We start from the raw sequence: 72089 nt of genomic DNA, 5'->3' as shown, positions 1-72089 counted from the left end.
CCCTTCCTCTCAAAAATTCTAGAACGAGTTGTGGTGAAACAGCTCTGCCGCCACCTGCAGGACAATAATATATTTGAAAAATTTCAATCTGGATTCAGAGCTCACCACAGCACAGAGACTGCACTGCTTAAAGTAACAAATGATTTACTACTAGCTGCTGATAACGGGCTGGCTTCAGTCCTGGTCCTACTGGACCTCAGTGCAGCGTTTGACACCATTGATCACAACATTCTACTGCAGAGGTTAGAATGTGACATTGGAATCAGAGGGACCGCCCTCAAATGGTTTAAATCCTATCTATCAGATAGGTACCAGTTTGTTAGTATAAACCAGAGCACCTCTCCCTGTTCTAAAGTAGCCTGTGGTGTTCCACAAGGATCTGTGCTTGGTCCAATCCTATTTACTCTGTATATGTTGCCATTGGGTAACATTATCAGAAAACATGGCATTAATTTTCACTGCTACGCTGATGACACTCAGCTGTACTTATCAATGAAACCAAATCAGACTGATCAAATAGATAAACTCAGTGCCTGTGTGAAGGACATCAAAACCTGGATGACCTTGAATTACCTGCTCTTAAATCCTGAAAAAACAGAGGTCATTGTCGTTGGTCCCAAAGGTCAAAGAGATTCTCTGTCAGACCAGATATTCTCACTCGACAATGTGAATATAGCTTCTAGCCCTACTGTAAAAAATCTTGGAGTCCTATTTGATCAAAATCTCTCATTCACAGCCCATATAAACCTAGCTTGTAAAACCGCATACTTTCACCTGCGAAATATAACTAAAATTAGAAATATTTTACCTAAAAACGATGCTGAAAAACTCATCCATGCATTTGTTACTTCCAGACTTGATTACTGTAATTCCCTGCTTGCCGCCTGCCCCAAAAGTACTATAAAGTACTATAAAGTACTATAAGGAGCCTCCAGTTGGTCCAAAATGCAGCGGCCAGAGTCCTAACAGGAACTAAAAGAAGAGACCACATCAGTCCTGTACTAAAATATCTGCACTGGCTTCCTGTCGAGCTTAGAATCAAATTCAAAGTCCTCCTCCTGACATACAAAGCCCTAAACGGTATGGCCCCATCCTATCTGCAAGATGCTATTGTCCCGTACCAGCCAAACAGAGCACTCCGCTCTCAGAATGCAGGACTATTAGTGGTTCCTAGAGTGTCCAAAAGTACAGTGGGAGGGAGAGCATTCAGTTACCAAGCTCCTGTGCTATGGAATCAACTCCCTGCTGATGTTAAACAGGCCCCCACAGTCTCTGTATTTAAGACCAGGCTTAAAACCTTCCTCTTCGGTATAGCGTATGACCAGGTTACTTAGTGAGGGAGTTAGGGTTATTAAAACCCGGGATAAGATAAGCTGCAGTAGGAGTAACTAGCTGGGGGAAGTATGGCAACCTGAGCACTATCCTCTACTTTGCCCTATTTTCTCATCAGCAATGCTATTCACATGTTGTCCCCTGTCCCACTCCCCCTGTGGAGTGTATCTCTTTCAGATGCCCCGATGACAGTTGGACCTCCTCCTTGCCTGGCTCTCCTCCTCCTCGCCCGGCTCTCCTCCTCCTCGTCTGGTCTCCTGGCCGATTTCTTATGTTGTCTGATTTTTCCTGTTGTGTCTGATTTTTCCTGTTGTGTCTGATTTTTCCTGTTGTGTCTGATTCTTCCTGTTGTTTTGTTTTTTGTGTCTTGGCGGCACGGTGACTGAGTGCCATCACTCATGTCTCACAGCAAGAAGGTTGGTTCGATCCCCGGGTCACCAGGCCTTTCTGTGTGGAGTTTTTCATGTTTCTCCCCGTGTCTGGATGGGTTTCCTCCGGGTACTCCGGTTTCCCCCATCAACCAAAACATGAACGCCCTTCGAGACAACTGTTGTTGTGATTTTGGGCGTTACAAAAATAAATGAATTGAATTGAATTGAATAGAACATGGCAGCTAGCAGGTTAGCTATGTCCATTTATGTATGTACTGTCTCTGGTGCGAAGGTGTGAGTGGTTCCTTGATGTAAAATGCTTTGAAAGTGGAAAAGCGCTGTATAAAAACGTGATTACTTACCATGTTCTAGAAAACCTCCCTCTAATATCGAAATGAATGCAAGAATGAACGTGACATTGTTTTCCCTCCTGTTTTCATTTGTAGAATTGTTGAAGTATTAAAACGTTGCTGGCGGTGTGTTTGGATCACTTCTCTCTATGATATCTCACTCCTTCTGTATTAAACATTATAAAGTTGTACCAAAAGTGTGTATAAACAAACATATGAGTCACAGACTGGACGGTAGAAAGAAAAACTCCTTTAGCCATTCCCTTTGAATAATAAAACCAAACATGCAACAAAAGACAGACGCATTCAGACCAGAGCCTCCAGATGAGCCTGCGCCGCTGCTACACTCCAACGCCTTTATGTATAATTCAGTCAGAAGAGCCAGAATACAACACTGATTTGTGGAGTGTGGGTTTTACTTTTGTTTTTATTTAAATAGAGCAGCCGTGCAGGAAGTACTCCATTTTGTTATTCAAGTAAAAGTACAGATACAGAGGTAAAAGGTTTCTCAAGTATCACATGAAATTTGCTTCAGCATCAGTTTAAAATGTACTTGTGTAATGGACTTTTGTAGCTTTAATCCATGTTCTAACACTGTTCCCTCCTCAAAAACAGACCTGGAGTTGTGTTTTGTTTCATTCACACATGTTTGAGTCACACTTTATTATTAATCTGTAACATCTACAAAGCTCAAAACGCTCTGTTCCACCTTGCGAGGTCACGATGTGGTAGTTTTAGTTAACAGCTCCTTTTACCTTTAGTTCAGTAGAGATTGGCAACTCCAGAAGCTGAAATGATCCAAATGATTGTAGTGAAGGTGTGTGGAGTTTAAAAACATGGGGAGCACTTCCTGTATTACCACATGATGACATCACAAGGTAGAGAGGTAGAAAACAGTGTTTGTGTTTATTTCACTATTGTCTGTAAATAAAGATATGAACATTAACAACAGACAAACCAGGCGCCTTCTTTCCCTGAGGTCGCTCCCGCTAGCGTTAGCAATAGGTTTGATTGACAGCGTTGCTAAGCGCCTCGGGGTGCGCTCGTGTGAGTACACCCCAAGAGGACTTTGGCCCGGTTGGAGGAGGTGGGCAGGGCCCAGATGATCATGTACACGCATCATTTATATTTCTGAGCCTGTGTTGTAGTGAAGACGACCGGGGAGAAAAACTGAATGAACTCCCTCCTCCTCGTCTCCCGTCCTCCTCGTCTCCTCGTCCTCCACTGTTTCAGACATATTTCATGGCCCTGGTCTTATTTTCTCTGCTTAACCATTAGCTTTGCTGCTCCACATGTAAACAAACTGCGCCGAGTGATGACGTCATCGGACCGAGGCTCATATGGTGGTGCAAGTGTGTGTTTGGTTGTGAGGGTTCGGCTGTTCCGTTGTGCAGGTGTGAGGGTTCGGTTGTTCCGTTGTGCAGGTGTGAGGGTTCGGCTGTTCCGTTGTGCAGGTGTGAGGGTTCGGTTGTTCCGTCGTGCAGGTGTGAGTTCGGCCTTTGTGCTTAAATCATAGACTGTGTAAAGAAGACGACAAATTGTAGCTGAAGATTTATTTCCATCCCTCGTCTCAAAGGGCTGAGGGCCATGCACAGGACAAAGTACACCTCCTGCTTCCACCTCCCCAGACACCTCTGGGTGTTTCTCATGTGTTACAAAAGCACAGACACTAGACAGCGCCTCCAGCAGGACATTGTCTATTCAATAAACTATTCATTACAGCTCACTCCTGAAGATGTGTCAGACTCAAGTTCAAATTTATTTCTATGACGAAACAGAAGGGCCAACATCTCTGTGCATGGTGTGTGTAAAGATCCACTGTGGAACTTCTTCTGGTACAGGACGTTGGCCATCTGCTTATCTCCATGGCCCACATAATGACATTAAGTTTATTTATCTTACATTTATTCTATGAAGCTGTTAAAATAACTTATAGAACATTCTTATTGCGAGCGGGCTGGCCTCTCCACAGATCTGACCTATGATTTGGCTGGGTGGCACTACTTGTGATGCCACTCAGGAGATTGTCTAATGTTTCACAGTATGGGTTTAATCTATCAAAGCTATAACATATCCATAGAGACACACACTTGGTGGACATGTCAACAGGAAAAAGTTACATATTGTACCTTTAAAAGTCCTATATTACACAAAATGGATTATTGTGAGTTCTAATGCCGTTTCTTCCTCAAAAACAGACCTGGAGTTTGAATCTGAGCCTTTATTATTAGTCTGTAACATCTCCAAAGCTCAAAACGCTCTGTTCCACCTTGTGATGTCATAAAGTGGTAGTTTAAGTGAACAGCTCCTTTTATCTTTAGTTCAGTCGAGATAAGAGGGAATTCCAGAAGCTGAAATGATCCAAATGATTCTATAAATGAAGGTGTGTGGAGTTTAAAAACACAGTGGAGCACTTCCTGTATCACCACATGATGACATCACAAGGTGGAACAGAGCGTTTTCAGCTTGAGAGAACATGCGTGAATGAAACAAAACACAACTCCAGGTCTGTTTGTGACGAGGAAACATTAGAACAGAGATCAGAAAATAGAGTAATATGGCCTTTTTAACTATCGAGAATAAAGACATAAAGCTACACTGCGTAACTTTTCCGATTCAGGGCAGGTCAGCGCTGTTACCCCTAGCAACCATAACGTTAACAAGGACCAAAACTCATCTAAATTCCACAAATGCTATGATTAGACTAATAAAAATACATGACAACACCTTTGTTTTGTTAAATGAAGGTTTACATTAGAACAGAGATCAGAAAATAGTACAATACAGCCTCTTTAACTATTAAAAACAAAGACTTAAAGATGCATTACGTAACTTTTCTGGTGGAGGGCTGGCTGTAGCTGTTACCTATAGCAACCGTAAGGGCCAAAACGTGTAATTTTTGTTTTTTTAAATGAAGGTTTAAACTGCCACACTGGTCTTTTTGTCATTTTCAATGGAATTTCCGGCGGCCATTTTAGAATTCAGAGCCACTTCCTGTATTTTTGTACTTTTCTTCTTCTACTGTCACTTCACCGATGTAAAACTGTGATAAATATTTCCCATACACTTAAATCAGCAGCGTCTGTGTGTTAAACGTGTGAATTAAACGAAACACAACTCCAGCTCTGTTTGTGATGAGAAAACAACATTAGAACAGAGATCAGAGAAAAGCGTCATATGGGTCCTTTAAAAACCCACTCTCTTCTGCCCACACTTCGCTTATGCTCAGCCTTTTTCCAAATGATTGCACTTTTCAACTCTCCCATGAATATATTAAAGAGGCAGTTGTATGAAAAAGGGAGATACACAGAATGCATTATCAAACAGGCCTGAATAATAGATCATAGAGTGATGGATTCCTTTGTTAAAGATTCATGTGTAAGTCTGTTTAAAGGCCGGCCGCCGTATCAACATGTGTCAATACTCCATGTTGGGACTGTGTGAGATACTCGTCCCGCTGGTATCGACAAGTACTGCAACCGGAGTCTGTCAATATAATGGCATAGAGCATGTAGACAAGCTGAGAATATTCACATATCAGCCAGAAAGTAACATACAATAGATTTTTCAAGTGTAAAAGAGCCAGTATTACACAAAACTGACTCTTCTGAGCGTTAAGTCATGTTATAATGTTATCTCCTCAAAAACAGACCTGGAGTTGTGTTTTGTTTCATTCACACGTTTGAGTCACACTTTATTATTAGTCTGTAACATCTCCAAAGCTCAAAACGCTCTGTTCCACCTTGTGATGTCATCAAGTGGTAGTTTTCAAGTTCACAGCTCCTTTTACCTTTAGTTCAGTCGAGATAAGTGGCAACTCCAGGAGCTGAAATGATCCAAATGATTCTAGAAATGAAGGTGTGTGGAGTTTAAAAACACAGTGGAGCACTTCCTGTATTACCACATGATGACATCACAAGGTGGAACAGAGTGTTTTCAGTTTGAGAGAAGAACTCAGCCTAAATGTGCAGAGTTTGTGTGTTAAACATGTGTGAATAAAACAAAGAAACACAACTCCAGCTCTGTTTGTGATGAGGAAACATTAGAACAGATCAGAAAACAGTGTCATATGGGCCCTTTAATACAGTATGAAGTTAATGCCGTACTGTTTTTTTTTGCCAGACGTGTGACAACATCACCACCGGCGGCCATATTGTATCTGTTGCTATGGCAAACAAACTCAAACTCCAGAGTAAATATGTACAAACTGCTCAAATATCAGAGCTATTTTTCTTTACTGTGACGGATAAACCACAGGACTAAAGCAGGGACTAAAGCGGGGACTAAAGCGGGGACTAAAGCGGGGACTAAAGCAGGGACTGAACTGGGACTAAAGCAGGGACTAAAGCAGGACTAAAACCAGGTCTAAAACCAGGTCTAAAACCAGGTCTAAAACCAGGTCTAAAACCAGGTCTAAATCATGTACAATCCAGGACTACAAGTGCTAACGCTATAATGGTTTTAATATTCTGAGCACATTTGTGGCGAGCACCGCGAGCCCAAACCCTGATTAAACCACTTCCTCTCCGCTCTCATCTCAACTGTTCATTTGAATGCCGGGATCGATATCTGCCGTTCTGTTGTAACCACGACGACCGCCTCAAACTGTAGAAAAGAGAGGGAGAAGTGGCTGAACACTGTGGGACATGGACGGACTGATTCAGGAAGTGGAAAGGGACATTTTATGTAATTACAGGTGTGTCCAAGTGTGGCCCCCGGCCCTTGAGCCCTCACTCACTCCACAGTGACTCTTTAAGGGCTCTATAGACGCTCATTAACAGAGAAATTCCGACACTCGGCTCACAACACTGAGTAGTTTTTAAGATAAAGGCAATGGATCTGACCTCAAAAGAAGGAAATGGAGCCACTGCACGGAAGAACTTAGTCAATGTAAAAGACGACCAAAGCTTTCAGAGGAAATAAAAGCAGATGGCCCACGTTGGTACAGTTTTATTTTCTAAACCTGCAGGTATGTGGTGATGATTTTCCGGCACAGTTTGAAAAAAAGTGCGTCTTAAACTAAAACTTGCACAGAAACACAGTACACAAATTTTTTGTGAATCTTTCATGTTACAAAATAAAATCCTGCAGCTTATATTCAGGTGCGGCTTATATATGGACAAAATGTATTTTCTTTTCACATTTAGCTGGTGCGGCTCAACAGTCCGCAATTTACTACACACAAATATAAGGCCACATGGGAATAGAAAAAGTCCTTCCATTTAATGTGGAATATCACAGTATACTGTCTAAAGAAAGAGGTTTTTTTATTATTACCATCATCGAGGTATCATAATTGTGTTTTAGTATCAAATCTATTCCTTGGTATCAAACTCAACAAAAAAATGTCACGATACTAAAATTTCAAAGTCAGTTTCCTCTCAGTCCTGCCGTTTACTGGTCTATTCTGTCTTTATTGCAACAAAAGAGGAAATAAATTTTTAATCATATTGTTGTTTGGAAAACACTCAAAGCTGTTGTGAATCTGGCTGATTGGTTAAAAAGTATTTCTAGTACTTCATGAAATATGCAGGTCCCAAATGGAGGAAGACGGCGCTGGTAAAGTGACTTCTCTGGTTCGTATGGCTCATTTTGTTCGAGCCAAACGTCTCATGAATGTTCGCTCTGCACCTGCACAGCGCAGCCTCGGCGCAGACACTTTCAAATGTATTCTTGCATCAGAAAAAACAGATCCCGCCTCAGCGCGCTCATGCAGCGGAGTGATGGAAAAACATGCTTCCTCTGGAGTGTGTAAGAACGCCACGCGACTCTCAAGTAGAAGTTTAAAACCAGCCAAAGGAACCAGCAGAGGAAGTACACAAGTACAGGGCTGAAGTACAGGAGTACAGGGCTGAAGTACAGGAGTACAGGGCCGAAGTACAGGGCCAAAGTAGAGAAGTAGAGGGCCGAAGTAGAGAAGTAGAGGGCCGAAGTAGAGAAGTAGAGGGCCGAAGTAGAGAAGTAGAGGGCCGAAGTACAGGGCTGAAGAACAGGGCTAAAGTAGAGAAGTAGAGGGCCTAAGTAGAGGAGTACGGGGCCGAAGTAGAGGAGTACGGGGCCGAAGTAGAGGAGTACGGGGCCGAAGTAGAGGAGTACGGGGCCGAAGTAGAGGAGTACGGGGCCGAAGTAGAGGAGTACGGGGCCGAAGTACAGTACTATAGGGCTAAACTGGGTTTAAACCGGGACTAAACTATAGTCCTGGTTTTAGTTCTGGTTTTGGCCTAAACTCAAATCCAGGGCCACACGTGGTCCCGGTGCTATAATGTTTTAATATTCCGAGCACATTTGTGTCGAGCACCGCGAGCCCAAAACATGATTAAGCCACTTCCTCTCTGCTCTCATCTCAACAATTAATTACCATGAGCCCTTGAGCAAGGCACTTAAACCTGTTTATGTTTGGGTTTAATTTGCCGTTATCCCGTTATCCCGGCAGATGGCTGTTGGCGCGGTGCACTCTCTTTTAAATTAAAATTCAAAGGAGGGGGACGTGCTTGGTCAGTGAAGCGTCTCTGGACAAACAGGAAAAATAGACTTATCTGAAATCCTGCTCTGCCCCAAACAAACTCAGACACGTGAAAAAGAGTTTAAATTACTGTAATTATATGTTTTAATACGTTTTAAGTTGATCAGGCTACACTCCAAAATATATTTTACCTTCACCTTATTCCATTTAATTAAAGTGAATAATTTAGATTTTAACGTGAGCTGTTCAAATTATGTTAATTCAGAATATTTATTTTGAGTTTATTGGGCTACACTCAAAAAATATATTTTACCTTCACCTTTTTCCATTTAATTAAAGTGAATAATTTAGATTTTAACTTGATCTGTTGAAATTATATTTATTTAATTTGGAATATTTGAGTAGAGGGATCAATTTAATCAACCCTGAGGGGGCTTCACTGGCAGGGCTGAAAATCACTGTACATCATCTGGACAAGTGAGGCATCAAACTTCAGTTCAATTCATTTTATTTTTGTAACGCCCAAAATCACAACAACAGTTGTCTCGAAGTTATCCAATTTATTTTGACACTTATCAGGTTTGTCAGGCGAAGCCATAAAATTCCATCGGAATTTTTTCAATTTTCAAATGTCAAAATGTGCTCCCGTTTGTGCACACGAAGTCTGATTGGTTTGTATTGTATGAAGTTTGTATTTTGCATAGTGTTGCCACAGCGATGCCTCAAAAACCCATATTATTCAATTCAATCAGCACTTCCAATGTCTTTCCACTTTGTTTTATTGCCGCTTTGGGCCGTACATGTCACTAATCACACAAGTGGAAAGGTTTGTTTTTTTATTATTATTCATTGCCTTTAAATATGTATTAGCTAGCAAACAAATACAAGCATGTCTTTTTATTTCAGTGTCCTTACTGTGTGCTTGCATCTCCACAAACCTGGCTCTAACCCCAACCTCCACACCCCAACGAGCAGAATTAAAATGACCCATATCAAGTTCGTGATTACACTAGTATTAATGTAACTAAGCAATACTTTGTTCTGGTGTTGTACTATAAAAAACAACTCAGGAAAATGGACAAAAATAACACTCTCGTTGTGCCGTTTGTGTATTGCTTCAGACCTTGACCCTCCCGCCGCGGGCCCAAAGTCGTCATCTCCGCGTTGATGGTGAAGGCTGCTGCAGGGGCCCGAGATAAGCCATGATGAATGCAGATGGTTTACACAGTGACAAGCTCATCCTTCTACAGTGGATGCTATCACACACACATACACACAAGTATACACACACACAGACACACCCCGACACACACAGACACACACAGACACACACAGAAGCCTTCGGGACAGAGGAGAGGAGATAACAGAGGTACAGGGAGGATGGAAAGGACACTGGATGTTCTAAAGAGCCTACAGTGAAGTACAGAGCTGCTGTAGTGACGTCTTTAAAAGGAGAAGTTGAGCTGTAAATCCAATCAGACTGTTTCATGTCTTTGCTCCCGTTTCCTGTCACCGTCAGCCAATCGCAGCCTGCCGTCTTTATTTTCAACCAATCACCTCTCACTATGTTGGATTTATTAAATGTATAAAAAGGTACACTATGTACCTTTTCTGGTCTGTCACCTGTCACCATGAAGATGTTACAGGGGGCGACAGAAGCTCAGTAGTCGTATAAAAACGTGACCATTTACCATCACTTTGAAAGTTCCACAGTAATTTATCTACGTACATGGAGACAGGTGACGCAAACAGGAACAATTACACGTGAGTTCTGTGGAGAGGCGAGCCTGTTCACTATAAGAGTGCAGGTTTTTGACATGAAAACATCTGTAACTGAATGAATTCTGTACTGCCATTCCAAGGAAAGCATCAGAAAACAGAGCCATAGTGTTGTAATAGTCTTATCAAAGTATTATCACAGTATTTCAACATTACGACTTGATTGCATTCGATAAAAAAATATATATATATATATATACACACACACAAACACGAACATTATAATATGTTAGATTTTTATAATATCAGTTGATCAATCAGGAAACATACTGGGCTTCAGTGCTTCCTCTTTGAGCATATTCCCTCCAAAAGAGCAGCAGTTTTTAGGATCATCAACTCCTCGATACCTAAAAGTCGGTTGTTTTAATTGGCAAAAGCTTCAATACAGCACATTTTTCAGGTATCGTATCAGCGAGTACTCAGACCAAATCACAGATCCGAAACCGCTTTGTATTTTCCAGAATCAGGACCTGTAGATGCGAGCGCTGCTGCTGCTCACATCTGTGGCTAATGCTAATGCTAATGTCCAGAGCAGGTTAAATGCAGAGTGTGGACACAGACACTTAACACACTAATAATGACAGAAAAGGCATTTGTTTCCTCTGCGAGACAAACTAGTGGCAACTTAATTTTGCTGAGTGCCCCAGTTAGCATAAAGGCTAGTGAGGGACCCAGACAAGGCACCGATCGCCTCCAGTGATGAGTTTTATGTAATAAATCTACTAAAGTCACTCTCTCAACCTGGTCTGCAGCGTTCACAAAGACAGTGAAAAAAAAACATCTAAACGCACTCGCAGAGACCGCAACGGGCGCCCTGGGCAACGGGCGCCCTGGACAACGGGCGCCCTGGACAACGGGCGCCCTGGACAACGGACGCCCTGGACAACAGACGCCCTGGACAACAGACGCCCTGGACAACAGACGCCCTGGACAACAGACGCCCTGGACAACAGACGCCCTGGACAACAGACGCCCTGGACAACAGATGCCCTGGACAACAGACGCCCTGGACAACAGACGCCCTGGACAACAGACGCCCTGGACGTTTCCGTGGCGTCTGCCTCAAATACCAAGGTGTCCAACTAGACGTGTCCAACACATTTTTGACACCCTGGTCTGAACACAGCTTGCTTTCTTCTACTTCACACTGTGGTACCAGACTGGTATCGGTATTGGCGAGTACAATAAAGACAAGTATCAGTATCGGATCAAATCTTTTAAACCGGGATGTGAAGAACACTACCTCACAGTGCGGAGTAACAGACTTGTTGAACCAGCAGCTTCACTTGCCACAAAATACTTCTCCTGCACCAAACTGGAAAATCTCACTGTTTTATATCTGGCTGTTTTCGTGGTGGGATTTTGGCTTTTGCAACAAAGGCTTGAGAAAATACAGTGATCAAAATCAGACTTAGCAAAAGAGACGAGATAAAAGGTGGTTTAGACGACAGCAAAACAACAATGCTGCCCAAAACGCCATCAGTCTGAAGGAGACCATTTTCCCTCCGGCAGGTACAGAGGAACAGAACAGAGACTTATTGCTGTGGCTATAACAAAAGTACTCTGAACAAAGACATCGAGATGCACCGTCGCTCTCCTCTCAGCTTTCATCACAGCCGGAGGGATTTACGCCACTAACAAACGCAAACAAACCAACGATATTCGCCATGGCAACCGCACGTGGACACATAGCTAATTTTGGGGCTCGTATGGAACACTCGAGCGATTCAAATACATGTCCGAAAGTCAGACTCCCGACAGCAAACGGTGTGTTTTACAAAGCTCGAGTTCAAATTACTTCAGAGGGATTATGTTGAGTAGTTTGGATTATGTTTTGTAGATTTTAATTTAGGAAAGCAATGGATTATTCACTCCTTGTTAAACTTAAAGAGTCCAATTTTACACAAACAGACCTGGAGTTGTGTTTTGATTCATTCAAGGACACAAAAACAGTGTCTGGTCCGAGCGGGGATTGAACCACTGACCATTTTCTGGTCCATGGAGCCAGTTGCTTTGCCTGGAATGTCCCACAATATAGCATTAAACATACAGTAGAATCTATTTTGCATTTAGTAAACAGTTAAAGTTGTTTTTATGGCTCAAAAATACCTTGAAAACATGAGCATGATGCTATGAGCGGGTTCACCTCTCCACAGATCTGAGGTGTAACTACGCCTGGTGGTGTCACTTGCTTGTCTCCATGGAGATACATGTTACAGGAAAACATCTGTGGTGACATTGGTCTGTTTTATGTCAGTGCAATTTTATTTTATTTTAGTTTTAACGGTTAAAGTTCCAAACTGCGGCATCAAGATTTAAGATGAGAAATTATTTTATCCATGTCTTTTTTGTAAACTGTAAACTCATTGTTCTGTGGATTAAATTAAATGTTTAAAAGCGTCACAGTGGCTCAGTTGGTAGAGCGTTTGTCCACTGATCTGAAGGTTGGCGGCTCAAATCCTGCTCTTGACATAAATAGAAAAACTTCCACTTTACGTCGTTAAATGTTTGTATCTCCATAAAGACAAACCAGAAGAGTCATGTCTCACAGTAAGAATGTCGTTTTTTTTCTAGAGTGTTTTGAGCCATAAAAATATTTGTCGTAATTAAATACCCTGTAGAATATTCTAGGCAAATATCCATGTTTAATGCCATACTGTGGAACATTCTACTGTGGAATATCATCATAAAATCTCAATGCAGACAAGCAAAAAAACAGAAAGAATTAAACAGCGCAACTTTAAAGCACAGGCTAACCTGCTAACTGCCGCGTTACAAACAGGAAGTGATCATGGGCGCACTTCCTGCTCCATCGACTGCTGCTGTTAGACTCGTAATTTTGGTCTTAAATGTTTGTATTAACAGATCCTGGGGTTTTATTTCACTATTGTGTCTGTAAATCAAGATATGAACATTAATAACAGACACATCCGGCGCTTTCTTTCCCCGAGGTCACTCCCGCTAGCGTTAGCAACAGGTTTGATTGACAGCGTTGCCATGTGCCCGGTCCCTGCTAAACCAGCGGTGCGAGTGGGAAGGGGCGTTACCCTTTAACAACCTCACTCCTGATTGGCTTTTTAGTTGCTATGATACTCGCGGTTCTAAATATGGCTCCCAAATTAGCCGCTATAACTGCTAGCCTCGATGAGCTTCATTTGACTGGAGCTAAATGCCGTGGGCGACGTCACACTCACTCAGTCCCGCTTCTTTATACAGTCTGAAGTCATAATTACATATAATCGTCACATTTCTTCCATAATTACACTAGTCTATAGTTTAGAGAATGAACAGCAGCGGGAATGAACAAATTAGCGTCCATACATCTGACAGCGCTGTGCATTTAACCTCATTATAACTGCTCCAGCTTCAGTCAGGGACATCAGGGAGACACTTCAATGCAGAGGTGCTAGTTTCAAGGCCATAGATGTGTCATTTTTAATAAGGCTGAAGCTAAGAACGAGAAAACCACGTTACCCGAAGAACTTAACACATGCTAGCTGTACGCGCTCCGACAGCGAGCCACGTCTGAGCCAATACCACCCGTGTGACTGTGAAAAATGACTCCTATTTTCTGCAATGATAGAGTCAAAATCTACAATTATTTTCACCGGTTGGGTCTGATTGCTTGGAACGCGGGAGGGCACGCACACAAAACTGAAGCTAGCATAGCGGAGCGACAGATTGCGGCAGCGTAGCAATAAATCAAAAGTAATATTACAAAACATGCTATATCCGGGTTCAATTATGCTAGCGTCTTTGTGTGTTAGCATGACGGTACAGGGACAAGTCTATTGTGCTGCGGTTCACTGATAAAACGTAACTTTCTGTTCAAGTTTGGGAGTTTTTCATTAACCCAAGGGAACGTTAAACGCGTGTGCATGTCAAGGTTCACTGTGTAGCTGCAAATTAGAGCATTAATAATTATAGAGTACTTGTAAAACATTAATTCTTGTATTATAGTGGTTGTTATTTTCCTCCTAGTGTTTTGCCGGTTCAGTTTGCGGTGTTATTTTTTTTGTAAACTCTCCGCGTTCTGAGGTGAGAGCCCCGTTAGCCTGAACGCGAGTGGGCGGTGTGTCCCTGCATGCTAACATTACCATATCCTCCATGTTTAAAGCCTCGTTAGCTCAAACCAGAATCATAATTAACGTTTAATAATATCTGACTCAGCCTCTCCAGGGATGACATCGCCTACCCAGAATTCCCCTGTGGTGCCTGTCAGTTTACCGCGGGACCACGGCGAAGCAAAGGACAGTCGGTTTCTATTTAAAACCTAATAATGTGCATGAATGAACCAATGAGGAGATAAAGCCAATGAGGTAAGTGTGAGGGTTAAACGGTGGAAATAGACGTCTCCCTGGATCCAAAGGCCTCAACGGAGACTCTGGTTTTCACTCAAATTAAAACAGATGAATCAATATCTCAGATTTTCATGAGCACTTTATTCCCAGTTTAATATTTCCAGTATAACATTACGTAATTCACCTTATTCTGGAAGTTGCCATGGGCGTCGCCATCGTAGTGCTCGGTAACTTGACTGTTAGCTTCATTACTTCCTGCCCAATTGTATCTTTATGAGGTTTTTGGCCACGTCACCACTGTATATATACACGGATGTAGCTAACCTGCTAGCCACCCTCAGATTCCTCATTTTGGTCTTAAATGTTCGTATTAACCCTCTACATGATCCTGGGGTTTTTATTTCACTATTGTGTCTGTAAATCAAGATTTGAACATTAATAACAGACAAATCAAGCGCCTTCTTTCCCCGAGGTCGCTCCTGTTAGCGTTAGCAACAGGTTTGACTGGCAGGGTTGCTAACGCTAAGGACCTGCTCCCTGCTAAACCAGTGGTGCAGGCGGGAAGGGGCGTTACATTCAACAGCCTCAGTTTGGATTCACTCTTTGGTTGCTATGATGGTTAGGGGGTTAGGGTCAGACAGTGGACAGGGAGCTACGGGTAGGTCAGGGGTCAGAGGTTAGGGTCAGACAGTGGACAGGGAGCTGCAGGTGGGTTAGGGGTCAGGGGTCAGAGGTTAGGGTCTGACATCATGTTAAACACTACACAAATAAAATGAAGACTTCACAGGACTCGAGATGTTTGTCTCAATGCTAATGTTAACTCTGAGGCATGATAAATATTAAAACACTACAAACTGCAGTATTCTACATATTAAAAAATGGGTAATCCTTTTAATTAATTTGACGTTTAATAGGTTGTTTATTTTTTGTTTTCTGATTTTAATAAAAGTGAGTGTTAGCTTTGAGAAACAGTGCTAGATGATCGTTTTAATTTGCATGACAGCAAATAAATTCTACCCAGACCACAGGGCCGTTTAAAGCCTCCAGACTGTTTCAGCGTTGACCTGTTGGCCGTATGAACATTAAACATTTTACACAAGCTAAACTACTTTATCAGATCGGAAAAAACTTTTCTCAAATTCTTCTTTTAAATTAAAGGGATTTCTGCTTAAACCGAACGAAACAACCAAAGTGCTACTTAGCATTTAGAGGCGAAAGTGTGCGGGGCAGAATGAGGTCAATAATATTCTATCGAGCTCTGCAATCTGCATTTACAGTGCGGTTGCTAGGTAACAGCACCAGAATTACCTCTACGGGGCTCGCACTCGAAGCTTCACAGCAAGAAAGTTCTGGGTTTGATTCCCGGGTTGCACAGTTTGGATGTTCTTGTGTCTGGGTGGGTTTATTCTGGGCACTTCGGTTTCACCTGTCAACACAAAACATGCACAATGGGTCAAATGCTTCAGCTGAGGTAGCACTGATGAGCTGCCCCAGTGGCATTGAAGGATGGGTCAAATGCAGAGGTCAAATATCCCAATAAAGTACTTTAAAGGGCCGATATTACACAAAACTGACTCTTGGGAGCGTTATAATGCCATTTTCTCCTCAAAAACAGACCTGGAGTTGTGTTTTATTATTAGTCTAACATCTTCGAAGCTCAAACTGCCCTTTTCCACCTTGTGATGTCATGAAGTGGTAGTTTTTCCAAGTTAACAGCTCCTTTTACCTTTAGTTCAAAAGAGATTGGCAATAATTCCAGAAGCTGAAATGATCTAAATGATTCTAGAAATGAAGGTGTGTGGAGTTTAAAAACCACAGTGGAGCACTTCCTGTATCACCACACGATGACATCACAAGATGGAACAGAGTGTTTTCAGTTTGAGAGAGGAAGATCTCAGCCTAAATATGCAGCTGTGTTTGTGCGTTAAACGTGTGAATGAAACAAAACACAACTCCACGTCTGTTTGTGATGAGGAAACATTAGAACAGATCAGAAAATGATGTAATTTGGGCTCTTTAACCTTCAGGGTCAAACTCAGGGAAAACCTTTAGGAAAATGTAAATTATAATTATGTGTGTTGATGAGATGAGAAGTGAAGGTGGGTAAAGGCCATTTAAATCTAATATGTAACATTAGCTCGTCTTGGTTTAATTGTCCGGGAGTTATTCATGCTTCCACTTGGAATCGTGCGTCACCGCTGTAATCACAGACTACAGCTCGGTTTAAGGTGTGAGGGAGACGTCACGGAGGCTTCATTTATAATTATAAACTATAGGCACAAGATCATTAGCCCTTCACAGTAATGAGACGCTGGAGTTTTGAGTGCTGCCTCCACAGACTGAGTGCGGAAAAGCAGAACCGTGTAGGACTAAAGATGGAGATCATAAAAGATATTCCAGATTATTAGTCCCAAATTACACCAGGAATGTTACGCAACGCTTTCCTGGTAAATGTGGACTCATGTCTCTCTATATTTTTGTAAATATTGAGCTCAGTCTGGTCATCACTTCCTGTTTCATCTCAAGCCCGGTCAGATTTGTTTATTTCTGTGACAAATGTGAAACGAAGGAGCTCATTGGTCGCCTGTGATTTATAAATAAAATCACATTTCTGTCACCTCAGATTAACAGTTTAGTGCGTCGCTCATTGATTCTACAGAAATCCGCAATGTTTTTCAGCCTCTGCGAGATATTTGTACTATTATTTCCGATACGGACGGACCGCGCCGGTCAATCACGGCCATCTGAAACAAACAGGGAGATGCACCTGTGACCACACATCTTCAGAAAGTGTTGAAGTGTGTTTCCTGGATCCAAGGCAAACTGAATGCTCCTTTAAAGCACAAGATCATGTGGATTTTCAACAGGCCTCAACCACTTTACTGTACGATGACCCTATACATGTGTGTAACCCCTCAGAATTTTTACTATGGATCACACCTGGATGTCAAATCTGTCATCTGCAGCGAAACATCTTCACTCCAACTACAATGAGCCTATACAAATAGAACAGTGACAAATAAAGATTTTATATCATTTTCACCATGTATTTGAGCAAAATGTGTCTCGTATGGATATTTTCAGGCTATAGAAATAAAAAAGTGACACCTACTGGTTGTACAAATAAACATTTAGTTTTTTTCCCCACATGTATTTACAAAAAATGTGTCTCGTATAGATATTTTCAGGCTACACATTTAGAACAGTGACACCTACTGGCTGTACAAATAAACATCTTTTTTTTGTCTGTGTAGACCCTCAGTCGTCCAGGTCTGATCCAGAGCAAACAAAGTTAAATCTGTCAACTGGACAAATCTTTTAGGAGTGAAGACGTTTCGCTTCTTCAGTTCAGAACAGAACTCTTTTTTTTCATTTGAGCAAATTGTGTTCCATATAAAGATTTTCAGATTATACAAATAAAACAGTGGCACATACTGGCTGCACAAATAAAGATTACATTTTTTCCCCATGTATTTAAGCAGAATGGGTCATATAGATATTTTCAGGCTATACAAATAAAACAGTGACACCTACTGGCTGCACAAATAAACATTTCTTCATTTTTTCCCATTTGACCAAAATGTGTCTCATTGTATAAGCAGCTCTTCAGGTCAAAATATCAATACAAGTCTGCTGTGTACTGTTTGCATCCAATTATCTTCTTTTATTGTGCAGAATTAGCATGCTAGCTGCTGTTAGCCTTGTTATCTGTGATGCTAAACTCCCATCTGGCCTCTCAATGTTATGAAAAGTGCTTATAAACTCATTGCTGTGAATAATTAGGATGTTCTGAATGCATCAGATAAGCGAGGAATAACTTTTCGAGCAAACTGCAAACAGTTTAAAATGAACTAAAAATGTAAAAATCAGGTACAGCGCCTTTAATCTGGTGCAGTATTCTCTATATGGTTAATTCAGAATCTTCTCCTGCAGTTTGAGTTTGCAGAGACAGATGCGGCGCGCTGTGAAACTCGTATGGAAGAATAGTCCTGATACGGTGCTGTTAAACGCGTTCACACATATTTGGCTTTAGTTTTCAGGCCAAGTGAATGTGAAATGGGAAATGTGAAGGCGCCTGCCGTGGTAATGGCTGACTCCGGCGCCGGCGAGGACAGATCTGCTGGAGTTAAGTCCACACCAAATTGAAAAAGCACGATCTGGAGAGTCGCGGAGCCGAGACGCAGCTTCGACTGTGTTTTTTCGATTCTGAGCACAAACACGAGGAGAGGTGAGGAAGAGGCTTTGTCTGGGGTTTGGTGATGAAGATGTTTAAAGTCTTTCAGCTGAAGTGAAGTTTTTAGAACAAAAGATTAGATGTGTTTTACCGTTTCTCGTCGTTATGGTAGTTTCTAAACTTAAAGATGCACTATGGAACTGTTATGACCAAGCGCGTCCAAAAAACAAGATGGAAAAATGGGGAAATAAAGACGTGATTTAATGTACAGGGTTGTAAAAGGGCAAAGTAAGAAAAGTGGACTAAAAATATGTACGTAAATGTATAAAACAAAAGAACCTAAATGAAGAAACCAAAAATAACACGCTTAAATTGTTTCGTGTCTTAGAAAACTGGTCACGCGGCCGACTAAAAATGAGTGAAAAACTAAAGAAAAACAAACCATGAGTCAGACTGCAAACAGAATCGAGTGACAAAATAAGACAAAACTAAACTAGTATCGCACACACAAAGTTAGACACAAGCGACACAAATACACACAGACACCACGAGGAGCTGAATCTGTGTAAATGAGGGAGGCGGCTGCAGGTGAGACACAGGATTTGTCAGGTGGGAAAATGCTAATAAATAAAATAAAATGGGAATAACTGAATAATTTTACTAGAAATTTGAAAGTGTCAGTCTGGTTCATCTGTTTCACTGTAAAAACCTTCACAGAACTGATTTTTTATATAGTTTGAACTGTAGAAAACATTGCATTTATTGTATTTTTCTGCTAATGTTAATGATGAACTGTCTTAAGGTAAATGTAATGAAACGTGTATTTTAATGTGTATTTTAATGATATTTTAATGATTTGTAGTGTGATACTGAGTGTGGCTGAATCAAAGAGAGTTCTCCATGAGCTTTGTTCACTCGTATCTGCTCCTCTGCTCGGTGTAATCTCTCCACTGATGTGCTCCTGAGATTACAGCACAAATCAAACAGGTCCTGGGCCCAGAGAGGAGGGAGGAAGGAGGAGAGAGGAGAGGGGAGAGAGGAGAGAGGAGGGAGGAGGGAGGAGGGAGGAGGGAGGAGGGAGGAGGGAGGAGGGAGGGGAGAGGAGGGAGGGGAGAGGAGGGAGGGGAGAGGAGGGAGGGGAGAGGAGGGAGGGGAGAGGAGAGAGGAGGGAGGAGAGAGGAGAGAGGAGAGAGGAGGGAGGAAGGAGGGAGGGAGGAGAGAGGAGGGAAAAGGGCAGGAGGGAGGAGGGAGGGGGGGCAGGAGGGAGGAGAGAGGAGGCAGGAGAGAGGGGGCAGGAGAGAGGAGAGAGGAGAGAGGAGGGAGGAGGGGCAGGAGTGAGAAGGAGAGAGGAGGGAGGCAGGAGTGAGGAGGAGAGAGGGGGGAAAAGGGCAGGAGGGAGGAGGAGAGAGGAGGGAGGCGGGAGGAGAGGAGGAGGGAGGAGGCAGGAGAGAGGGGGGGAGGGAGGAGGGAGGAGAGAGGAGGCAGGAGAGGGGGGGAGGGCAGGAGAGAGGAGGGAGGCAGGAGGAAGGCAGGAGAGAGGGGGGATGAGGGAGGAGAGAGGGGGGGAAAGGGCAGGAGGGAGGAGGAGAGAGGAGAAAGGCAGGAGGAGGAGAGAAGAGGGAGGCAGGAGGAAGGCAGGAGAGAGGAGGCAGGAGGGAGTGAGGCAGGAGGCAGAGGCAGGAGTGAAGAGGGAGGAGGCAGGCCGCAGGAGAAAGGAGAGAGGAGGCAGGCCGCAGGAGAAAGGAGAGAGGAGGCAGGCCGCAGGAGAAAGGAGAGAGGAGGCAACAGGGAGAGCAGCCAAAGGAGGGACAGAGTTCGCCTCTCCATAGATCTAACCTATAACTATCTCATCTCCTTGGAGGTAGACATTTAATGCCAAACTGTGGAACATTCCAGGCCAAGGAGGTGCTCCACTGTGTTTTTAAACTCCACACATTCATTTCTAGAACCATCTGGATCATTTCAGTTCTGGAGTTTCCACTTATCGACTGAACTAAAGTTAAAATGAGCCGTTTTATGGCCCCTTTAATCACCATCTCATCGTCATGGAGACACAGCCATCAGTTTTACACAAATGAAATATCAAAACTGTTACTAATATTTCAAATGCCATTATATTATTTCCCTCATATCAAAAATCTAAAAGCACTTATCTGTCCCAGTGTTCGCTTAAACTTCACGTTCAGACTTATTACCGATTCTCCAAACTCCGGTTCACACTTTCTCATTGTAAAGATACGGCAGCATTTAATAAACCGGAGCGCCGCGTGGGTTTGACAACGGATTGATAGATATCCCATTTGGCCCGCAGTCTTTGAACGCATCTGCAGCGTCCTCTTAATGATCGATGTGTGTGTGTGGGGGTGTGTGTGTTTGTGTGTGTGGGGGTGTGTGTGTTGGTGTGTGTTTGTGTGTGTGCGTGCGGAGCTAGCCTACAGGCCTGCAGAGATAGCATCATTCAGACAGTGGCACAGCCTATACAAACTCTGTCGAAACGTTATCTCATGAGCGCTGAGTGATGCGTCTGAATGTGAGACGCCACAGAAGAAAAAAATGAATTTCTACACCATCATTTGAATTAAGAATATTCATGTGTCGAGTGGGTTTAATTCATTTATTAAACTTGTGGAGATTGTGAGTAATTGGGGATTTTAACCTTAGAGGAGGAGGTATTTACTTTTATGGGGTATTAAAGAGGAGGCATTTACTTTTATGGGGTATTAAAGAGGAGGCATTTACTTTTATGGGGTATTAAAGAGGAGGCATTTACTTTTATGGGGTATTAAAGAGGAGGCATTTACTTTTATGGGGTATTAAAGAGGAGGCATTTACTTTTATGGGGTATTAAAGAGGAGGCATTTACTTTTATGGGGTATTAAAGAGGAGGCATTTACTTTTATGGGGTATTAAAGAGGAGGCATTTACTTTTATGGGGTATTAAAGAGGAGGCATTTACTTTTATGGGGTATTAAAGAGGAGGCATTTACTTTTATGGAGTATTAAAGAGGTATGTACTTTTATGGGGTATTAAAGAGGAGGCATTTACTTTTATGGGGTATTAAAGAGGAGGCATTTACTTTTATGGGGTATTAAAGAGGAGGTATTTACTTTTATGGGGTATTAAAGAGGAGGTATTTACTTTTATGGGGTATTAAAGAGGAGGTATTTACTTTTATGGGGTATTAAAGAGGAGGCATTTACTTTTATGGGGTATTAAAGAGGAGGCATTTACTTTTATGGGGTATTAAAGAGGAGGCATTTACTTTTATGGGGTATTAAAGAGGAGGCATTTACTTTTATAGGGTATTAAAGAGGAGGTATTTACTTTTATAGGGTATTAAAGAGGAGGTATTTACTTTTATGGGGTAGTAGAAGGCTCCCCCTTCAGAGCACAACACAATCAGCTGCATCCCACTAATGAAACTACTTCACATCACATCAGGTTTGTGAAGTTGTAGTGTATAGTTTTGTATCATGTTTTTGTGTATTTATCGAGAGTTGTCGTGTGAGAGCATGGGTGATGTAAGCTCGTGGGCGGAGCCTTGTACAGAACTGTACTGCTAAACATAACAAGGTTTTGAACTGGGCCCAGGAGAGATCGCTAGATTACTCAAACATGCATTAAAAGCCTCTTTAAACAACAAGCCATGTTCTAATGCAATCTCCTCCTCAAAAACAGATCTGGAGTTGTTTTGTTTCATTCACACATGTTTGAGTCACACTTTATTATTAGTCTGTAACATCTACAAAGATCAAAACGCTCTGTTCCACCTTGTGATGTCATCAAGTGGTAGTTTTCAAAGTGAACAGCTCCTTTTACCTTTAGTTCAATAGAGATGTGGCAACTGGTGCTCTCATTGGGCCCCCCTGTATAAATAAAGATAAATAAATACAAATAAAACTCCAGCGGCTGAAATGATCCAAATGATTCTATAAATGAAGGTGTGTGGAGTTTAAAAACACAGTGGAGCACTTCCTGTATCACCACATGATGACATCACAAGGTGGAACAGAGTGTTTTCAGTTTGAGAGAAGAAGAACTCGACCTAAATCTGCAGAGTTTGTGTGATAAACAGATCAGAGAATAGTGTAGCATGGGCCCTTTAAAATATACTTTCCCTTAATTATTTTTACAAATTTGACTTAATGGCCAAGTCAGGTCTGTGGAGTGGCGAGTCTGTTCACACATGTTTATCAAGGTATTTTTGAAACCTGTAATAAACTAGTTGCTTTTATTTGAGTTTCTGGTTGAGATGTTACGCAGTGGGGCTTTCATCTTGTTCTTGTAGAATGAAGTGGTGTGATGTACTCAGACGCTGAGGACGTGGGAGTGTAAAGTGCAGAGTGCAGCTTTAAAGGGCCTGGCTCGTCTCCGTGGAGATAGAGCATCACACAGACAAGACTACAGCTCCTCTAATTATCTGACTCTGATGGGACGATCCATCATCACACGGGATACAGAGGAGAGGAAGAGGAGAAAGAGGAGGAGAAGAGAGGGAGAGAAGCATCAACGCAGGGGATACAGAGGAGAGGAAGAGGAGAAAGAGGAGGAGAAGAGAGGGAGAAGCATCAACACAGGGGATACAGAGGAGAGGAAGAGGAGAAAGGAGGAGAAGAGAGGGAGAGAAGCATCAACACAGGGGATACAGAGGAGAGGAAGAGGAGAAGAGAGGGAGAGAAGCATCATCACACAGGACACAGAGGAGCGGAAGAGGAGAAAGAGGAGAAGAGAAGGAGAGAAACATCACACTGGATACAGAGAAGAGAAGGAGAAAGGAGAAGAGAGGGTGAGGGAGAGAAACATCACATGGGATACAGGAGAGGAAGAGGAGAAAGAGGAGGAGAAGAGAGGGAGAGAAACATCATCACATGGTATACAGAGGAGAAGAGGAGGAGAAAGGAGAAGAGGGGGGGAGAGAACATCATCATACGGGATACAGGGGAGAGGAAGAGAAAGGAGAAGAGAGGGAGAGAACCATCATTACACGGCATACAGAGCAGAAGAGGAGGAGAAAGAAGAGGGAGCGAGGGGGAGGGAGAGAAACATAGCATGGCATACAGAGCAGAGGAAGAGGGGGAGAAAGGAGGAGAAGAGAGGGAGAACCATCATCATACGGTATACAGAAGAGGAGGAGGAGAAAGAAAGAGGAGAGGGAGAGAACCATCACCACATGGGATACAAAGAAGAGGAGGAGAAAGGAGGAGAAGAGGGGGAGAGATAAAACATCATCACATGGGATACAGAGGAGAGGAAGAGGAGGAGAAGAGAGAGAGAACCATCATCACATGGGATAGAGAGAAGAGGAGGCAAAACAGGAGAAGAGAGGGGGAGAAACATCACACAGGATACAGAGGAGAAGAGGAGAAGAGAGGGAGAGAGCCATCATCACTGGATACAGAGGAGAAGAAGAGGAGGGGAAAGAGAGGCAGAGAGAGAGAAGGAGAAATGAGGGAGAGGAGTAAAAGTTGGTGGTGCGATTTTAGCTCCCACAGAGGCACACTGTTGTTGTGTCCTTGGGCAAGACGCTTAACCCACCTCAGCCCCAGTGTCTGTGTGCGTGTGTGTGTGGGGGGGGGGGGGGTGCGTGGGGGGGGTGCGTGTGTGTCCTTCATGTAAAGTGCTTTGAGTGACTTAAAGGTGAATGAAAAAGTGCTATATAAAACCATGACCATTTACCATTTATTTTTACTTCTACTGGAATAAAACATGTTGAAGTAACAGTACTCTTACTCGAGTACATTCTTTGGCTGGTTTTCGCTCCTGGTGAATTATTCTCCTCTTTCCTCTGGCTCTCTTACAGTAGGTCCATTGTCCATATTGCATTAGCTCATTTACAATAACTTAGCTTTACTTCCCATATGAGCGCGCTGTGACAAATCTCCTTCGGTCCAGGCAAAGTAGGTCATTAAATATAGATTTGTAAGATTGATATCGATACTTATCAAAACAGTTACGCCCTCCTCTTGTTTTATAAGGGCCCCGGGCTCCTGCGCTCCGCTCACGAGAGGAGGAAGGATGGACCGAGCCGGAGATATGGGGAAAAGAGCGCCGTGGTGCCTTCACTGGCGATAACAATGGTAGGAATAATCAGTATTCTGGCGGTGCGCTGCGGGTGCTTTATCACTGGCTCCACTAAAGGTGAGGTTAAAATGGAGATTAGGCTGTGCTCCGACGTGCGTGTGCTAATGAAGTCTATCTGCCCACACTGACCCATCTGCTTATACAGAGACATGCTCAGAATCACACCTCTGCTTTAGTGTGTGCCAGTGGTTTAGAAGACCGGGTTTAGACCGGGTTTAGACCGGGTTTAGACCGGGTTTAGACCGGGTTTAGACCGGGTTTAGACCGGGTTTAGACCGGGTTTAGACCGGGTTTAGACCGGGTTTAGACCGGGTTTAGACCGGGTTTAGACCGGGTTTAGACCGGGTTTAGACCGGGTTTAGACCGGGTTTAGACCGGGTTTAGACCGGGTTTAGACCGGGTTTAGACCGGGTTTAGACGAACTAGTTTAAACCGTGTTTAGTTTAGTCTCGTTTCAATCCTAATTTAGACTGGCCGTAAATCGTGTGTAGTCCGGGTTTAGACGAACGGGTTTAGACCCGGTTTAGACCCGGTTTAGACCCGGTTTAGACCCGGTTTAGACCCGGTTTAGACCCGGTTTAGACCCGGTTTAGACTGTTTCAATTCTAGTTTAGACCAAGACTAAACTGAGTTAAAATCTGGTTTACTCTTGGTTTGGACCTGGTTTAGATCTGGTCTGGACCTGGTTTAGAACTGGTCTGGACCTGGTTTAGATCTGGTCTGGACCTGGTTTAGATCTGGTCTGGACCTGGTTTAGATCTGGTCTGGACCTGGTTTAGATCTGGTCTGGACCTGGTTTAGATCTGGTCTGGACCTGGTTTAGATCTGGTCTGGACCTGGTTTAGATCTGGTCTGGACCTGGTTTAGTCTTGGTTTAGTCTTCAGAATCAGAAGACTTATTGCTATTGTCAGTGAACACAGCTCATAGTCTAGGAACTTACTTTGGTGATAAAGTGCAACATAAAAACACTGAATAAATACAAATAAGGGCACGCACAAAGTTAAAAAAGATATGCTTAAAAATAAAATACTTTGAAGTAGAGAATGTATACAACAGCAGCATCAGAACAACAGTGCAAACGTGGCTCATTAAAGTGGTCGGTTTTATAAAGTGTCCAGTTTGGTTTCATCTTGGCTTAAATCTGGTTCAGTCCTGGTTCAGTCCTGGTTCAGTCCTGGTTCAGTCCTGGTTCAGTCCTGGTTCAGTCCTGGTTCAGTCCTGGTTCAGTCCATATCCCATGTCACTAAAGTGTTAGCTCTTTGTTAATTTGGTGGTAGTACGATGCTTGGGGTCTTGTGTACTTACTTTAAAATAATAAACCTTGGTAAACAGGAGACACTTTTGTTGATGCTGCCTCCACTTGGCAGCAATTTGTAAATTACAATTTTTATAAACGCACTAAGAATACATGAATTTGAATGAGTTTGTTTTTTATCTCCATGTGAAACAATGCAACTTTGACAAATGTAAAACGAAATAGTCCAATCAAACCTGTCGCTAACGAAAGAAGGCGCCTGATTCAGTTATTAATGTTCATATCTTGATTTACGGCCACAATAGTGAAATAAAAACCCCAGGATCATGTGGAGCAGGTTAATACGCACATTTAAGACCAAAATGATGTTGATGGAGCTGAATCGTGCCAGTGATCACTTCTTGTTTGTTACACAGCGTCTAACAGGAAAGCTACGTCCACGTGTAAATACAGCCTAAAACTGGACCTTAAACACATGAGAACGGCCACTTCACTTATACAACAAGCCTAAATAAAGCACGTGTACTGTTTTTAATGGTGCTCACAAACCTTGGCTTGAGTCGGTGCTGCAGGTGCTGAGGCTGCGCACGTGTCCGGGTCCATGAGGTCAATGGCGGCTGAGTCTGGATCTGCAGGTTTAAGCTTCAGGAGCAGCACCGCGGGACAGAGACACTCACGTCCACAGCAGGAGCCAAAGAGACAGGCCTGTCCTCTGTGCAGTACAAAGTCTCTCTTCAGCATGTTTATCAAAATGAAATGTCTACACTAAGCACAATTCACACAGAATGGACTATAAGGCTAGCTTTAGCGATAGCATGCTAAGTCGCTAACTCGCATTAGCATTTCACCTTTCTTTGTACAAACCAAAATAAATACATTCAATACTCACTTAACAACAGATTACAACAGTCTCATAGAACACACGCGGACTGTAAATTCCGTAAACTCTGCCTCCACGTTTAGTTTTGTCACTTTTTATTGCCTGGACAGTTATCATCTGTTTCCTTTCAGCCCAGTGACGCCGGATCAAGGTGTTTTACGTGTACGCCATTGGGACACGCCCACTCTTCACTGATTGGACATCACTCTAGCATCAACCAATTAAATTACAGAAAACAAAAGATTGACATGAAATAAAGTTAGGTCATTGTACACTACTAGCAAACTTGCTGCAAAACAAAATGAACTGTATTAAATAAAATTGACAAAACCTTTAGTTGGCTTGTAATGTTTTAACTATAAGATGCAATTTTAACTGATAAAAGTATATTTATAGTATATATGTCATTTTAGGACGTTTTTAACACATTACTTGTTTATTTAGTCATATTTATTTGTACTTATTCAGATGACAATATTAATGTCTTAGTCAGTTCAGTCTAAAGTGCAATTTAAAACATTTTAAATAAATAAGATCTGGTTTAGTCCTGGTTTAGTCCTGGTTTAGTCCTGGTTTAGTCCTGGTTTAGTCCTGGTTTTGATTTATTTTAGACTGGGTTTAAATCTGGTTTAGTTCTGGTTTAGTTCTGGTTTAGTTCTGGTTTAGTTCTGGTTGAGACCTGGTTGAGACCTGGTTTAGTCCTGGTTTAGCCCTGGTTCAGTCCTGGTTCAGTCCTGGTTCAGTCCTGGTTCAGTCCTCATTTTAGACCTGGTTTTGATTTATTTTAGACTGGGTTTAAATCTGGTTTAGTTCTGGTTTAGTTCTGGTTTAGTTCTGGTTGAGACCTGGTTGAGACCTGGTTGAGACCTGGTTGAGACCTGGTTTAGTCCTGGTTTAGTCCTGGTTTAGTCCTGGTTTAGTCCTGGTTTAGCCCTGGTTTAGCCCTGGTTTAGCCCTGGTTTAGTCCTGGTTTAGTCCTGGTTTAGTCCTGGTTTAGTCCTGGTTCAGTCCTGGTTCAGTCCTGGTTCAGTCCTGGTTCAGTCCTGGTTTTGATTTATTTTAGACTGGGTTTAAATCTGGTTTAGTTATGGTTCAGATCTGGTTGAGTTCTAGTGTAGACCTGGTTTAGACCTGGTTTAGACCTGGTTTAGACCTGGTTTAGACCTGGTTTAGACCTGGTTTAGACCTGGTTTAGACCTGGTTTAGACCTGGTTTAGACCTGGTTTAGACCTGGTTTAACTCCGATTTTGTCCTAGTTTTGATTTATTTTAGACCGGGTTAATCTAGTTTAGTTCTGGTTCAGATCTGGTTTAGTCCGAGTTTAGTCCGAGTTTAGTCCTGCACGGTGTCTTAGTTTTTCTCTGGTCTATGTTTAGTCCAGGTTTTGAGCTGGTTCAGGCCTGGTTTAAACTCACCTAATAATCACAAAATTGTTCTGCTGTGACGTACCAAAAACACTCACTGCCAGCTCAGTCCTGTGTCAGAGGTATAATACTCCCTACAACAGAAGCATAGCCAGACTGGACTGCACTAGACTGGAACGGACAACCCTGTCACAGTGTCTCGAGGGTTCACGTCAGGGTTGCCAAGTTTCATGGACCCAACCTGCACAAGAGTATCTGAAAAAAACGTCCAAAACCCCAGGAACCGTATGGCACTGCTGGATTTTCCACTGTGTTTATGAAAGCGGCTCCTCCAGTGACAGCTAAAGGCTTTATGTAGGAAGATTTCTCACTGAAACGCAGGACTTTCCATAGGATTATTCTAAAATCAATACATTTTACATGGAAAACAGCTCTGACCAAACGCAACAACATTTTTCACCTGAGGCAGCTCTTAAAACGCCAGCCCAATTTTACGGGAAAACGATGAACCTGGCAACCCCAAAATCTCATTTATTCTTGCAGATGTTCTTTCGCGATAGCCTTTACTGGAGTTATTTTTTGCTCTTATGCTCTTACAAAATTGAGTAGCTGTAGTTTCTTCACACTGTGTGGTATCGAAATGGTATCGGTATCAGTGAGTGCACAAAGGCCGAGTATCGGTATCAGATCAGATTGAAAAATGGGATCAGAACAACACGTCTTTACTTCCACAGTTTGGCATTAGAATCTAAATAAACCAGGACTAAACCTGGACTAAACCAGGACTAAACCAGGTCTAAACCAGGTCTAAACCAGGTCTAAACCAGGTCTAAACCAGGTCTAAACCAGGTCTAAACCAGGTCTAAACCAGGACTAAACCAGGACTAAACCAGGTCTAAACCAGGTCTAAACCAGGTCTAAGCCAGGACTAAACCAGGACTAAACCAGGTCTAAACCAGGTCTAAACCAGGTCTAAACCAGGTCTAAACCAGGACTAAACCAGGTCTAAACCAGGTCTAAACCAGGTCTAAGCCAGGACTAAACCAGGACTAAACCAGGTCTAAACCAGGTCTAAACCAGGTCTAAACCAGGTCTAAACCAGGTCTAAACCAGGTCTAAACCAGGACTAAACCAGGTCTACAGATGGGCTTATATCACCAGTTTCTAGCATCTCGTGTTTGATGCGTTCTTTCCGTCTACGTCTACATCTATAAGCTTAATGCCATATTGTGGAACATTCCGGGTGAGGCTTTTACATCTACAGAGAGACAAGAGCAGAAAAATTACACCGTGGCGTTTAAAAATAAATAGTTCTGCCTTTAACCTCCAAAGCGAGTGTCAGCTACTGCTCAGTTCTATTTAGATAACAACAACAACAACAACAACAACTGGCCTGGTTCAAAGCGCAGTGATGTTTGTAGCTCATGGCAGTTTCCATTACCCCCGCGACAGCCACATGTGCGAGTGATATGTCAATTCTCCCGTCTTTATCTGGAGGCAGGCCATGTCAGAACGCTCCCGTACCCTATCATCTCCCAAATTACCTCTGTCTCGTGGCCAGCTGGTGACTAATGCCTTAAGTGAAAATCTCAGAAAACAATTGACGATCCGAGCCATAAAACGTATCATTGGGGGAACGCTTGCCAGAATGATCCCCGCAGAAGATGTCAGATCGCCACGGCGACGGGTAATGGCGGCGGCGGCGGTTGTTATGGGCGACGGGGGACACAGCGACCGGGCGCACTGTACGACTTATGAGCTCGGAGCCCGTCGGAGCCGCGGGACGCTTTCGGTTAATGGGGTTTTGTCTTGGCACCGTCTGACCTTCTGCTAACGCGAAAATACAAGGCAGAGATCGGCCGTTATAATACGACCACGCAAAGGTGAAGTGGATCAAATCGTTAGAATGTTCCGGGGGTAAATGGAACGTTAATGCCCGTGTTCGGTTAAGGCCGGACGCTGAAGCTGAATGGGAAAAACTCACATAGATGTAAGAAAGAATAAGGCATTTTATGTGTAAAAACGAACAAAATTTACAACTTTTTGAACAGGAATCTCAAAAATAGATGGAGCAAAGTTTAAATTTCTTGCTTCTTTCTGTCATATCAGATAATAAAAATACACAGAGGCGATTTTGGATTTAATTTAGTGTTTGAGTAAACGAGATCTAACTGAAAAATTGCCTAAAAATCCAAATTTCGCATCATTTTTTGGGGTTAAAACTGAAATAAATCAAACCTGGATTTAGATTTTTTTTTTTTTTTTTTAAATCTTTCTATATGTTGCATTAAAATCTTGTAAAGTTGGAAAAAAAATGAAGAGGTGAAGCTGTAGTGATGCTGCTGATGAAGAGGAGGAGATGGACAGGCTGAGGAGGCTCATGGTTCTGCTGCTGCGTTGATATTTGTGATATTTGTTACTTCCCAAACTCATGAGAATCTTGGACAACTTCAGCTTCTGTCACTGGACTCACCCCCCACCAATCCAGCCCCAGAGGAGTGTTTTAGTTTGGGAGGAAGCCAAAGGTGAAGCGCCCGAACGAATAAAACAAAGATGGCGTCGCCGATGGATGTAAAGAAATTCTGGCAGAAATCCAGACAATTTTGTTAACGTGCAGAGGTAAGCGTGTTCCAGATGGATGTGTGGAACTCCACTCAGAGGCTGCAAACATCAATCTGACTTCTGCCGGGATAAGAAGGTAAGATCACGAGATGGAGGGAGGGAGGAGGAGGGGAAATGGAGGACGGAGGGAGGGGGTACGAATGGAAAAGTACCTACCTGTTCTGTCATTTAAGGACAAGACCAGACCCTAAACTAGAACTAAACCAGATTTAAACCAGGACTTAAAAGGGAGTATACCCAAAAATAAAGAAACATTTATAAAGATGTGGACTAAGTGAGCGTGAAGTGTCAGTGTGGACCAAATGAAGCGCATGGAGGCTAGCAGTTATAACGGCTAATTTGGAGCCAAGTTTCGTTTTTTGGAAATCTGACCGCGAGTATCATAGCAACCAAAGAGCCAATCAGGAAAGAGGCTGTTGAAGGTAACGCCTCTTCCTGCCCACACCTCTGATTTAGCAGGGAGCGGGCGCTTAGCAACACTGTCAATCAAACCTGTTGCTAACGCTAACAGGAGCGACCTCAGGGAAAGAAGGCGCCTGATTTGTCTGTTATTAATGTTCAGATCTTGATTTACAGACACAATAGTGAAATAAAAACCCCAGGATCATGTAGAGGGTTAATACGAACATTTAAGACCAAAATGAGTCTGAAGCAGCAGAGACAGAGAGAGGACACAAAAAATTAAAAATAAACTCAAAATAACAAAAATAAATATATAAATAAAAAATTAACTAAAAAAAACAAACAAACAAAAAAACAAACAAAAAAACCCTCAAAATTAAAAAAAAAAAAAAAGACTAACTAAAATAAATAAATAAATAAATAAAAACCCCAGGATCATGTAGAGGGTTAATACGAACATTTAAGACCAAAATGACGAGTCTGAGCAGCAGGTACAGAGAGAGGACACAAAAAATTTAAAATAAACTCAAAATAACAAAAAATAAATAAAAATAAATATAAAATTAACTCAAAATAACAAAAAAAAAAAAACAAACAAAAAAAACCCCCTCAAAATTACAAAAAAACAAGAAAAAAAAAGTCAAAATAACAAAAAAAATTTCAAAAAAATAAATAAATAAAAACCCAAGGATCATGTAGAGGGTTAATACGAACATTTAAGACCAAAATGATGAGTCTGACAGCAGCAGAGACAGAGAGAGGGGGCACAGCTTTTAATAGAAAGTGAATTGGAGCCAGAGTAAATGGAGCCAGAAATGCGCCCATACTCACTTCCTGTTTGGAACGCGGCGGTTAGCAGATTAGCTATGTCCATATTTATATAAACCGTCTATGGTGTGAGCTCAAAAAACAACATCTCGGCAAGAAGGACGGGTTAGTTTCCTGGATTCGATTGGACCTTTTGTATGGAGTTTGCATGTTCTCCCCGTGTCCGTGTCATTTCCACTAAAACATATGTGTAATTGATCCCATCTGCCGTGGATTTTACACTTGGCCAAACACAAAGGTAAATAAAAATACATCAAGAGTTCAAAGCTCTATACGTTTGAGGCGTTCGTGTGCAGAACGGCGTGTGAGTGTTTGGTGTTGCATTCAAGATCAGCTGCAGCAGAGGACAAACGAAAACTGGACTCATCTCTGTGAAGTGCTCTAAAGGGCGTGAACAGCAGCAGGTGTGGGCCGTTCACAAACACAGGCGCGAGCTCATATTTACCACACAACACCTTGTCCTCGAACGCACCGCCGGCGTTTCAGGTGCTTTCAAAGACACACGAGCCCATGGGACGGTTCAAGGCCGGACACTCGAAACGCACCATTTATTTCCATTTCATGCAACCAAAAACAAAACAAAAAACTGCTGTTGAAAGGTATTTGAATGAGAAATGTATAATAATTTAAACTTTCAATGTGTAACTTTTCTGGTGGTGGGTTTGCTTTGCCTGGAATGTCACACAGTATGGCATTAAACTCACCAAATGTTTTTATTAATAAAAAAACACCTTGAAAAACCGACATTTTTTTTTAAGCACGGTGACTGGGATCGCATCTCCACAGATCTGAACTGTAGCTTGGAGATGGATAAATACAATGCCAGACTGTGAAACATTCCAGGCAAAGCTACATCTCCATGGAGACAAGCAGGTGGAAGTTTCTCCATCAGAAAAACTGCACAATAAAATTTTAAACACGTCAAATAACCCCTAAACTAGACAAGTCACGATTTTGAGCCATGCAGTCCTCATCTAATTATAATCAGGAAGTCCGTGTTAGCATGCTAGTTGTTGTTAGCATAACCGTCATTGCAAAACTTCACTCTTAAAGCTCTTATAAACTCATCTTGGTGAGGATTTAGGATGTTCTGGATGCATAAGGTCAGTGAGGAATAACTTTGGACCATTACAAACCATTTAAAATGAAATAGTTCCATTTTTTCCCGTTTTTAAGACGATAAAACCAGAGTGCGGCGCTTTTAATCTCATGAATTCCAGTCATTTTGCGGCAGTGCTTGGCTTTTGTTCTGGCTGAGCGCTCGGAAAAACCTCTTTAGTAACATATATATTAGTTTAAGAATTGCGTCCTCGTATCATCGGCCCCTTCTGTCCTCTTTTAATAATATTTTTCACTCTGGCTCCCTTCACGGCGCTGATAGAACCGAAAAACACCATCTACTCAACCAAACCATTTTCAATTTCACAAAAATCCCTCAGCTAGCCGCCGCTCGCTCCTCTGCCCATTTCATATCCTGGTTGTAAGAGAAAGAGACGACTTTAAAAACCCAATCCAATCTTTGAACAAACGCACAGCAAACTTGTTACATCCCCTGAGTTTGGGACACATTTTGTTTAGTGTAAGTAGAGGCGAAATTGCTGTTTTTACCCGACACCGTGATAAGGCCAGGTACGGCGTCCATTTTCACCAGAGAGAGAAGAACGAGCGTTATCACTGTGTTTTATAAGGGCTGGAGGAGTGGGCCGGGGAGTGGGCCGGGGGAGTGGGCCGGAGGGGCTAGGGGAGTGGGTCAGGGGAGTGGGTCAGAGGAGTGGGCCAGGGGAGTGGGCCCGGGGAGTGGGCCGGGGGAGTGGGCCGGCAGGAGTGGGCCGGGGGAGTGGGCTGGAAGGGCTGGGCCAGAGAAGTGGGCCGGAAGTGCTAGGGGAGTGGGTCAGAGGAGTGGGCCGGGGGAGTGGGCTGGGCCAGAGAAGTGGGCCGGAGGGGCTGGGGGAGTGGGTCAGAGGAGTGGGCCGGAGGAGTGGGTTAGGGGAGTGGGCCAGAAGGGCTGGGCCAGGGGAGTGGGCCAGAAGGGCTAGGGGAGTGGGTCAGAGGAGTGAGCTGGAGGATGGGGGAGTGGGCTGAAGGAGTGGCAAAGGGAGGCTGGGGAATGGGCCAGAGGAGTGGAGTGGACGGCTGGGAGAGTGGGCTGGGGGAGAGGGTCAGAGGAGTGGGTCAGAGGAGTGGACTGGAGGGCTAGGGAAGTGAGCCGGTGAACTGGGCCAGGGGAGTGGGTCAGATTAGTGGGCTGAAGGAGTGGCCAGGGGTGTGGGCCGGAGGAGTGGGCTGAAGGAATGAGCTGGAATGATGACTGGAGGGCTGGGAGAGTGGGCTGGAGGAGTGGAGTTTTGGTTTAGTGTTAATAGAAGTGGGTTCAGGCTGGAGATCACTGACCACGACGAGAAATATAGAACAAGTGTCGATCTATAGTGTTAAACTCAGCGAAGGAACAAAGTAAAAGTAGTAAAGTATGGATCTGTACATTACAGTGGATATAAAGTAAAAGTATTTGTCGTTATTGTTTGAGACCTGCTGAAGGGTTCATATTTATCTAGGTCATAGTTTGATCGAACGAAAATATTCTAATAAAATTTTCCATATTTCTGACCTCGAGTATCATAGCAACCAAAGAGCCAATCAGGAGCGAGGCTGTTGAAGGTAACGCCCCTTCACACACTATTCATAAACATCGGTCTTGCTTGGTCCTTGCTGCGTCTCATCCTTAGATTGTATAATATATAAGAAGTGACCCCACAGCGTTCAGCTCCAGTCAAGTGAAGCTCGTCGAGGCTAACAGTTATAGCGGCTAATCTGGAGCTAAGTTCAATATTTTCCACATATTTCTGTTTGTAGTTTAGGTCTGTTGTGCTTTCCTAAGTGTCAGTCAAGCCCCTAATGAGTGATTTCACACCTATTAGCATATTAGGCTACTAGGAAGCTGTGTACAATAGCCGTTTACAGTTTCAGTGTCGTTAGCGCCTCCTTCAGACAGATATAAGGCAGTGTCCAGCAGGAATCTGACCAGAACTGAAGACGAGACTTGGACGAGCAGAGAAACGTCTTCACTCCTACAACGATTTGTCCAGTTGACAGATTCAAACTTCGTCTTTTGCTCTGAATCAGACCTGGACGACTGAGGGATCACACACTGTACAATATATAACTCAAGTAGGAGTAAAAACTACCCAGATAAGTACAAATACAACAGAGTATGGAGTACTTGTTCCCATCTTCGTGTTTGTTGATGCACTAAAGTTAGAACACTTTATGAGACACGGGTAATGAGGCCTCTGTGATTATGAATATTTTCCTGTGTATTCTTCACATATAAAAAAGTATTTTATGTTTTGACCCGCAGTCACAGGACGCCGGGTCGATCGTTTCGCGTGTTTCTGTTTCTTTTTAAAGCTACAAAGCGAGAGCCTGAGGTAGAGCGCAGACACAAGACGCTGTTTAACTGTACCGCCGCGTTATAATAGGCACAAAACTGTAATGATCTGTGTTCTGTGTTTAGTTCAGGGTTCACACATTTTGTTGTTTTCGTAACCGTTTATATTTTGTTGTTAATGCAGAGGCGTCGACAGGAGGGGGACACACGGGTCTGTTGCTCCGGGAGTTTTCTTTCCCAAATTTCTGTCGATCTCATTTAATTTTATTGCTTCTATATGTGACACTTTGTTGCTATGGCGATACGTTGACGTGAAGGTCCCATTGGTCAGTTATTGGTCAGTTTAGGAGAACGGCTCTGGTGAGTTTAGACGACTGTGGTTTTGCTTTTTGTTGTTGTTGTTGTTGCTGGGTTACGGCCGACAGTAACGCTTGTGTTCAGGAAATAAACAACCAGGAGAATTTACGTGAATGTTTCCTTCCACCAGAAAACTACAATACTGAACATTTTTACGTAACTCTACACATAAGAAATCCAAGATAAAATAACGAATAATTATTTTGGAGCAGTTTAAATTCACTGGACCGGTTTATTTCACAGGGAAATGTTCGAGTTGCAGTTTGCGTCTTATGTTTCAGACAAATGATCTCGTCCTGAGTTAAAAGATTTTGAGAAAACCTTTTCCCGATCGAACGATATAATATTCTGAATTGTGTTATCGCTTTGACAAAACCAAGGACCACTGCCAGGAAGGAATCCACACGCCTGAAATGTACAGCCTCCTGTGTTCTCTCGGTGAGGAAATAAATGAATAAATCCAAACTTGTCAAAACAACTTAAGCATATTATTCAAAACTGTAATTCAAATGAGTCCAAACAGCAAACACTATGAAAACAGGGCTGCGTATTTTGTTTAAATATATGGGGTTTTTTTATGATAGGCTTGTATTTTCATAGTGGTGCAGGTCTGAATGTAAAAATGTTTGATCTGATGTACAGTTTATGTGCCTTTGAGCAAAATACATCCATGTGTCTTTTGTTCGTGGCTGTGAACTTGAAAAAATGAAATGTATATGAAAAAAAATGTAAAATCTCCTCTTGTATCCGCGCTTTAGCTCTTTCTGCGTCTGGTTGGGTTTTCATTGTGAACTCATGTTTTTAGCTGCGACACATAGACTATTTATATAAATGGACATAGCTAACCTGTTAGCCGCCGCGTACCAAACAGAAAGTGATCATGTGCGTGTTCCTAACTCCAAATCTGGCTCCAATTCGCTTTCTATCGTAAAAACTGTGTCCTCTCTCTGTATCTGCTGCCGTCAGACTCGTCATTTTCGTATTAAATGTTCGTATTAACCCTCTACATGATCTTCGTATTGTTATTTTGCCATTTTGTCCATAAATCAAGATATGAACATTAATAACAGACAAATCAAGCGCCTTCTTTCCCTTGAGGTCGCTCCTGTTAGCGTTAGCAACAGGTTTGATTGACAGCGTTGCTAAGCGCCTGCTCCCTGCTAAACCTTTACCTTCAACAGCCTCGCTCCTGATTGGGTCTTTGGTTGCTATGACACTCTCAGTCCACATTTACACAGTCTATGCTTCAACCTTAAAGACGCTGTACCTGATTTTTACCCTTTTAAAAACGTTAAACTAGTCCATTTTAAAAAAGTTTGAAAACACTAGTAAGAATTCAAGTCATTTAAAGTGTAGTTTTCCAGCGCCGTGTGTTCAGATTCAAACACCCAGAGGAGCCCTGACACTCCTCCCCGGGCCTCGTGTAGCATTAGCATGATGCTCTGGTTACATTTAGCTCACAGTGAGGAGATGGCGCCGCTCGACACACGTGGAGCGCACATATGCTCCGCTTTGTGGTCTGGACCGAATTCAAAAACACAGTGAGCTCTGGTGTATCCCCCTCACTGTCTGCGCCCGCCGTGTTTGTCCTGGTCATGTTTCAGACGCATTTGTCACGTATGAGTTAGAAAAGGACACGAAATTATCCTCAAGTGTTTTAGTAGAACTGACATCAAACATAGATCTCAATAGAGCAAAAACAGTAAAAAGAAACATGGTGATCTAAATGTTTTGTTAGCAATTAATACCCCATAGAAGTAAAATATCCCCTCTTTAATCTTGCTGATTTACGGCTCTCGCTGCAAAACACATTTAATAAACTTCTTTAAAACTTGTGATTTCAGTTCTGTACAAAGTCATATTGATAATTAGCTGCTATAATCTCTCAGTGATACATTTTTCTCATCACTGAGCAGTTTTTTTTTGCAGAAATCTAAACTGAAACCATCTCTACAAACTGCCCTTTTCTCTTGTTGGGTTTTTATTGCAAAACGTCCGTACTTAATAAATGCTGAGTTGGTTCCACACAGCGCCCTGCAGGCAGCGCTCGCACTGAGAGTGAGGGATTAACTACAGCTGCAGCATATGTGCACGAGGCCCTGCACGAGGCCCAGCACGAGGCCCTGCATGAGGCCCAGCACCAGGGTCAGGCCAGGTGAGGTTCAGGTTCAGTCCAGGTGAGGGCCAGGTTCAGTCCAGGTGAGGTCTGAGGGCTGAGATGAGGTCTGAGGGCTGAGATGAGGTCCAGGTTCAGTCCAGGTGAGGTCTGAGGTGAAGTCTGAGGTGAGGTCCAGGTGAGGGCTGAGGTGAGGTCCAGGTTCAGTCCAGGTGAGGTCCAGGTGAGGTCTGAGGTGAGGTCCAGGTTCAGTCCAGGTGAGGTCTGAGGTCTGAGGTGAGGTCTGAGGTGAGGTCCAGGTTCAGTCCAGGTGAGGTCTGAGATGAAGTCTGAGGTGAGGTCCAGGTTCAGTCCAGGTGAGGTCTGAGGTCTGAGATGAGGTCTGAGATGAGGTCCAGGTTCAGTCCAGGTGAGGTCTGAGGTGAAGTCTGAGGTGAGGTCCAGGTTCAGTCCAGGTGAGGTCTGAGGGCTGAAATGAGGTCCAGGTTCAGTCCAGGTGAGGTCTGAGATGAAGTCTGAGGTCTGAGGTGAGGTCTGAGGTGAGGTCCAGGTTCAGTCCAGGTGAGGTCTGAGGTCTGAGATGAGGTCTGAGGTGAGGTCCAGGTTCAGTCCAGGTGAGGTCTGAGGTCTGAGGTGAGGCCTGAAGTGAAGTCTGCGTTTGCTCACTGCTCCAGTCAAATTTAAATGACAAGTTAAAGCTGAACAAGGTCACTCTCTGGGGTCGGTTGGTGTGGAGGTCTTGATGCTTTACTTTCTGGAATGTCCCACAGTATAGCATTAAACTTATCTAACGTGTATTTATTCATTTAAGGTGTTTTTATTGCTCAAATTTACCGTCAAAAACACGTATTTTTCCTGTGAGCCGGGGTCACTCCTCCACATGTCTGACCCGGATACACTTCCACATCTGAAATTCCGTATCATAGCAACCAAAGAGCCAATCAGGAGAGAGGCTGTTGAAGGTATCTTGATCTACAAACACAACAGTGAAATAAAAACTCCAGGATCATGTAGAGGGTTAATACGAACATTTAAGACCAAAATGAGTCTGAAGCAGCAGAGACAGAGAGAGGGGACAGATTTTACATAGAAAGTGAATTGGAGCCAGAGTCGAAGGATCAGGAAGTGCGTCTATGATCACTTCCTGTTTGGAACGTGGCAGCTGCTAGCAGATTAGCCATGTCCATGTATATATACAGTCTATGATCTGACCTAACTCTTGACCTGGTTGTCTCCATGGAGATAGAGATGTTTAAAGCCGCACTGTAGAACATTCCAGTTAAAGCGTTCTAATCTGTGCACTTCATCAGCTTCAGAGCCCGTTTTCTTTGGGGTCACATTAAAACAGTGGAAGTTTCAAAAGCAAAGATAGGTCTCATATTGAATAATGCAAAAGCGCCGCTGCAGAGAGTTGTATTTTCTCCGTGTCTTTAAGTCTCTGTACGACTCAGGACTCATTAGAACAACACTGAGCTTCCTCTGGCAGCGCCGGAGAAGTTAAACAACAACAATAATCAAAATGAAAGTCAAAATCCCAATCGCAACGAGGTCTGAGGTCAAGAATAATGATGAAATGAACTGTTTACTAAATGCACTTTTTAAAATCATAATCACTATAAAACCAAATATTAAAGTAATGAAGCTCGTCCATGGCACAAACCTAAACTTAAAGACAACAGGTAAAAATGACAAAACACAAAAAAGTTTAAAATGTTTGTTAATTAAAATAGTTGCAGTTAAAGTGTCCTGTGACAAAACATGAGGATAAGTGCATCAGCTGATCGGTCACAAATTAATGGTTTTGAATTTCTTCTCACCTGTGCTGTCGGCCATTTTGGGTGTTCCGGCCAAATGAGTCCCCGGGAGCCAGAGCAGCTTAAGAAGGTTCCGGGGCAGAGCGCTGTGAGCTGAGGAGGAGGGGCCAGATATTTTAGTATTTACTTCTACAGTTTGTTTTTATTGCTAACAGGTTTGATGAAAAAAGGGATTATCACTGTTTGACTAAAGAAAACTTTTAACGATATTGTTGGATTTGTTGAGACTCACCTGTGCAGACGGGAGTGAGAGATTAAGGGAGGGGCCTATAAAAAGGAGCAAACCTCATTCTGCTCAGAGGAGGTGCTGTGTGTTCAGGCTGTTATTGTTATTGTCATGCTTGTCTTAAATTTTCTTGTTATTTTTGTAAATATTCTTCGGTGTTGGTAATAAACTTGGGTCTGCACTGGACAAATCGTCTCAGCTCTGCTCTGTTCCTCGTCAAAACCATTAAGGTTGTTATCCAGGTGATTACAATTGATAAAACAATAAATGAACAAAAGAAAAAAAAAATGTATAAATGGATTAATATGCGACAAAAACACTCCTGAAGAGGTGTCCGACGTCATCCATGCATGTTTAAGTAATCTAGAGATCTCTCCCAGGCCCTTCTCAAACTCTCCTTATGGTTAACTGTAAGATTCCGTACGAGGCTCCGCCCACAAGCCCACATCACCCACGCGCCACACAACAATTCTCCATAAATATACAAAAACATGATACAAAACTGTGCACTACGACTTCACAAACCTGGTGTGATGTGCAGGAGTTTCATCAGTGCGATGCAGCTGATTGTGTTGTGACAGTGCTCTGAAGGGGGAGGGACTTAGCACAGAGAGCAAAGGGAAGGGAGAGACTCAGAGCGTTAAAAATGAAAATGAAGCCAATAAAACATGATAATAATGACTGTAAAGTGACAATCTGACAGTATTACATGGGTTAAGTTTTGGGCGACAGTGGCTCAGTTTGTAGAGCGTTTACCCACTGACCTGAAGGTTGCCAGTTTGAATCCTGCTCTCAACATAAACATCATTGGTTTAGTGGTCCGGTCTGATTGGGCCATTATTTCTGGACATTTTCTTTGCTCTACTGGAACATTTTGGGTTATTTTTTGGCTCTATGATCAGATTTGGGCTGTTGAATAAATCACTGACTCATTACAGATACAAACTAAGAACTTAAGTGTCTCATTTTGCTGTTTATTCATGATTTTTGACAATATTGTACAATTATCCCCATAAACAATTCTAAATTTACATCAGGGTTTTTGTGTTTTGTGGTATAAAGAGTTTCAATATTATCATTTATCGTCTATATTTATTTCTTCAGTATATCGCACATTAAAAAAAACGAATAAGTTAAAACGAATCTTCATTTTATCTAACTTTTCACAATAGTATCTGTATGTAACTTTTTTCATTATCACACAGGTCCTCTCCTTCGCGCAGCCTTTTCCATTGTAACTATAATTGCAAATAAATAACTTTCTTACGACACTTTTACAAACATCAGCTTGTTACTGCAGTGAAACCCCTGCGTTTGCACCTCTATACGGCCCGAGCCCCACTGGGAAATACAATGATAAACACTAATTTAACACCTTTCCTGCAGGACCCAGTGTTTTTACACCAAACAACAGCCCAATCCGTCTCCATCACTGGCGCCTGTCATATATGTGCTTTGTGGAGTATTCATTATTGTTATATAGGCCTTTACACAATAAGTCCTGCTCATTTTCCCTTCTGTCAAACTGCTTTGTGGACCTTTTAAATGGGAAAGATCAATCTTGAAAGTACACATGGGAAATTGATGGGGGCATAGTGACACCTGGTGGATGGAAGTACGAACTGCAAGGTGAAGTTTAGTCTCATAATTGTGCGTTTTATTATAAACTACACATTTTGTTTTGGTTCATGAAAAAAAAAAATCGACGTGGCATAATTATTAAAGGAAATATAAATAAAAGTGGGTATTTTAGAAACATTTTGGACCTTTTTAGCTTTAGCTGAAATAGAATAGTCAAACTAGCATACATACGGTTTTCTAGGGGCTCATTAAAGTTGCAAAAAAGTGGAATTAAATTAAATATTAATATGTTTTATCATGTTTGAACAGCTATAGCTAATAACGTTTTCAGTTTTAGCTTAAATTACAAAAAGTTTTAATAATTTGTTATGTTGGCGCGTTTTTGAACAGCTATGCCTAGTAAAAACATTTTTTTTATGATTTAATATTTTATGGACGAATTCAAGTCACAAAACGTAGAATTAAAGTATACATTTATTTTATTTTAAAATAAATGAGACACTACTACTCCCCGTGAGGGTCAAAGTTCAGATATTCGCTTTTCAAAATGGCGGCTGAACCAGCGCAAGAATGGAGCGATGAGCAGCTCAAAAGTGATGATTTGCCCAAAAAAGACATTATAAAGTTTCTCCAGGATAATGCTGCTCAATCGGTATGTTTCAGAGCAGAGATTGGGCTTTGAGTGTGTTTAAATCGATGTGTGTTTTAGCGTAAATATCCCCGTAAAGCTTTAAAACGTTGGGTAATATATGGTGCAGTGCTAGTGTGTTTACCATAGACTGTATGTACACATATGGATGAATGAATGAACAATCTCCCTTTGCTTTAATAAATCAGCCAAAACTCATAAACTATTGGATGTTCCCCGTCAGTATTATTCCATATAAGACTTTCAGTTTGTATATTTCACGTTGGTATAGTGTTTTAAGTTATGGACAGGGACATAATGCAGGTTTGCCCATACTGTCTCATCTTTGTCATTAAGTTTATGTTTTCATATTTACTAAATCATTAGATTACTTTGACAATGTGATAATGTGTGCTAAAATATGTCCAGTTGTTGTAAAATCCTGTGAAACTTAATGGGAAAAGTTTAGGAATAATAATAAATTGGAAGTTTGAAAAATACTGCGAGTTAAACAGAAGGAGGTTGGCTTGCCCCGATTAAAGATATTTCATAAACATTCTTTACTAATTACTTGATCTAACCAGTGTTTTTCTTTATTACAGTTTCTTAATGAACACAAGTTGCTGGGAAATATCAAGAACGTTGCTAAAACTGCCAAGAAAGAACATCTGATTGATGCCTACAACCAGCTGTTTCAGAGCAAAGTAAGTGTTCAAAGTATTTCTGCATTCATTCGTTAAGACTTGGGCTGCACTTAAAGGCAAAATGATAATACTCACTATTTTATTTAAGGTCTCTAAACACAGTAATTATATTGTTTAAGTCCTAATAAATTTACATTTGGCAAGTTCCCTCTCTTTTGACTCACCCATTTTAAAGGAATTGATGCACAAAGTTCTCATAACTCTAATTATTCTCTAAAAGTCTAATTTTAGTCTTAAAAACTCAGAGATGAGATACATCAGGCCTGTGTGACCTGCTCTGGCTCCTGTTTCATATTGGGTCAATTCAAAGTGTTCGGGATTGTGTTTAAATGTCTTCACTCTGTGGGTCCTCTTTATTTGAGGGACTTAGAGCAGCCCTGTACTCCACCCAGAAAAACCAGAGGAGACAGAGCCTTTTCTGTGGCAGCGCTCAGAATATGGAACATGGATATGTCGGTGGTTTGTTGTTGTCTTATTCTGTATGTTTGTTTTGTGTTGACTTTTATGTGAAGGCTTTGGTCAGCCCATGTAATCTTAAATGTGATATCGAAATAAACTTGAATTGATCTGCCTTGTGGACTTGAACCAATCAGTAATTTAGGTTTAGTTGAATTTGCAGGATTGAAAACGTCAAACTCAAATCAAAATAATCACAGAAATGACAATATTCAACAAAAATACTGAATATACAGATAGATCTAATGGTAATAGACAGTTGAAGTTACATTAAAAACATCACAAAAGTTATTCAAGACTCAGATTCCACTTCTCTTTTGGCTGTTCCATGTTTTTCTCATATAACACAGCTGTATTATTAAGACCTAAAAGTGAACATAACCTGTTTTTGCAGAAATTTAAAGGCACAGATCCAGTCGAGGAGGCCACGGAACAAGTCAAAGCCGTAAAACTTGAGGAAAAGCCGAAAGAAATCAAAACAGAAGTGGTGGACGAGGTATGAATCCGTAATGTTGAACTTGCATTTAAACCCTGCCCCCCTCTGCGATCGGAATATGAATGTTTAATGTCTCATGCATGAAATTCCTCATTCCAGGGCCCTCCGAAGTTCACCAAGTCCACTTTAAAGAAAGGAGACAAGACCAACTTTCCAAAGAAGGGTGACACAGTGAGCTGCTGGTACACGGGGACTCTGGAGGACGGGACTGTGTTTGACACCAATGTTCCTGCAGGTATGAAACCTATGACACCAGACCTCACCTCAATGAGCTTTTTACGGGGGAAATAATAGAGCTGTGTGCCATGCGTTTTAACTAGGGACGTGTGGAGGTAGCAGTGTGGTTGTTAATGTCTTCTGTGTAATTCCTCAGTCGTCCAGGTCTGATCCATCACAAAAGAAAAATAAAATCTGTCAACTGGACAAAACGTCGCAGGAGTGAAGACATTTGGCGGCTCATTCAAGCTGCTTCTTCAATTTTGATCAAACAGTGGGGCAAAAAAGTATTTATTCAGCCACCAATTGTGTAAGTTTTCCCACTTAAAAAGATGAGAGAGACGTGTAATTTTCATCATAGGTTCACTTCAGCTAAGAGACAGAATGAGAAAAAAAACCTGCAGAAAATCACATTGTCTGATTTTTAAAGAAATTATTTGCAAATTATGGTGGAAAATAAGTATTTGGAAATCGAGGGAGATTATCAGTGGTCTTGTATGTCTTCTATTTTCTAATAATTACTCCCACAGTTGATTTCTTCACACCAGCTCTTACCAATTGCAGATTGAGTGTTCGGGGCCTGGTCTACAGTTTTGTTTGTGGTTCCTTTGCTCTTTGGTCTTGGCCATAGTGGAGTTTGGAGTCTGACTGTTTGAGGTTGTGGACAGGCGTCTTTTATACTGATAACGAGTTCAAACAGGTGCCATTAATACAGGTAACGAGTGGAGGACAGAGGAGCTGGCTAAGGAGTGATGCGTCTTTGATTTAAACATATGCCCTGCTCTAGTGTTTCCTGCTGTGCCTCCCTGGTTACTGGTGTCCCCGGTTGTTGATTGGTGCCTTCTTGACCTGAAGAGGGAGACAAAAGGGAAAGTTGATCTTGTTGCAGCATTTCACTTTCACATCCAGGAGTGGTACAATAGCTTTACCCAAATATTCACTGATGGAACAAAAAACCCAGATACAGATGTGACAGGCTTTGGAGTAGCTGTCCCTTCCAAAAACATTGGGATTAACAGGCGGACCTCAGATGCCCTGGGAGTTTACACTGTGGAGATGGTTGCTGTGTTGGTGGCACTAAAGTAGGTAGAGATGGCGAAGGTGAAACAGGTGCTACTGTGCTCTGACTCCTCTTCAGTTCTTTCTAGTATTCAGTTTCTTCAGTCAAACACTAGACCAGACATATTGTTTGATATATTGACGTGTATAACCAGACTTAATCACTGTGAATGTCTTGTTAAGTTTTTATGGGTGCCAGCTCGTGTAAGTATTGGAGGAAATGAAAAAGTAGATAAACTGGCTAAAGGATCCCTAAACAAAATGAGTATTGAGATGACTGTCAAGAGCAGCAAATCGGAGACAAAGAGTCTGATCTGGAGACGGATCACTAAAGAGTGGCAGAGGCTTTGGGCAGACATCTGTATCAAATTAAAAAAGAGGTGACAGGGCTCAGTGTGCAGGGGGGTGCAGGAGGGATGAAATGGTGATCAGAAGACTGAGGCTGGGACATTGTGCGCTTAACGGGACATTACACATGATAGGGAAGCACGAGACTGGGCTGTGTGAGGTGTGTCAAGAAGAGGAAGAGACAGTGGAGCATGTATTTTTAAGGTGTAGGGGCTACAATGTAGAACGGGAATCACTGAAGGAGAGTCTGGGAAAACAGGGACATCAAGCATTTTCACTGAGGAGTGTTCTGAGCTGTGGTAGTAAGGGCCAACTAGGAGCAGTGGTAGCCTTTTTAAAGGAGACCGGTGTTTATTATAGGATCTTGAAATAGATTATATTAATTTATTTTATATTATTTTACTTCATTTTATTTTATTTTATTTTATTTACTTTCGCATCAGCTTGTGAGCCTATTCTGTCCCATACTCCGGAACAGTAGGTGGCGGTAATGCTCCTATACAATGGTTGCCAACCGCCGTAAAACAACAAAAAGAAGAAGAAGAAAAAGAAGAGGACAGAGGAGCCTCTTAAAGAAGAAGTTACAGGTCTGTGAGAGACACAAATACTTATTTTACTGAAGTATTTACCAATTAATTCATAAAAAATCCTATAACGTGATTTCCTGGATTCTTTCCCTCCATTCTGTCTCTCATAGTTGAAGGGAAATTTGATTAAAACTACAGGCCTCTCTCATCTTTTTAAGTGGGAGAACTTGCACAACTGGAGGCTGAATAAATACTTTTTTGCCCCACTGTATATAAGGCAGTGTCCAGCAGTAATCTGACCAGAACTGAAGAAGCAGCTTGGATGAGCAGTGAAAGTGTTTGTGCAGTTTCTTTTGCGCTTGATTAAAGATGCACTATTCTGATATCAACCGATACCAGAACAGAGACTGGAAACAGCATTTATTTACTCAAAACTAAACTAAAATAAGACAGAACTGATCCGAATGTGTTATGTCACGTTAATTATCTCTTAAGTAACTGTGATGTAAACGTATCATGTTGTGAAGAAATTATCTGTATTATTATCTGTTTATTATATTGTCTGTCAGACCCAGATCAGACTTAAAATGAGTGAGTCTTGTGAAGTCTTTGTCATGTGTAAAAGTTCATTATCTCATGGGTGGGAGACAAATTCACACTGTTTTGATATTTATGTAGCTTTGTAGTTCTGGTGTAAATACTCAAGAGACTCGGGGAGACTTTGGGACGCCGTATCTGCTGTAACAAAGAATAAACCTTTTTGTATTTCATAACTCACCAGGCTTCACAAATGGATTATTATTATGCCAGAGTTATAGTCATTTTCCACAGCCTAACTACTGAACAGCTGTGTACATAAAAATTAATAGAACTGGTGTAGTATTGAGCATCTCTTAGTTTATTCTTTAGAAAGTCTGATGCCTCCTAATGTAATGAACGCACCTGAGGAAGTTTACAGACACTTAGACGTTTTAGATGTTGTGATTTAACAGAAGTGCCTTAATGTTATTGCATTTTTATTTAGTTGTTTCTCATCCAACTTTTGTCAGTTTTGGGCAAACATAAAAATAGATTCACACATCTTTGTTTTGCTTTTTTCACAGGAGCTAAAAAGAAAAAACAGGCGAAACCCCTGAGCTTCAAAGTTGGAATGGGCAAAGTCATCAGAGGAGTGAGTCTTTTATTTCACCAGTGTCATTCCCAGTGTCGTTGATCAAGTTTCCCACACATCCTGGAAATTCTGGAAACCTGGAAAATAAGTAGCCCTTTTTGCAGACATGGAAAACATATAGAAAATAAGAAAAACTTGGAAAATGTGTGTATTGTTGAATAATTCTCCACAAATGCCACCTGTTAGAGCAGTTGGCTTTTTTAAAAAACCTCTGAAATCCACCAAAAAGCAGGAAATTACGCAAAATTACACAAAATTTCTTGGGGGGCAGGACCCAGAAACCCTCCCTCCTCATCTCTTTTATCTTACCTGCTCGGTGGGACTTTGGTGTCACATATAGATGCTGATTATTTCCCAGTGTTAAAACTACGACACTACTTCATAATCAAAGTACCATTCACATGTAGATAATGAGTCATCAACACTTACAATGGTTGTTTATTCTGAGCCGGTACAATGAGCTCTCATGTGTTCTGTCTAATTTGAGTTCCACCAGAAAATACGTTTGGGCATCTGCCTAACAAAACATAGTGTGTATAATTTATTTGCAATACAGAACTGAAGGATGATCAGACCTGGACGACTGAGGGATTACACAGACATTACAGTGGTCCCTCGTGGGTTTTGTTCTAAAATTAACCCACAATAGACAAAATCTGTGAAGTATCAGCTTTATTTTTTACATTATTCTGTATGTTTTTGTCTGTAAAACCCCTCACCACACACTTTATACACTTTTCTCACACAGGCGTTAACATTTTCTCACATTTCTCTCTCGTTTAAACTCTCTCAAAGTTCAAACCTTCGTAGGCGTCTTTGTCGGTGCAGAACGTTTCATCGACATTGTGGGTTTTGTCGGGGAGAAAACAAATTGCAAACGTACAGCACTTCAGAGTCACACTGAGATCCAACGTTTATGTAAATTTGTCTGAACACATTCTGTACTGGACAGGAGACACGGCATGGAGGAGACTGATGGACAATGGTCTACAGTCCAACAGCCAATCAGGACGCACGACACAATGGTCTACAGTCCAACAGCCAATCAGGACGCACAACACGATGGGGGGGATCTGTTTTTAGACACTGATAACAAAACTAAGAACGTCCTGGAAAACGTGTCAAACAGTGAGGGACCCTGATGATTCATGTGTAACTGTTTTGTCCTGACAGTGGGATGAGGCTCTCTTAACCATGAGCAAAGGTGAACAGGCTCGAGTGGAGATCGAACCGGAGTGGGCCTACGGGAAAAAGGGAGTGCCTGATTCCAAGTATCCTTTACCTCTCAAACTCATCCAAATGTGCAAAAAATATGGATTCAATTAGAAAGTCGGCAATAGCATTCTTATAAACTAAACTACACAAGGTTTTCAAATTTAAACTACACAAATTGAACCGACAGATATTTACAGAACTGATACTTGTTCCAGTAACTTCTGTGTATTATTTACTCACTCCCTACTCGGTGAAGTGTCTTGCCAAAAGACACAGCAACAGTTTGTGTCTGACCTGGATGAACGCTCGTCACTTCGACTGCTGAGGGGATGAAATGAAAAGATTTGGCTTATAATTATTTTGTTTTGCCATTAGCCTTTAGCCTTTAGCCTTTATCCATTAGCCTTTATCCTTTAGCCTTTATCCTTTAGCCTTTATCCATTAGCCTTTAGCCTTTATCCATTAGCCTTTATCTATTAGCCTTTATCCATTAGCCTTTAGCCTTTATCCATTAGCCTTTATCCTTTATCTATTAGCCTTTATCTATTAGCCTTTATCCATTAGCCTTTAGCCTTTATCCATTAGCCTTTATCTATTAGCCTTTATCCATTAGCCTTTAGCCTTTATCCTTTAGCCTTTATCCTTTAGCCTTTATCCTTTAGCCTTTATCCATTAGCCTTTAGCCTTTATCCATTAGCCTTTATCTATTAGCCTTTATCCATTAGCCTTTAGCCTTTATCCATTAGCCTTTATCCTTTATCTATTAGCCTTTATCCTTTAGCCTTTATCCATTAGCCTTTATCCTTTAGCCTTTAGCCTTTATCTATTAGCCTTTATCCATTAGCCTTTATCCTTCAGCCTTTATCTATTAGCCTTTATCCTTTAGCGTTTAGCCTTTATCCATTAGCCTTTATCTATTAGCCTTTATCCATTAGCCTTTAGCCTTTATCCATTAGCCTTTATCCATTAGCCTTTAGCCTTTATCTATTAGCCATTAGCCTTTAGCCTTTATCCATTAGCCTTTATCCATTAGCCTTTAGCCTTCATCCATTAGCCTTTAGCCATTAGCCTTTAGCCTTTATCCATTAGCCTTTATCCTTTAGCCTTTAGCCTTTATCTATTAGCCTTTATCCTTTAGCGTTTAGCCTTTATCCATTAGCCTTTATCTATTAGCCTTTATCCATTAGCCTTTAGCCTTTATCCATTAGCCTTTATCCATTAGCCTTTAGCCTTTATCTATTAGCCATTAGCCTTTAGCCTTTATCCATTAGCCTTTATCCATTAGCCTTTAGCCTTCATCCATTAGCCTTTAGCCATTAGCCTTTAGCCTTTATCCATTAGCCTTTAGCCTTTAGCATACATGTACTGTCACTTTGTTCCTTTGAGTCTTTCTTGTCCTTAACATTTTTCCCAGAATTCCGCCAAACGCCAAGCTCATTTTTGAGATCGAGCTCGTGGCTGTGGACTGATCTGCCTCGTTTGCCTTTTGTCGATCAAATGCACAGAACGACCTTTACTTTCAGTTCGCAAGGTCCCATTTGTTTTGTCAAACGTTACGGCAAAACAAGAATGTCTGTACACATTTTTTGCATGTGAGAAAATAAACCTGTATAAAGTCTAAACGCCGCGTCGTCTTGTCTTATATCGACTCTGAGGCTTTAACAGCAAAAGAGCGACATTGGCCCGTTTCAAACCGAACGAAAGTCAGAAAGAGACGAAGGGAAATCAGTTAAAAAGAAGTAAATCAACTGTTTGTAGCTATTAACACATTATAAAGAATATGTAACATTGGTATTTACGAACTTAGTGGATTTATTTCAAGTATTTTTAGGGAGCCTGGGGGTTTTAAGCAAATTATATGTGATTTCCTGCATTTTATGTGTAATATTTACTCTACAAAATGATTATTCTTTCAGATTTTATGAGTCTTACCAGATGAATAGTAGAAAAAAATTTATAGAATAAATTACTTAAGAGCTTTTTAAGTACCACTTGAAGGAGCTTTCGTGCCACAGTTTGAGAAACACTGCTGTAGTTCCATCTGGGTGCGTTTCTTTTCTTTGTGCATTTCTGAAATCAAACTATTAAAAGGCCCATGTTACACTGTTTCCTCATCGCAAATATATCTGGAGTTGTGTTTTGTTTTATTCACACATGTTTAACACACAAATCCCACATATTTTGCCGAGAGTTCTTCTCTCAAATAGAAAACACTCTGTTCCACCTTGTGATGTCATCATGTGGTGATACAGGAAGTGCTCCACTGTGTTTTTAAACTCCACACACCTTCATTTCTAGAATCACTTGGATCATTTCAGCTTCTGGCCAATCTCTGCTGAACTAAAGGTAAAGTGATGGTTTAAAATTAAATAGTTTAACTTAAACTATCACTTTATGTGGAAAAGGAAAAGTCCTGGAAAATGTCCCAGGTAAATCATGGGAAAGTCCTGGAAAATGTCCTGGAAAAGTCACGCGAAAAGTCCTGCAAAATTTGTGGGAAAAGTTGTGGGAAAGGTTCTTGGTAAGTTGTAGAAAAAGTCCTGGGGAAATTATTGATAAAAGGTCTGGAAAATTTGTAGGAAAGGTCCAGGAAAAGTATTTGAACAGTTGTGGGAAAATTTGTAGGAAGAGTCCTGAAAAAATCACGGGTAAGGCCTAGGAAAAGTTGAGGGAAAATTCCTGGAAAGGTCCTGGGACAATACACAGTAAAGGTTCTGGAAAAACTTGAGGGACATGTCCTTGAAAAGTTGCGTCGTCGTACTATCAAGTGATACTTTTACAAAAACACGACAAAAAAACACACAACGTAAAAACAACATAAAAACACAAAATGTAAAAAACTGTAAAAACACAAAATATGTCAATTTTTTACATTGTGTGTTTTCATGAATTTTCTACGTTAAAAAAAAGTCGTGGGAAAAAGTCATGGAAATGTCCTAGAAAAAATGTTAAGAAAAGTCCAGGAAAATTATTGAAAAAAGTCCTGAAAAATTGGTAGGAAAGGTCCTGGAAAGGTCCTTGAACAGTTGTGGGAAAAGTCCTTGGAAAAAACAACATAAAAAACAATGTACAAAGTATAGTACAAAACAACATAACACACAACGTAAAAGACAACGCAATAAAACTACATAAAAACACAACATTTTTTAAAAATGTAAAAAAAACTGTACAAAACAACGTATAAAACTTTGTAAAAAAACAACGTACAGAACTGAAGTGCCATCTACGTACATTTCTTTGGCAAACTGAAATTGAGTTATTAAAAGGCCCATGTTACACTATTTTCTGAACTCTGCTCTAATGTTGTTTCCTCATCGCAAATAGACCTGGAGGTGTGTTTTGTTTCATTCACAAATGTTTAACACACAAATCCCACATATTTTGCAGAGTTCCTCAAACAGAAAACACTCTGTTCCACCTTATGATGAAAATTGGTGGAAAAAGTCTATGAAAATTGAAAATGTGCGGGAAAAAATCTTGAAATTTCGAGGGAAAAATCCTTGAAAATTTCCGAGAATAAATTGTGAAGATTCGCGAGAACAAATTGTGAAAATTCGAGGGGAAAATCCTTGAAAATTAGTGGGGAAAATCCTGAAAATGTGAGGCGAAAATCCGTGAAAATTTGCGAGAAAAAATCTTGAAATTTCGAGGGAAAAATCCTTGAAAATTTCCGAGAATAGATCGTGAAAATTCGCGAGAACAAACCGTGAAAATTCGAGGGAAAAATCCTTGAAAATTTGCGGGGAAAAATCCTGAAAATTCGAGGGAAAAATCCTTGAAAATTTGTGAGAATAAATCGTGAAAATTCGCGAGAACAAACCGTGAAAATTCGAGGGGAAAATCCTTGAAAATTTGCGGGGGAAAATCCTGAAAATTCGAGGCGAAAATCCTTGAAAATGTGCAGGGAGAAATCTTGAAAAGTCGAGGGAAAAATCCTTGAAAATTTGCGAGAATAAATCCTGAAAATTCGAGGGAAAAATCCTTTAAAATTTGAGAAGAAAAATCGTGAAAATTTGAGGGAAAAATCCTTGAAAATTTCCGAGAATAAATCGTGAAAATTCGCGAGAACAAACCGTGAAAATTCGAGGGAAAAATCCTTGAAAATTTGCGGGAAAAAATCCTGAAAATTCGAGGGAAAAATCCTTGAAAATTTGCGAGAATAAATCGTGAAAATTCGCGAGTACAAACTGTGAAAATTTGAGGGGAAAATTCGAGGGGAAAATCCTTGAAAATTTGCGGGGGAAAATCTTAAAAAATTCGAGGAGAAAATCCTTGAAAAATTGCAAGAAAAAATTTAGAAATTTCGATGGAAAAATCCTTAAAAATTTGCAAGAATAAATCGTGAAGATTCGCGAGAACAAACCGTGAAAATTCGAGGGAAAAATCCTTTAAAATTTGCGGGGAAAAATCCTGAAAATTCGAGGGAAAAATCCTTGAAAATTTGCGAGAATAAATCGTGAAAATTCGCGAGAACAAACCGTGAAAATTCGAGGGGAAAATCCTTGAAAATTTGCGGGGGAAAATCCTGAAAATTCGAGGCGAAAATCCTTGAAAATGTGCAGGAAAAAATCTTGTAATTTCGAGGCGAAAATCCTTGAAAATGTGCGGGAAAAAATCTTGAAATGTCGAGGGAAAAATCCTTGAAAATTTGCGAGAATAAATCGTGAAAATTCACGAGAACAAACCGTGAAAATTGGAGGGAAAAATCCTTGAAAATTTGCGAGAATAAATCGTGAAAATTCGCGAAAACAAACCGTGAAAATTGGAGGGAAAAATCCTTTAAAATTTGCGGGGAAAAATCTTGAAATTTCGAGGCGAAAATCCTTGAAAATGTGCAGGAAAAAATCTTGAAATTTCGAGGCGAAAATCCTTGAAAATGTGCGGGAAAAAACCTTGAAATGTCGAGGGAAAAATCCTTGAAATTTGCGAGAATAAATCGTGAAAATTCGAGGGAAAAATCCTGAAAATTTGAGGGAAAAATCCTTGAAAATTTGCGAGAATAAATCGTGAAAATTTGCGAGAACAAATTGTGACAATTTGAGGGGAAAATCCTTGAAAATTAGTGGGGAAAATCCTTGAAAATTTGAGGGGAAAATCCTTGAAAATTTGCGGGGAAAAATCTTGAAAATTCGAGGCGAAAATCCTTGAAAATTTGCAAGAAAAAAATTTGAAATTTCGAGGGAAAAATCCTTGAAAATTTGCAAGAATAAATCGTGAAAATTTGCGAGAACAAATTGTGAAAATTCGGGGGGAAAATCCTTGAAAATTAGTGGGGAAAATCCTGAAAATTCGAGGAGAAAATCCGTGAAAATGTGCAGGAAAAAATTTTGAAATTTCGAGGCGAAAATCCTTGAAAATGTGCAGGAAAAAATCTTGAAATTTCGAGGCGAAAATCCTTGAAAATGTGCGGGAAAAAATCTTGAAATGTCGAGGGAAAAATCCTTGAAAATTTGCGAGAATAAATCGTGAACATTCACGAGAACAAACCGTGAAAATTGGAGGGAAAAATCCTTGAAAATTTGCGAGAATAAATCGTGAAAATTCGCGAAAACAAACCGTGAAAATTCGAGGGAAAAATCCTTTAAAATTTGCGGGGAAAAATCCTGAAAATTCGAGGGAAAAATCCTTGAAAATTTGCGAGAATAAATGGCGAAAATTCGCGAGAAAAAAACGTGAAAATTCAAGGCGAAAATCCTTGAAAATGTGCAGGGAAAAATCTTGAAATTTCGAGGCGAAAATCCTTGAAAATGTGCAGGAAAAAATCTTGAAATTTCGAGGCGAAAATCCTTGAAAATGTGCGGGAAAAAACCTTGAAATGTCGAGGGAAAAATCCTTGAAATTTGCGAGAATAAATCGTGAAAATTCGAGGGAAAAATCCTTTAAAATTTGAGGGGAAAAATCCTGAAATTTTGAGGGAAAAATCCTTGAAAATTTGCGAGAATAAATCGTGAAAATTCGCGAGAACAAATTGTGACAATTTGAGGGGAAAATCCTTGAAAATTAGTGGGGAAAATCCTTGAAAATTCGAGGGGAAAATCCTTGAAAATTTGCGGGGAAAAATCTTGAAAATTCGAGGCGAAAATCCTTGAAAATTTGCAAGAAAAAAATTTGAAATTTCGAGGGAAAAATCCTTGAAAATTTGCAAGAATAAATCGTGAAAATTTGCGAGAACAAATTGTGAAAATTCGGGGGGAAAATCCTTGAAAATTAGTGGGGAAAATCCTGAAAATTCGAGGAGAAAATCCGTGAAAATGTGCAGGAAAAAATTTTGAAATTTCGAGGCGAAAATCCTTGAAAATGTGCAGGAAAAAATCTTGAAATTTCGAGGCAAAAATCCTTGAAAATGTGCAGGAAAAAATCTTGAAATTTCGAGGGGAAAATCCTTGAAAATTTCCGAGAATAAATCGTGAAAATTCGCGAGAACAAACCGTGAAAATTGGAGGGAAAAATCCTTTAAAATTTGTGGGGAAAAATCCTGAAAATACGAGGGAAAAATCCTTGAAAATGTGCAAGAATAAATCGTAAAAATTCGCGAGAACAAACCGTGAAAATTCGAGGGGAAAATCCTTGAAAATTTGCGGGGGAAAATCCTGAAAATTCGAGGCGAAAATCCTTGAAAATGTGCGGGGAAAAATCTTGAAATGTCGAGGGAAAAATCCTTGAAAATTTGCGAGAATAAATCGTGAAGATTCGCGAGAACAAATTGTGAAAATTCGAGGGGAAAATCCTTGACAATTTGCGAGAATAAATCGTGAAAATTCGAGGGAAAAATCCTTTAAAATTTGAGGGAAAAAATCCTGAAAATTTGAGGGAAAAATCCGTGAAAATGTGCAGGAAAAAATGTTGAAATTTTGAGGGGAAAATCCTTGAAATTGTGCAGGAAAAAATCTTGAAATTTCGAGAGAAAAATCCTTGAAAATTTCTGAGAATAAATCGTGAAAATTCGCGAGAACAAATTGTGAAAATTCGAGGGGAAAATCCTTTAAAATTTGCGAGAATAAATCGTGAAAATTCGCGAGAACAAATTGTGACAATTCGAGGGGAAAATCCTTGAAAATTAGTGGGGAAAATCCTGAAAATTCGAGGGGAAAATCATTGAAAATTTGCAGGAAAAAATCTTGAAATTTCGAGGGGAAAATCCTTGAAAATTTCCGAGAATAAATCGTGAAAATTCGCGAGAACAAACCGTGAAAATTGGAGGGAAAAATCCTTTAAAATTTGTGGGGAAAAATCCTGAAAATACGAGGGAAAAATCCTTGAAAATTTGCGAGAATAAATCGTGAAAATTCGCGAGAACAAAGTGTGAAAATTCGAGGGGAAAATCCTTGAAAATTAGTGGGGAAAATCCTGAAAATTCGAGGAGAAAATCCGTGAAAATGTGCAGGAAAAAATGTTGAAATTTCGAGGGGAAAATCTTTGAAAATGTGCAGGAAAAAATCTTGAAATTTCGAGGCAAAAATCCTTGAAAATGTGCAGGAAAAAATCCTGAAATTTCGAGGGAAAAATCCTTGAAAATTTGCGAGAATAAATCGTGAAAATTCGCGAGAACAAAGTTTGAAAATTCGAGGGGAAAATCCTTGAAAATTAGTGGGGAAAATCCTGAAAATTCGAGGAGAAAATCCGTGAAAATGTGCAGGAAAAAATGTTGAAATTTCGAGGGGAAAATCCTTGAAAATGTGCAGGAAAAAATCTTGAAATTTCGAGGCAAAAATCCTTGAAAATGTGCAGGAAAAAATCCTGAAATTTCGAGGGAAAAATCCTTGAAAATTTCCGAGAATAAATCGTGAAAATTCGCGAGAACAAACCGTGAAAATTCGAGGGAAAAATCTTTAAAAATTTGCGGGGAAAAATCCTGAAAATACGAAGGAAAAATCCTTGAAAATTTGCGAGAATAAATCGTGAAAATTCGCGAGAACAAACCGTGAAAATTCGAGGGGAAAATCCTTGAAAATTTGCGGGGGAAAATCCTGAAAATTCGATGCGAAAATCCTTGAAAATGTGCAAGGAAAAATCTTGAAATTTTGAGGCGAAAATCCTTGAAAATGTGCAGGAAAAAATCTTGTAATTTCGAGGCGAAAATCCTTGAAAATGTGCGGGAAAAATTTTGAAATGTCGAGGGAAAAATCCTTGAAAATTTGCGAGAATAAATCGTGAAAATTCGCGAGAACAAATTGTGAAAATTCGAGGGGAAAATCCTTTAAAAATTTGCAAGAATAAATCCTTTAAAATTTGAGGGAAAAAATCCTGAAAATTTGAGGGAAAAATCCTTGAAAATTTGCGAGAATAAATCTTTAAAATTCGCGAGAACAAATTGTGACAATTCGAGGGGAAAATCCTTGAAAATTAGTGGGGAAAATCCTGAAAATTCGAGACGAAAATCTGTGAAAATGTGCAGGAAAAAATCTTGAAATTTCGAGGGGAAAATCCTTGAAAATTTGCGGGGGAAAATCCTGAAAATTCGAGGCGAAAATCCTTGAAAATGTGCAGGAAAAAATCTTGTAATTTCGAGGCGAAAATCCTTGAAAATGTGCGGGAAAAAAATCTTGAAATGTCGAGGGAAAAATCCTTGAAAATTTGCGAGAATAAATCGTGAAAATTCACGAGAACAAACCGTGAAAATTCGAGGGAAAAATCCTTGAAAATTTGCGAGAATAAATCGTGAAAATTCGCGAGAACAAATTGTGACAATTTGAGGGGAAAATCCTTGAAAATTAGTGGGGAAAAATCCTGAAAATTCGAGGGAAAAATCCTTTAAAATTTGAGGGGAAAAATCCTGAAAATTTGAGGGAAAAATCCTTGAAAATTTGCGAGAATAAATCGTGAAAATTCGCGAGAACAAATTGTGACAATTTGAGGGGAAAATCCTTGAAAATTAGTGGGGAAAATCCTGAAAATTCGAGGGGAAAATCCTTGAAAATTTGCAAGAAAAATCTTGAAAATTCGAGGCGAAAATCCTTGAAAATTTGCAAGAAAAAAAATTTGAAATTTCGAGGGAAAAATCCTTGAAAATTTGCAAGAATAAATCGTGAAAATTTGCGAGAACAAATTGTGAAAATTCGAGGGGAAAATCCTTGAAAATTCGAGGGGAAAATCCTTGAAAATTTCCGAGAATAAATCGTGAAAATTCGCGAGAACAAATTGTGACAATTCGAGCGGAAAATCCTTGAAAATCAGTGGGGAAAATCCTGAAAATTCGAGGGGAAAATCCTTGAAAATTTGCGGGGGAAAATCTTTAAAATTCGAGGCGAAAATCCTTGAAAATTTGCAAGAAAAAATTTTGAAATTTCGATGGAAAAATCCGTGAAAATTTGCGAGAACAAATTGTGAAAATTCGAGGGGAAAATTCGAGGCGAAAATCCTTGAAAATGTGCAGGAAAAAATCTTGTAATTTCGAGGCGAAAATCCTTGAAAATTTGCGAGAATAAATCGTGAAAATTCACGAGAACAAACCGTGAAAATTCGAGGGAAAAATCCTTGAAAATTTGCGAGAATAAATCGTGAATATTCGCGAGAACAAATTGTGACAATTTGAGGGGAAAATCCTTGAAAATTAGTGGGGAAAAATCCTGAAAATTCGAGGGAAAAATCCTTTAAAATTTGAGGGGAAAAATCCTGAAAATTTGAGGGAAAAATCCTTGAAAATTTGCGAGAATAAATCGTGAAAATTCGCGAGAACAAATTGTGACAATTTGAGGGGAAAATCCTTGAAAATTAGTGGGGAAAATCCTGAAAATTCGAGGGGAAAATCCTTGAAAATGTGCGGGGAAAAATCTTGAAAATTCGAGGCGAAAATCCTTGAAAATTTGCAAGAAAAAAAATTTGAAATTTCGAGGGAAAAATCCTTGAAAATTTGCAAGAATAAATCGTGAAAATTTGCGAGAACAAATTGTGAAAATTCGAGGGGAAAATCCTTGAAAATTCGAGGGGAAAATCCTTGAAAATTTCCGAGAATAAATCGTGAAAATTCGCGAGAACAAATTGTGACAATTCGAGCGGAAAATCCTTGAAAATCAGTGGGGAAAATCCTGAAAATTCGAGGGGAAAATCCTTGAAAATTTGCGGGGGAAAATCTTTAAAATTCGAGGCAAAAATCCTTGAAAATTTGCAAGAAAAAATTTTGAAATTTCGATGGAAAAATCCTTGAAAATTTGCAAGAATAAATCGTGAAAATTTGCGAGAACAAATTCTGAAAATTCAAGGGGAAAATCCTTGAAAATTAGTGGGGAAAATCCTGAAAATTCGAGGCAAAAATCCTTGAAAATGTGCAGCAAAAAATCTTGAAATTTCGAGGGGAAAATCCTTGAAAATTTCCGAGAATAAATCGTGAAAATTCGCGAGAACAAACCGTGAAAATTGGAGGGAAAAATCCTTTAAAATTTGTGGGGAAAAATCCTGAAAATACGAGGGAAAAATCCTTGAAAATTTGCGAGAATAAATCGTGAAAATTCGCGAGAACAAACTGTGAAAATTCGAGGGGAAAATCCTTGAAAATTAGTGGGGAAAATCCTGAAATGTCGAGGAGAAAATCCTTGAACATTTGCGGGGGAAAATCTTGAAAATTCGAGGCGAAAATCCTTGAAAATTTGCAAGAAAAAATTTTGTAATTTTGATGGAAAAATCCTTGAAAATTTGCAAGAATAAATCATGAAAATTTACGAGAACAAATTGTGAAAATTCGAGGGGAAAATCCTTAAAAATTAGTGGGGAAAATCCTGAAAATTCGAGGAGAAAATCCGTGAAAATGTGCAGGAAAAAATCTTGAAATTTCGAGGGAAAAATCCTTGAAAATGTCCGAGAATAAATCGTGAAAATTCGCGAGAACAAACCGTGAAAATTGGAGGGAAAAATCCTTTAAAATTTGTGGGGAAAAATCCTGAAAATACGAGGGAAAAATCCTTGAAAATTTGCGAGAATAAATCGTGAAAATTCGCGAGAACAAAGTGTGAAAATTCGAGGGGAAAATCCTTGAAAATTAGTGGGGAAAATCCTGAAAATTCGAGGAGAAAATCCGTGAAAATGTGCAGGAAAAAATGTTGAAATTTCGAGGGGAAAATCCTTGAAAATTTGCGGGGGAAAATCCTGAAAATTCGAGGCGAAAATCCTTGAAAATGTGCAGGAAAAAATCTTGAAATTTCGAGGCAAAAATCCTTGAAAATGTGCAGGAAAAAATCTTGAAATTTCGAGGGAAAAATCCTTGAAAATTTCCGAGAATAAATCGTGAAAATTCGCGACAACAAACCGTGAAAATTCGAGGGGAAAATCCTTTAAAATTTGCAAGAATAAATCCTTTAAAATTTGAGGGAAAAAATCCTGAAAATTTGAGGGAAAAATCCTTGAAAATTTGCGAGAATAAATCTTTAAAATTCGCGAGAACAAATTGTGACAATTCGAGGGGAAAATCCTTGAAAATTAGTGGGGAAAATCCTGAAAATTCGAGACGAAAATCTGTGAAAATGTGCAGGAAAAAATCTTGAAATTTCGAGGGGAAAATCCTTGAAAATTTGCGGGGGAAAATCCTGAAAATTCGAGGCGAAAATCCTTGAAAATGTACAGGAAAAAATCTTGTAATTTCGAGGCGAAAATCCTTGAAAATGTGCGGGAAAAAATCTTGAAATGTCGAGGGAAAAATCCTTGAAAATTTGCGAGAATAAATCGTGAAAATTCACGAGAACAAACCGTGAAAATTCGAGGGAAAAATCCTTGAAAATTTGCGAGAATAAATCGTGAAAATTCGCGAGAACAAACCGTGAAAATTCGAGGGAAAAATCCTTTAAAATTTGCGGGGAAAAATCCTGAAAATTCGAGGGAAAAATCCTTGAAAATTTGCGAGAATAAATGGCGAAAATTCGCGAGAAAAAAACGTGAAAATTCAAGGTGAAAATCCTTGAAAATGTGCAGGAAAAAATCTTGAAATTTCGAGGCAAAAATCCTTGAAAATGTGCCGGAAAAAATCCTGAAATTTCGAGGGAAAAATCCTTGAAAATTTCCGAGAATAAATCGTGAAAATTCACGACAACAAACCGTGAAAATTCGAGGGAAAAATCCTTTAAAATTTGCGGGGAAAAATCCTGAAAATATGAAGGAAAAATCCTTGAAAATTCGCGAGAACAAACCGTGAAAATTCGAGGGGAAAATCCTTGAAAATTTGCGAGGGAAAATCCTGAAAATTCGAAGCGAAAATCCTTGAAAATGTGCAGGGAAAAATCTTGAAATTTTGAGGCGAAAATCCTTGAAAATGTGCAGGAAAAAATCTTGTAATTTCGAGGCGAAAATCCTTGAAAATGTGCGGGAAAAAATTTTGAAATGTCGAGGGAAAAATCCTTGAAAATTTGCGAGAATAAATCGTGAAAATTCGCGAGAACAAATTGTGAAAATTCGAGGGGAAAATCCTTTAAAATTTGCAAGAATAAATCCTTTAAAATTTGAGGGAAAAAATCCTGAAAATTTGAGGGAAAAATCCTTGAAAATTTGCGAGAATAAATCTTTAAAATTCGCGAGAACAAATTGTGACAATTCGAGGGGAAAATCCTTGAAAATTAGTGGGGAAAATCCTGAAAATTCGAGACGAAAATCTGTGAAAATGTGCAGGAAAAAATCTTGAAATTTCGAGGGGAAAATCCTTGAAAATTTGCGGGGGAAAATCCTGAAAATTCGAGGCGAAAATCCTTGAAAATGTGCAGGAAAAAAATCTTGTAATTTCGAGGCGAAAATCCTTGAAATTGTGCAGGAAAAAATCTTGAAATTTCGAGAGAAAAATCCTTGAAAATTTGCGAGAATAAATCGTGAAAATTCGCGAGAACAAATTGTGAAAATTCGAGGGGAAAATCCTTGAAAATTAGTGGGGAAAATCCTGAAAATTCGAGGGGAAAATCCTTGAAAATGTGCAGGAAAAAATCTTGAAATTTCGAGGCAAAAATCCTTGAAAATGTGCAGGAAAAAATCTTGAAATTTCGAGGGAAAAATCCTTGAAAATTTCCGAGAATAAATCGTGAAAATTCGCGACAACAAATCGTGAAAATTCTAGGGAAAAATCCTTTAAAATTTGCGGGGAAAAATCCTGAAAATACGAAGGAAAAATCCTTTAAAATTTGCGAGAATAAATCGTGAAAATTCGCGAGAACAAACCGTGAAAATTCGAGGGGAAAATCCTTGAAAATTTGCGGGGGAAAATCCTGAAAATTCGATGCGAAAATCCTTGAAAATGTGCAGGGAGAAATCTTGAAATTTTGAGGCGAAAATCCTTGAAAATGTGCAGGAAAAAATCTTGTAATTTCGAGACGAAAATCCTTGAAAATGTGCGGGAAAAAATTTTGAAATGTCGAGGGAAAAATCCTTGAAAATTTGCGAGAATAAATCGTGAAAATTCGAGGGGAAAATCCTTTAAAATTTGCGAGAATAAATCCTTTAAAATTTGAGGGAAAAAATCCTGAAAATTTGAGGGAAAAATCCTTGAAAATTTGCGAGAATAAATCTTTAAAATTCGCGAGAACAAATTGTGACAATTCGAGGGGAAAATCCTTGAAAATTAGTGGGGAAAATCCTGAAAATTCGAGACGAAAATCTGTGAAAATGTGCAGGAAAAAATCTTGAAATTTCGAGGGGAAAATCCTTGAAAATTTGCGGGGGAAAATCCTGAAAATTCGAGGCGAAAATCCTTGAAAATGTACAGGAAAAAATCTTGTAATTTCGAGGCGAAAATCCTTGAAAATGTGCGGGAAAAAATCTTGAAATGTCGAGGGAAAAATCCTTGAAAATTTGCGAGAAAAAATCGTGAAAAGTCACGAGAACAAACCGTGAAAATTCGAGGGAAAAATCCTTGAAAATTTGCGAGAATAAATCGTGAAAATTCGCGAGAACAAACCGTGAAAATTCGAGGGAAAAATCCTTTAAAATTTGCGGGGAAAAATCCTGAAAGTTCGAGGGAAAAATCCTTGAAAATTTGCGAGAATAAATGGCGAAAATTCGCGAGAAAAAAACGTGAAAATTCAAGGTGAAAATCCTTGAAAATGTGCAGGAAAAAATCTTGAAATTTCGAGGCAAAAATCCTTGAAAATGTGCAGGAAAAAATCCTGAAATTTCGAGGGAAAAATCCTTGAAATTTTCCGAGAATAAATCGTGAAAATTCACGACAACAAACCGTGAAAACTCGAGGGAAAAATCCTTTAAAATTTGCGGGGAAAAATCCTGAAAATACGAAGGAAAAATCCTTGAAAATTTGCGAGAATAAATCGTGAAAATTCGCGAGAACAAACCGTGAAAATTCGAGGGGAAAATCCTTGAAAATTTGCGGGGGAAAATCCTGAAAATTCGATGCGAAAATCCTTGAAAATGTGCAGGGAAAAATCTTGAAATTTTGAGGCGAAAATCCTTGAAAATGTGCAGGAAAAAATCTTGTAATTTCGAGGCGAAAATCCTTGAAAATGTGCGGGAAAAAATTTTGAAATGTCGAGGGAAAAATCCTTGAAAATTTCCGAGAATAAATCGTGAAAATTCGCGAGAACAAATTGTGAAAATTCGAGGGGAAAATCCTTTAAAATTTGAGGGAAAAAATCCTGAAAATTTGAGGGAAAAATCCTTGAAAATTTGCGAGAATAAATCTTTAAAATTCGCGAGAACAAATTGTGACAATTCGAGGGGAAAATCCTTGAAAATTAGTGGGGAAAATCCTGAAAATTCGAGACGAAAATCTGTGAAAATGTGCAGGAAAAAATCTTGAAATTTCGAGGGGAAAATCCTTGAAAATTTGCGGGGGAAAATCCTGAAAATTCGAGGCGAAAATCCTTGAAAATGTGCAGGAAAAAATCTTGTAATTTCGAGGCGAAAATCCTTGAAATTGTGCAGGAAAAAATCTTGAAATTTCGAGAGAAAAATCCTTGAAAATTTGCGAGAATAAATCGTGAAAATTCGCGAGAACAAACCGTGAAAATTCGAGGGGAAAATCCTTGAAAATTAGTGGGGAAAATCCTGAAAATTCGAGGAGAAAATCCGTGAAAATGTGCAGGAAAAAATGTTGAAATTTCGAGGGGAAAATCCTTGAAAATGTGCAGGAAAAAATCTTGAAATTTCGAGGCAAAAATCCTTGAAAATGTGCAGGAAAAAATCCTGAAATTTCGAGGGAACAAATTGTGAAAATTCGAGGGGAAAATCGTGAAAATTCGCGAGAACAAATTGTGAAAATTCGAGGGGAAAATCCTTGAAAATTTCCGAGAATAAATCGTGAAAATTCGCGACAACAAACCGTGAAAATTTGAGGGAAAAATCTTTAAAAATTTGCGGGGAAAAATCCTGAAAATACGAAGGAAAAATCCTTGAAAATTTGCGAGAATAAATCGTGAAAATTCGCGAGAACAAACCGTGAAAATTCGAGGGGAAAATCCTTGAAAATTTGCGGGGGAAAATCCTGAAAATTCGATGCGAAAATCCTTGAAAATGTGCAGGGAAAAATCTTGAAATTTTGAGGCGAAAATCCTTGAAAATGTACAGGAAAAAATCTTGTAATTTCGAGGCGAAAATCCTTGAAAATGTGCGGGAAAAAATTTTGAAATGTCGAGGGAAAAATCCTTGAAAATTTGCGAGAATAAATCGTGAAAATTCGCGAGAACAAATTGTGAAAATTCGAGGGGAAAATCCTTTAAAATTTGCAAGAATAAATCCTTTAAAATTTGAGGGAAAAAATCCTGAAAATTTGAGGGAAAAATCCTTGAAAATTTGCGAGAATAAATCTTTAAAATTCGCGAGAACAAATTGTGACAATTCGAGGGGAAAATCCTTGAAAATTAGTGGGGAAAATCCTGAAAATTCGAGACGAAAATCTGTGAAAATGTGCAGGAAAAAATCTTGAAATTTCGAGGGGAAAATCCTTGAAAATTTGCAGGGGAAAATCCTGAAAATTCGAGGCGAAAATCCTTGAAAATGTGCAGGAAAAAATCTTGTAATTTCGAGGCGAAAATCCTTGAAATTGTGCAGGAAAAAATCTTGAAATTTCGAGAGAAAAATCCTTGAAAATTTCCGAGAATAAATCGTGAAAATTCGCGAGAACAAACCATGAAAATTCGAGGGGAAAATCCTTGAAAATTTGCGAGAATAAATCGTGAAAATTCGCGAGAACAAAGTTTGAAAATTCGAGGGGAAAATCCTTGAAAATTAGTGGGGAAAATCCTGAAAATTCGAGGAGAAAATCCGTGAAAATGTGCAGGAAAAAATGTTGAAATTTCGAGGGGAAAATCCTTGAAAATGTGCAGGAAAAAATCTTGAAATTTCGAGGCAAAAATCCTTGAAAATGTGCAGGAAAAAATCCTGAAATTTCGAGGGAAAAATCCTTGAAAATTTCCGAGAATAAATCGTGAAAATTCGCGACAACAAACCGTGAAAATTCGAGGGAAAAATCTTTAAAAATTTGCGGGGAAAAATCCTGAAAATACGAAGGAAAAATCCTTGAAAATTTGCGAGAATAAATCGTGAAAATTCGCGAGAACAAACCGTGAAAATTCGAGGGGAAAATCCTTGAAAATTTGCGGGGGAAAATCCTGAAAATTCGATGCGAAAATCCTTGAAAATGTGCAGGGAAAAATCTTGAAATTTTGAGGCGAAAATCCTTGAAAATGTACAGGAAAAAATCTTGAAATTTCGAGAGAAAAATCCTTGAAAATTTCCGAGAATAAATCGTGAAAATTCGCGAGAACAAATTGTGAAAATTCGAGGGGAAAATCCTTGAAAATTTCCGAGAATAAATCGTGAAAATTCGCGACAACAAACCGTGAAAATTTGCAAGAATAAATCCTTTAAAATTTGAGGGAAAAAATCCTGAAAATTTGAGGGAAAAATCCTTGAAAATTTGCGAGAATAAATCTTTAAAATTCGCGAGAACAAATTGTGACAATTCGAGGGGAAAATCCTTGAAAATTAGTGGGGAAAATCCTGAAAATTCGAGACGAAAATCTGTGAAAATGTGCAGGAAAAAATCTTGAAATTTCGAGGGGAAAATCCTTGAAAATTTGCGGGGGAAAATCCTGAAAATTCGAGGCGAAAATCCTTGAAAATGTGTAGGAAAAAATCTTGTAATTTCGAGGCGAAAATCCTTGAAAATGTGCGGGAAAAAATCTTGAAATGTCGAGGGAAAAATCCTTGAAAATTTGCGAGAATAAATCGTGAAAATTCGCGAGAACAAATTGTGAAAATATGAGGGGAAAATCCTTTAAAATTTGCGAGAATAAATCGTGAAAATTCGCGAGAACAAATTGTGACAATTCGAGGGGAAAATCCTTGAAAATTAGTGGGGAAAATCCTGAAAATTCGGTAGTGGGAGGGGCTGATGGTGCAGATTGGCAGCCTCACTTCAGTCAGTCTGCCCCAGTTACAGTCCTCTGGTACATTTAGGCCTGTCAGGAGGACACATTTTGAGAAATACAACAATAAATGATAATATTAAAACTATTTTTTGCCTCTGACTCAAAAACAGGATCATTTTCATGGACAGTGTCATTAAAAAACATAAACTGCAGCAAATGATTAACAGAAAGAAGCAATAACTGAAGTCACTTATTCAACCCTTCAAATTCTGGTCAAACCTTGTCACATTAAGACTGAAAAAACAAAAATGTCCCTGTTATTGCAAAGAAAATGCACAGATGATAATTATTCAGCCCAAACAACAAGTATTCAGAACACAGTACTCTGTGTATTCTAAGAAAAATCCTTGAAAATGTGCGGGAAAAAATCTTGAAATTTCGAGGGGAAAATTCTTGAAAATTTCAGAGAACAAACCGTGAAAATTCGAAGGAAAAATCCTTGAAAATTTGCAGGAAAAATTAGTGAAAAATCGTGGGAAAACTCGGACGGTGAAGACGGTGCGAGGGGCCGTAGCACGGTGAACTCTGTGTAGTACATGAGCAGACCCAGTACCGTACAGTCGTCTGATGGTGGGCAAGTCTGGGCGTGTCTGGGCGTGTCTGGGCGTGTCTGGGCGTGTCTGGGCGTGTCTGGGCGTGTCTGGGCGTGTCATGTTGTGGGCGTGGCCATGTTGAAGCTGTGTGAGTTCAGTGGAGGAGAAAGATTCAAAGTGTTTGCTGAAGCGCTGTCTCGTTCTGAGCTGCGTCTCTGACCAAACTGGTTCAAACTAAATTGTTCAAACCAAACTGGTTTGTACAAGTTTCACAAATGTGATCCTCTGATGTCACTAAGCACCATGTGACATCACCACGGACACCATCTCCATGGCAACGGCAGCTCTACAGGATTAGAATGTTGAAAATGTGTAAATTAAATAATAACAAATATATTTAAAGATAAAATTTGACTATTCTGTGGACTTAACGTTCTGTTGAGGGAGTTTCATGGAGCCCGTACCACCTGACCTTTGACCTTTGGAGCTGGACACGGCGGGGCCTGGTCAGTTCTTGGATGGGACACCACAGTGGACCAGCAGTGTCTCTAGTGCAAACTGTTGTTGTGTCCTTAAGCAAGACACTTCCCCCACATGGCCTAGAATGAATGTGGTGTCAGTGCTGGTGGTAGTGGGAGGGGCTGATGGTGCAGATTGGCAGCCTCACTTCAGTCAGTCTGCCCCAGTTACAGTCCTCTGGTACATTTAGGCCTGTCAGGAGGACACATTTTGAGAAATACAACAATAAATGATAATATTAAAACTATTTTTTGCCTCTGACTCAAAAACGGGATCATTTTCATGGACAGTGTCATTAAAAAACATAAACTGCAGCAAATGATTAACAGAAAGAAGCAATAACTGAAGTCACTTATTCAACCCTTCAAATTCTGGTCAAACCTTGTCACATTAAGACTGAAAAAACAAAAATCTCCCTGTTATTGCAAAGAAAATGCACAGATGATAATTATTCAGCCCAAACAACAAGTATTCAGACCATAGTACTCTGTGTCCAAGTATTCAGAACACAGTACTCTGTGTCCAAGTATTCAGAACACAGTACTCTGTGTATTCTAAGTATTCAGAACACAGTACTCTGTGTCCAAGTATTCAGAACACAGTACTCTGTGTATTCTAAGAAAAATCCTTGAAAATGTGCGGGAAAAAATCTTGAAATTTCGAGGGGAAAATTCTTGAAAATTTCAGAGAACAAACCGTGAAAATTCGAAGGAAAAATCCTTGAAAATTTGCAGGAAAAATTAGTGAAAAATCGTGGGAAAACTCGGACGGTGAAGACGGTGCGAGGGGCCGTAGCACGGTGAACTCTGTGTAGTCCATGAGCAGACCCAGTACCGTACAGTCGTCTGATGGTGGGCAAGTCTGGGCGTGTCTGGGCGTGTCTGGGCGTGTCTGGGCGTGTCATGTTGTGGGCGTGGCCATGTTGAAGCTGTGTGAGTTCAGTGGAGGAGAAAGATTCAAAGTGTTTGCTGAAGCGCTGTCTCGTTCTGAGCTGCGTCTCTGACCAAACTGGTTCAAACTAAATTGTTCAAACCAAACTGGTTTGTACAAGTTTCACAAATGTGATCCTCTGATGTCACTAAGCACCATGTGACATCACCACGGACACCATCTCCATGGCAACGGCAGCTCTACAGGATTAGAATGTTGAAAATGTGTAAATTAAATAATAACAAATATATTTAAAGATAAAATTTGACTATTCTGTGGACTTAACGTTCTGTTGAGGGAGTTTCATGGAGCCCGTACCACCTGACCTTTGACCTTTGGAGCTGGACACGGCGGGGCCTGGTCAGTTCTTGGATGGGACACCACAGTGGACCAGCAGTGTCTCTAGTGCAAACTGTTGTTGTGTCCTTAAGCAAGACACTTCCCCCACATGGCCTAGAATGAATGTGGTGTCAGTGCTGGTGGTAGTGGGAGGGGCTGATGGTGCAGATTGGCAGCCTCACTTCAGTCAGTCTGCCCCAGTTACAGTCCTCTGGTACATTTAGGCCTGTCAGGAGGACACATTTTGAGAAATACAACAATAAATGATAATATTAAAACTATTTTTTGCCTCTGACTCAAAAACAGGATCATTTTCATGGACAGTGTCATTAAAAAACATAAACTGCAGCAAATGATTAACAGAAAGAAGCAATAACTGAAGTCACTTATTCAACCCTTCAAATTCTGGTCAAACCTTGTCACATTAAGACTGAAAAAACAAAAATCTCCCTGTTATTGTAAAGAAAATGCACAGATGATAATTATTCAGCCCAAACAACAAGTATTCAGACCATAGTACTCTGTGTCCAAGTATTCAGAACACAGTACTCTGTGTCCAAGTATTCAGAACACAGTACTCTGTGTATTCTAAGTATTCAGACCACAGTACTCTGTGTATTCTAAGTATTCAGACCACAGTACTCTGTGTATTCTAAGTATTCAGAACACAGTACTCTGTGTATTCTAAGTATTCAGAACACAGTACTCTGTGTATTCTAAGTATTCAGAACACAGTACTCTGTGTATTCTAAGTATTCAGAACACAGTACTCTGTGTATTCTAAGAAAAATCCTTGAAAATCTGTGGGAAAAAATCTTGAAATTTCGAGGGAAAAATTCTTGAAAATTTCAGAGAACAAACCGTGAAAATTCAAGGGAAAAATCCGTGAAATTCCTTGAAAATTTGCAAGAAAAAATCTTGAAATTTCGAGGGGAAAATCCTTGAAAATTTGCAAGAAAAAATCTTGAAATTTCAAGGGGAAAATCCTTGAAAATTTGCAAGAAAAAATCTTGAAATTTCAAGGGGAAAATCCTTGAAAATTTCCGAGAATAAATCGTGAAAATTCGCGAGAACAAACCGTGAAAATTCGAGGGAAAAATCCTTGAAAATGTGCAGGAAAAAATCTTGTAATTTCGAGGCGACAATCCTTGAAAATGTGCGGGAAATAATCTTGAAATGTCGAGGGAAAAATCCTTGAAAATTTGCGAGAATAAATCGTGAAAATTCGCGAGAACAAATTGTGACAATTCGAGGGGAAAATCCTTGAAAATTAGTGGGGAAAATACTGAAAATTCGAGGGAAAAATCCTTGAAAATGTGTAGGAAAAAATCTTGAAATTTCGAGGGAAAAATCCTTGAAAATTTCCGAGAATAAATCGTGAAAATTCGCGAGAACAAATTGTGAAAATTCGAGGGGAAAATCCTTTAAAATTTTTTGAGAATAAATCCTTTAAAATTTTAGGGAAAAAATCCTGAAAATTTGAGGGAAAAATCCTTTAAAATTTGCGAGAATAAATCGTGAAAATTCGCGAGAACAAATTGTGACAATTCGAGGGGAAAATCCTTGAAAATTAGTGGGGAAAATCCTGAAAATTCGAGGGGAAAATCCTTGAAAATTTGCGGGGGAAAATCTTGAAAATTCGAGGCGAAAATCCTTGAAAATGTGCAGGAAAAAATCTTGAAATTTCGAGGCAAAAATCCTTGAAAATGTGCAGGAAAAAATCTTGAAATTTTGAAGGAAAAATCCTTGAAAATTTCCGAGAATAAATCGTGAAAATTCGCGAGAACAAATTGTGAAAATTCGAGTGGAAAATCCTCTAAAATTAGTGGGGAAAATCCTGAAAATTCGAGGGGAAAATCATTGAAAATTTGCAGGAAAAAATCTTGAAATTTCGAGGGGAAAATCCTTGAAAATTTCCGAGAATAAATCGTGAAAATTCGCGAGAACAAACCGTGAAAATTGGAGGGGAAAATCCTTTAAAATTTGTGGGGAAAAATCCTGAAAATACGAGGGAAAAATCCTTGAAAATTTGCGAGAATAAATCGTGAAAATTCGCGAGAACAAAGTGTGAAAATTCGAGGGGAAAATCCTTGAAAATTAGTGGGGAAAATCCTGAAAATTCGAGGAGAAAATCCGTGAAAATGTGCAGGAAAAAATGTTGAAATTTCGAGGGGAAAATCCTTGAAAATTTGCGGGGGAAAATCCTGAAAATTCGAGGCGAAAATCCTTGAAAATGTGCAGGAAAAAATCTTGTAATTTCGAGGGAAAAATCCTTGAAAATGTGCGGGAAAAAATCTTGAAATGTCAAGGGAAAAATCCTTGAAAATTTGCGAGAATAAATCGTGAAAATTCGCGAGAACAAATTGTGACAATTCGAGGGGAAAATCCTTGAAAATTAGTGGGGAAAATACTGAAAATTCGAGGGAAAAATCCTTGAAAATGTGTAGGAAAAAATCTTGAAATTTCGAGGGAAAAATCCTTGAAAATTTCCGAGAATAAATCGTGAAAATTCGCGAGAACAAATTGTGAAAATTCGAGGGGAAAATCCTTTAAAAATTTTTGAGAATAAATCCTTTAAAATTTTAGGGAAAAAATCCTGAAAATTTGAGGGAAAAATCCTTTAAAATTTGCGAGAATAAATCGTGAAAATTCGCGAGAACAAATTGTGACAATTCGAGGGGAAAATCCTTGAAAATTAGTGGGGAAAATCCTGAAAATTCGAGGGGAAAATCCTTGAAAATTTGCGGGGGAAAATCTTGAAAATTCGAGGCGAAAATCCTTGAAAATGTGCAGGAAAAAATCTTGAAATTTCGAGGCAAAAATCCTTGAAAATGTGCAGGAAAAAATCTTGAAATTTTGAAGGAAAAATCCTTGAAAATTTCCGAGAATAAATCGTGAAAATTCGCGAGAACAAATTGTGAAAATTCGAGTGGAAAATCCTCTAAAATTAGTGGGGAAAATCCTGAAAATTCGAGGGGAAAATCATTGAAAATTTGCAGGAAAAAATCTTGAAATTTCGAGGGGAAAATCCTTGAAAATTTCCGAGAATAAATCGTGAAAATTCGCGAGAACAAACCGTGAAAATTGGAGGGAAAAATCCTTTAAAATTTGTGGGGAAAAATCCTGAAAATACGAGGGAAAAATCCTTGAAAATTTGCGAGAATAAATCGTGAAAATTCGCGAGAACAAAGTGTGAAAATTCGAGGGGAAAATCCTTGAAAATTAGTGGGGAAAATCCTGAAAATTCGAGGAGAAAATCCGTGAAAATGTGCAGGAAAAAATGTTGAAATTTCGAGGGGAAAATCCTTGAAAATTTGCGGGGGAAAATCCTGAAAATTCGAGGCGAAAATCCTTGAAAATGTGCAGGAAAAAATCTTGTAATTTCGAGGGAAAAATCCTTGAAAATGTGCGGGAAAAAATCTTGAAATGTCGAGGGAAAAATCCTTGAAAATTTGCGAGAATAAATCGTGAAAATTCGCGAGAACAAATTGTGACAATTCGAGGGGAAAATCCTTGAAAATTATTGGGGAAAATCCTGAAAATTCGAGGGGAAAATCATTGAAAATTTGCAGGAAAAAATCTTGAAATTTCGAGGGGAAAATCCTTGAAAATTTCCGAGAATAAATCGTGAAAATTCGCGAGAACAAACCGTGAAAATTGGAGGGAAAAATCCTTTAAAATTTGTGGGGAAAAATCCTGAAAATACGAGGGAAAAATCCTTGAAAATTTGCAAGAAAAAATCTTGAAATTTCGAGGGGAAAATCCTTGAAATTTTGCAAGAAAAAATCTTGAAATTTCGAGGCGAAAATCCTTGAAAATTTGCAAAAAAAAATGCTGAAAATTCGAAGGAAATATCATTGAAAATTTGCGGGAAAAAATCGTGAAAAATCGCTAGAACAAATTGTGAAAATTCAAGG

At 40.0% G+C, this 72089-nt stretch overlaps 1 protein-coding gene across 1 annotated transcript; it reads left to right on the top strand.

Annotated features, from left to right (window-relative positions):
• The first annotated feature begins 42214 nt into the window (after positions 1 to 42214).
• Positions 42215 to 50118, top strand: fkbp3 (FKBP prolyl isomerase 3). The gene is made up of 7 exons (XM_033991165.2): positions 42215 to 42335; positions 42914 to 43015; positions 43866 to 43967; positions 44067 to 44202; positions 47221 to 47288; positions 48462 to 48559; positions 49918 to 50118. The coding sequence occupies exons 1-7, from the start codon at positions 42231 to 42233 to the stop codon at positions 49970 to 49972; spliced, it is 666 nt and encodes a 221-aa protein (XP_033847056.1). The 5' UTR covers positions 42215 to 42230; the 3' UTR covers positions 49973 to 50118.
• Positions 50119 to 72089: the final 21971 nt, after the last annotated feature.

This window comes from Periophthalmus magnuspinnatus, chromosome 24 (genome assembly GCF_009829125.3).
Source record: "Periophthalmus magnuspinnatus isolate fPerMag1 chromosome 24, fPerMag1.2.pri, whole genome shotgun sequence".
Lineage (NCBI taxonomy): Eukaryota > Metazoa > Chordata > Actinopteri > Gobiiformes > Gobiidae > Periophthalmus > Periophthalmus magnuspinnatus.
Note: the sequence above shows the minus strand (reverse complement) of the source record. Positions and strands in the feature narration are given on the sequence as shown.

What these genes read in the sequence shown, in the direction of transcription:
- fkbp3 (XM_033991165.2), top strand. Translation starts at nt 42,231, where the DNA reads ATGGCGGCTGAACCAGCGCAAGAATGGAGCGATGAGCAGCTCAAAAGT. An exon ending in AGGATAATGCTGCTCAATCG is followed by an intron (nt 42,336 to 42,913) that starts GTATGTTTCAGA and finishes TCTTTATTACAG; the next exon opens with TTTCTTAATGAACACAAGTT. An exon ending in AAGGGAGTGCCTGATTCCAA is followed by an intron (nt 48,560 to 49,917) that starts GTATCCTTTACC and finishes CATTTTTCCCAG; the next exon opens with AATTCCGCCAAACGCCAAGC.